Source organism: Heloderma suspectum, chromosome 1 (assembly GCF_057233095.1).
Source record: "Heloderma suspectum isolate Gila_16-S chromosome 1, 16-S_ref, whole genome shotgun sequence".
Lineage (NCBI taxonomy): Eukaryota > Metazoa > Chordata > Lepidosauria > Squamata > Helodermatidae > Heloderma > Heloderma suspectum.
Genome location: NC_139458.1, coordinates 14424954 through 14497042, shown reverse-complemented (window position 1 = coordinate 14497042; position 72089 = coordinate 14424954).

Genomic DNA, 72089 nt, shown 5'->3' with positions numbered 1-72089 from the left:
CGACTCATCAGGAAAGGGATCCTGAGGATATGGTGGATACCTGCATGAAAATGTCAACTCAGTTTGTGGGAGCTGCGAAAAGGGCAAATTCCAAGTTAGGGATCATTACAAAAGGGATCAGAACCAAAACCGCCAATCTCATAATGGCTTTATACAAATCTACAAGGTGGAGACCACACAATGTGCAGTTAGGGTCACTGCATCTCAGAAACTAGGGACGTAATCCTGTTGGGATGACTGTAAGCCACTGAACGCAAAGGCTTATGGCCATCCAAAGAAGAGCAGAAGGTAAGGCGGAGGCCCTCTTCACCCCCACACTCCTCCCGCTTGGCATTTCAGCCAGGCGGGCTTTTTCCCCAGTCCCGTCCCCTCCCTGCCCATGTGTAAATGCCCCCATTAACTTCCCTCTAACTTTTTTTTAATTGTATTTTTTATTTTATTATTTTTATTTACTCAGTGTAAAACCCGCCTATATACAAATACTCTAGGCAGTGTACAGCTTTAAAAACAATTTAACAAAAAATCCAGCAATAAAAACTACACAGCATAAAAAGGGTATATAATGGTCAACAAAGAAGAACAGAAGTTCTAAACGGGGATGGCCTGCCGAGATGATAGAGTCTTTAATTCCCTCTTAAAAGCCTTCAAACAGGACAGCCAGAGCGCTTCAACCGGCAGGTCATCCCACAACCGGTTGCGTTTGCGACCTCAGAGAGGCAGCTGGTGCAGTTTTCTCCATGCCGGATGCCAGGGGGAGGGGCAGGGAGAAACATAGGATCATAGCATAGTAGGGTTGGAAGGGGCCTACAAGGCCATCGAGTCCAACCCCCTGCTCAGTACAGGAATCCAGGTCAAAGCATCCCTGACAGATGGCTGTCCAGCCTCATCTTCAATGCCTCCAGTGTGGGAGAGCCCACCACCTCCCTAGGTCATTGGTTCCTTTGTCATATTGCTCTAACAGGCAGGACGTTTGTCCTGATGTTCAGCTGGAATGTGGCTTCCTGTCACTTGAGCCCATTATTCCATGTCCTGCACTCTGGGATGATCAAGAAGAGATCCTGGCCTTCCTCTCTGTTGCAACCTTTCAAGTACTTGAAGAGTGCTATCATATCTCCCCTCAGTCTTCTCTTCTCAAGGCTAAACATGCCCAGTTCTTTCAGTCTCTCTTCATAGGGCTTTGTTTCCAGTCCCCTGATCATCTTTGTTGCCCTCCTCTGAAGCCTCTCCAGCTTGTCTGCATCCTTCTTAAAGTGTGGTGCCCAGAACTGGAAACAGTACTCCAGATGAGGCCTAACCAGTGCTGAGTAGAGGGGAACTAGTACTTCCCAGGATTTGGAAGCTATACTTCTATTAATGCAGCCCAAAAGAGCATTTGCCTTTTTTGCAGCCACATCATATTCAGCTTGTGATTGACAACAATTCCAAGATCCTTCTCACTTGTAGTATTGTTGAGTATCCCCCATCTTGTAACTGTGCATTTGGTTTCTTTTTCCTAGGTGCAGAACTTGGCATTTATCCCTATTCAATTTCATTCTGTTGTTTTCTGCCCAGCGCTCCAGCCTATCAAGATCACTTTGAATTTTGTCTCTGTCTTCCAGGATATTAGCTGTCCCATCCGATTATGTGTCATCTGCAAATCTGATAAGCATTCCCTGCACCTCCTGATCCAAGTCATTAATAAAACTGTTGAAGAGCACTGGGCTCAGACTTCTCACTCCAAGGTTGGAGTTCTGATTCTGACCTCAGATCCAGGAATCCAAACTACCTTATGGGCCCCCAGATGCCATCTAGGGACCATAGGTTTGCTCTCTCTCTTCATATAGGTTTGCAGACTTATAGGCTAATCCTATCCATGTGTAGGGATGGACAGATTACTTACCCCATTCCGGATGGGGGTGTCCCCGGGGGGGGGAGGCAATCCATCCCTCCCCCTGGAATCCTCTTGGGCATGCTCCACTCCACGGCGAGTCCGCACAGCCGCCGGCTGGGCCCGCCCACAGCCAGACTTCCATCTGCTGCTGGGCTGCGGCTGCAAATGGCATCCAGCATAGCGGGCGCCATTTGTATCCCTGCGTTAGCCATGATAGGCTACGTATATATTTACGTAGCCTATCACGGCAAAGAGCCGGTTAACGGCCACCATATGCGTCCCTGAGTTAGCCGTGATAGGCTACGTATATATTTACATAGCCTATCACGGCAAAGAGTAGTGACACAAATGGCGTAGCGGAAGTCATTTGCGTCCCTGCTCTTTGCCATGATAGGCTACATAAATATATACGTAAGTATTTACATAGCCTAACACGGCTAATGCAGGGAGGCAAATGGCAGCCCCAGACCGGGGCAGCCATTCGCGGTCACATACCAGGGCAGCGGACAGACCAGACCAGCAGACACCAGGCCGGGAAATTTTCACAGGGTGGTGGGAGGGACTGCTCTCTTAGGGATGTACGAAAGTCACTTACCTTTTCAAAGGGGGTGATTCGCGGTGGGGGGAGGCACTCCGTCCCTCCCCCCTGAAATTCTGGCCGTGGGGGGAGGCGCTCCATCCCTCCCCCCCCGAATCCTGGCTGGCCGGGTCTGCAAATGGCGGCGGCCATAGCCGCCGCCGTTTGCATCCCTGCAGTCAGCTGTGATAGGCTATGTAAATCTTTACGTAGCCTATCATGGCTGATTTAAAAGAAAAAAAAATGCGCATACGCAAATGGTGGCGCCCATGGGCACCGCCATTTGCGTTCCTTATTTTGACACGTCTTAGTCTACGTAAACGTTTACGTAGACTAAGACGGCGAAAATAAGGGGAACGCAAATAGCGTAGCGTCTACGCTATTTGCGTTCCCCTTATTTTCGCCGTCTTAGTCTACGTAAATGTTTACGTAGACTAAGATGTGTCAAAATAAGGAACGCAAATGGTGGCACCCATGGGCACTGCCATTTGCATATGCACGTGTTTTTTTTTCTTTTAAATCAGCCGTGATAGGCTACGTAAACATTTACGTAGCCTCTCACAGTATTTTTTTTTAAATCTAGCCATGATAGGCTACGTAAATCTTTACGTAGCCTATCACGTTTTTTGGGGGGGTTGTTTTTTTTACTGGAAATGGCAGCGGCGGCAGCTGGTCGGAAGGCCAGCCGCCGGAGCCGCCGCCGCCGCCGCACCACCGCCGGAGTCGCCGCCGCCGCCAGGAAGATTCGCCCAAGGTAAGTCCCGTCCCGGGGGGGGCAGGGGGCAGACCGTAGACCGTTTCACCACTGATTTTGGGTGGTGAAAATCTCCCCGAGATTCGTGGCGAAATTCTCTGACATCCCTACTGCTCATTGGTGTCCGTGGCGGAATTCTCTAACATCCCTATCCGTGTGATGTCAGAAGTACTGTATTCAGTGGGGCTGATTCTATTCAAGGGGGCTTATTCTGGGGAAGGTGTGCATAGGATCGAAGTGCTAATCTCCGAAGATTAAGCTTGCACTGCTATACATACATACTAGGGGAGAAGATTTCACACTGACAAGAAAAAAGCAGCGTGATCTGCCAAAATCAGCAGACGAAGCTGTTCACGATGTGGAGATTAGCATTACCACCTGGAGATCAAGCCGTTGTGAGAGGCACTGGAGCAAAGGCTGGTAGTCCTACTAGGGAGTAAGACCCAGTGATGTCAGAAGATCTTACTTTTGAGTACACAATGCAAAGGATCGTGTTATTAATTTATTATTATTTTTATTTATTTGTCACATTTCTATACCACCCAGTAGCTGAAGTTCTCTGGATGGTTCACAACAATAAAATCAAGATGATGAAATACAATGTAAACAGTTTAAAATTTAAAACTCCAGTATAAAAAATTTGAAAAAGCATATAACCAAAGAGAACCTAGTAGCAGTGCAAAGAATTCCTGAAGGACTATATGAAGTATTGGACTTTTTCAGAAAGGAAGAAAGATGAGGGGAAATTCTTGGGTGATGGGGGGGGAAAGCAAACCTTATAAGGACATAAGAAGAGGCATGTTGGATCAAACCAAAGACCATCTAGTCCAGCATTCTGTTTGCACTGTGGCCAGCCAGGTACAGGACAGGAGGGGAACAGCACCCTTATATTCAAGGAGAAGGGGGCCCTGTGAACTCATAGAATAATAAAAGAATGATTGAACTGATTTCATATGCATGAATAAGCTGAATGGATGAATCTAAGAAAAATGCCTATTATTTAAGAATCCAATTGAAGAACTGTAATGAAGGCCACAGAAGATGGGGCAAGTGCCATTCAATAGTTTGTCCTCCGTCAATGTTCTCAGCGACGGCTCTGGTTTGGTGCCATATAATCTTCCTTCCTCACCAGCAAAGGACAGATAGCTGTGATTTATTTGATCAATTACTGTGCTCTTGCCATGGAGGACGACAGAGAGGCCTGTTCAGTCCGAAACACTGGCGATCACATTTCACTGGCCAAGAAAGAACTGTTCCTCCACCAATTCTGGTCCAAGACTATTGGGCGTTTTATCCATCAAGTCAAAAACCTTAGATACTATCAGGGAGGAGACGCAGAGGTGTGCCATCCATCTTCCTTGGAACATTCCAGGAAAGCATACACACAGTTTTAAAATGCCAGCCCTGACTTCCCTGCACCTGTCCTTTCTCAGTCATCTGGACAGGGGAGGTGAACAAGCAGCGACAGAAAGGAGGAGAAGGAGGAGGAGGAACAGTGTTGGGAAGCTGTACGGCAGGGGTGCAGGACCTCTGGCCCACAGGCCTAATCTGGCCTGCAGAGGCTTGCACCCCCTCTAGGGGGCCTGCCCTCTCTGCCCCACAAGCCTGGCCCTCTCCACAAGCCCCGCCCTGCTCCTACCTGGGGTTCCGGAGGATGTGTGGGGAGCAGAATCCCTGCTGTTATTAGAGATGTGTTGTTGTTGTTCAGTCGTTCAGTCGTGTCCGACTCTTCGTGATCCCTTGGACCATAGCACGCCAGGCCTTCCTGTCCTGCGCTCTCTCCTGCAGCGTGCTCAAGTTCATGTTCATTGCATCGGTGATGCTATCTAGCCATCTCATCCTCTGCCATCCCCTTCTCCTTTTGCCTTCAATCTTTCCCAGCATCAGGGTCTTTTCCAGGGAGTTTTCTCTTCGCATTAGGTGGCCAAAATATTTGAGCTTCAGCATTTTGCAGATTGTCAGGCCCCTTTCATTCCATCATCCACCCACAGACGGATGCATTTTTTTTCTGCCATGCTGAAAAATACGGAAATAATTACATAATTATTTGCATAATTTACCTCAGTGCATAACATTTAGTGTATTGTCCCCCATTCCATTCAACGTTTCCTCAGCAGAAACGTATGTATTTTTCTACAGATTTATACGGGTAAATTTCGGGAAAGTAAAAAAATCATCCGAAAGTCCACAGACTCCGCACGGCCTGTGGGGGGCACTCCGCAGTAGATTCTGCAGGTTGGATTCTTAGAAATCTGAGGTCATTTTAATCCATCTCGAATTTCTCCAGCATCCCTAGCTGTTATCTCCAATCACAGATTGGAGATAACAGCAGGGATTTCCCAGTGCTGCTGCTTCACTGCACAAAGGGCTTCCCTGACTGAGGAAGCCCATGAACAGCAAAGTTGGGGCTGAGCTGGCTGCTTTTCCATTGGAGAAGCAAAGGGGATGTGGCCAGCTTGGCTTTGCCCGCCCCACAATGCATTGTCTGTGGGCTCCCTGCAGGGCTGTGGACTCTGGCAGATGCCGACAGTGCCAGTGCCTGCCACTGGCTTTCTCTAGACAATGCCACTTCAGTAGATATTGGCCTACCGAAGCCACCCACAATAAATGTGTTAGCCTTTGAGTTGCCACAGGACTCTTCATTCGATTAGAAGCAAATTCATGGGACCATCCACAGCACAGGGCTGTCTCAGCAAGCGAGATGCCAAGGGCCAGCCTTTCTTCAAATTGAATACTTTGTCATCCAGGTTGACAGTGGCTAATGCTGCACCAAACTGCTGGTTAAGTACAATGATTGTGTTGTGTGAGGATACCTGTCCCATCGCAAATCAATTTTATTTTAGTTATTTTTTTAAAAGCCAAACTTGTAAGGTGGCTTAGTAGCTGCATCTCACATGTCCTTTCTCATTTTAACAGCAGCAGACTTGGGGAAACAATGGATTTCCTTGACGTTATTCAGAAGTGTTGCGTTTGTTTATTTTTTGTTTTCTGTAGGGATGGAGGAAGAGTCTGGTTTGGGGGTGGAGCTCGGTAAGTTCTCACCAGCTTGACCCCACGGATGCCAGCAAGTTGGCCAAGCTCATAGTTCCCTGGCTCCTCGTTTTCTCACAGGAATGCCATTTTGCACAAAAATTGTGGGTATGCTACTGACATAAATCGCAATTTGTGTAAAATGGTGGCCATGAATAGCACCATTTATGCAAATAATTTTGCATAAATGACGATATTTACGGCCGCCATTTCACACAAATCACAATTTATATCAGTAGCATACCCACAATTTTTACGCAAAATGGTGGCTTGCGGGAAGAAGAGGAGCTGCGAGTTCTTGCCAGGCACCCATGGACCGTCCAGCACCTTGCCCCACACACCAAACTGGGCCAGGTGGCTGATGGGAGTCCAGTGCGTGGTGTGCAAGGCGGGGGCGGGTGAGTTTGCCCATCACTCATTTTGTGCAGCCTGGCTTCAGAGCTGGCACACGGGTAGTTCGTTCAGGTTTGGGATGAGACTCTGCTAAATTTCTTCCAAATGCACAGCCTCCTAACTTCTCCCATGGCAGAGTTGTTTTTCCTTCTTCTTGCCAACTTGAAAAATCAGCAACACTCTTCTGTAGTCAGTTATAAGAGTGAGCCGATGAAGAAATGACATCTAGCATCCGTGTGTGTGTGTGTTGATCAAAACCAATTGAGTTTCAGTCCAGGAAGTTTTCTCCTCCTCCTCAGAACTCCATTAGCAATTTGAAATTGAACTTGTGCCAAAGGATGGATTGGGCCTTAGGGGACGGCTCTCTGAGTCTGCCAGCCTCCAGCTTATCCTCAAACTAATGGCTCGAAACTGTCAGAGGAATGTCGTTGATGGCCAAGATGAGTCTCCCTTCCTTTATCTTGGATGTCTATTAAATGACCCTGGAGTAGAGCACATCAGATGAATACCTGATTTGAGTGCTTGGTGATACTTCTTGGCCCAAACTCACCGAAAGCAACTCCCCATCGATGGTTAGTTTGGAATACGGGAGAAATCAAAACTGGCAGATTCTCCGATCCAGGCCCAGGGTGTTGAATGCTTAGCTTTTAAAAGTCTGGGTTTGGTTTTCTTAGGGCGCAATCCTATGGAAGTTTAGACACACAAACTCTGGGGCAATGCTAGGAGTTGTAGGACTTTCAACTGTCTAAGTATGCATAGGATTGTGCTTTTGATACTTTTGGATGTAACAAGTATTTGAACCCTGAAAGGCTAAATAATGTTTCAGACAAAATAAATAAATCCCTATGTATTCAACCATGTTTGTGGTGTTCAATTAGGCTTGTGACCTCTTAGCTGCAGAAAAGGGCAACTAAAATGATCAAGGGGCTGGGACATCTCCCCTACAAGGGAAGGTTACAACACCTGGGCTTATTTAGCTTGGAAAAAGGAGGGTAATAGGAGACATGATAGAGGTATACAAAATTATGCATGGTGTGGAGAATGTGGATAGAGACACATTTTCTCTCACACACACAATACTAGAACCCAGTGGGGTCATCCCATGAAGCTGATTGGTGGGAGATTCAGGACAGATAAAAGGAGGGATGAGGCTGGTGAGGATGTGTCAGGGGTGTTTCTGAGCACAGGGAGTGGGATAGCAGTTCAGATTCTGAAGGAGAACTGCCAGACATGGGGGAAGGTGTTTTCCCAGGCTAGTCCAGACATGTGGGCCAGCTTCTCAGGTTACAAACACCCAGCTAGCTGAGGATGAGGGTTCCTCTTCACACACCCCTGTCAGAGGCAGTGAACAGAAGGAGGCAAGGTTTGGGGAGTTTGATTGAATAGACGCCAGGTGCAGGCACAAAGCAAAGAGGGAGAAGGCCAGGATGGAACTTAGATGGTCTACCTGATTGGCCTTGCATGAGAAGCTGCTCTCAGAAGCCGCACGAGAGAGAGGGACCTCCCCCCCCCTTAAGTTAGGCTAGTGAGACCGCCTTCCTCTTCAAATGGCGGGCAACTCCCTTAACTTCCTATTGAATTCCCCTGAAGGCTTTCCTTTGTAGACTGAGAGTCACTGAGAATTTGCATCTGTATGACCCTGTGAAGTAATAGTTCAGAAGCTGTAGACTGAAGCCTCTCGTCTGTGTTTGTTTTTGGTGTAGAAATAAAGTGGGGGCCAAAGGAATCCTGACAAGACAAGGGAAAGGGCCTTCTCTGTGGTGGGCCCCACTCTGTGGAACTCCCTCCCTAGAGAACTCCCCCATGCCCCCTCTTTAATGAGCTTCCACCACACATTGAAAACTTGGTTGTTCAGGCAGGCATTTGGGGTGGGTTAGGGTATTTGTTGAACATGATGTTTTAATGCTTAATTTTACTGTTTTTGATAGTTGTATTGTTGTATATCGCCCAGAGTGGCTGGGTGACTGGCCAGATGGGCAACCAAGAAAATAAATAAATAAATAAATAAATTTCCCTACACAGTGCCTAGTTAAACTATGGACTTCACTACCACAGGATGTAGGGATGGCCACCAGTTTGGATGGATTTAAAAGAGGGTTAGATAAATAACTGGAGGAGAAGGCTATCAATGGCTACTGGTCCCAATGGCTATGTGCTACCTCCAGTACCAGAGGCAGTAAACTTATGTACACCAGTTCCTGGGGAACATGGGTGGGAGGGTGCTATTGAGCTCATGCCCTGCTTATGGGTTCCTGGTCAACAGCTGGTTGGCCACTGTGTGAACAGAATGCTGGACTAGATGGACCCTTGATCTGATCCAGCATGGCTCTTCTTAAGCTCCTATGTTCTTTTTTTTTCCTGACAGGCTCCTCATCTTTACAGGCAGATACAAACTGGCCCTCTCCATGCTGGGAATAGCTGTAGCTATTGGTTTTTTCCATTGTAGATGGGTGAGAATTTTGTTTTGGTGAGAATTTGCCAAAAACTGTAAATTTCTTCAAATCAAATATGGGAGGAAACAAAACAGACAGATTGGTCCATCCCTACTAAGAGCGAGTTGGAGAAGGGGAAGCAGATGTTGCCTCAGTTAATGTATCTCCCAGGATCGTTGGGGGATAAGTTGGGATAACCTGAAACAGCTGCATCATAGTAGCTTGGGACCAGCTGGCACTGATCAGAGCACCAAAACATCAGAGAGAGCCAGTGTGATGTAGTGGCTAGACTATTGGACTGGGAGTCAGGTGATCTGGATTCTAGTCCCCACTTGACTGTGGAAGCTCACTGGGTGACTTTGGGCCAGTCACAGACTCTCAGCCCAGCCTACCTCACAGGGTTGTTGTGAGGATAAACTGGAGTGGAGGAGGATTATGTATGCCACCTCGGATTCCTTAAGGAGGAAAAAAGGCAGAATATAAAAGTAATAAATAAATAAACATTGGTTAAAGGGGGGAAGGTTAGGCATCAGCGGAGGGTCCTTCCAGGCCACTGGGACACTGTCAGCTGCCTGATCATACCACATGTCGACACCAGGATTGCCCTCTCATGTAGGGATGGGCAAACATGTGATGTTCAAGATTGTCTCCAAATTCCTCCTTGAAGCTTGGTTTGCCTTGTTCATGCGACCAGAATAATAATAATAATAATAATAATAATAATAATAATAATGAAACATATGCATTTTTAAAGTCCACATTTTTCTGATTGAAAATGTGCATTTTCCCCTATAGGTTAAAACATGAAAATGTGCACTTTTGAACACAAATGCAAGTTCAGGGAATTACCAAGCTTTCCCAAGAATTGCGTTTCTGCTCGTGTTTGCATTCAGGGCTGTGAAAAGGAATGAAATTCTCACACACCCTTACCTGCATGTTGTTTCTTGGTAGCTTTGCACATTACCCATGAAGACAGCATGTCCCAAATTACTTTGAAAACAGCTTTTCATTGGGTTGGGGGGCGGGGATTGCAGAGCTATGGGTAAGGTGGGGGCTTTTTGTTACGGCTCTCGAATTCTGGACACCATCGATGCCCATGATACACATTTGCCTGGCTTAACCCAACATGGCAACACTGTGTCATTACCTTCATTCAACCAGTTTTGTCTCATTAGGGGGAAGGAGCTATTTTGTAGTTATTTTGGAAATCCTATGAATTTTTATTGCCCTGCCAAGAGACAGAGAGAGAGAGAGACAGAGAGAGACAGAGAGAGAAAGAGAGAACCAAACCCCATGGATACCTCAAGCCCAGTTGCAATTCTCCTGAAGGCATTTAAAATTAGCTTGCTGATCACAATTATCCAGCAAGCGAGAGTAAAATCAAATGAGGCATGTCAATCAGCACTTGAGAAGGCTGGAGGCTGATTGGAAAAGAATATTTAATGGTTCTTGGTGCAAAACTTGGGATGGAGCAGAAATACTCGCTCTTTGCAATGTCAGATTTAAGAAAGACAAAAGGGAGTATTTGTTCACACAACACATGATTCACTCATGGGATGCACTGCCATAAGTTCTGGTGGCTTTAAAAGGAGATCAAACAAATCCATGGCGGAAATGTTTCTCCACAGCTACCAGTGCTGGTGGCTATTTATCATCAATAGAATCAGAGGCAGCCTGGCTTTGAGAACTGGGGATGTGCACACAAGCAAAAAAGTTCGTCCAAGCCCTCCAAATCCCACCTCGAAGCTTGCTCCGTCTCGTGCCCGTATCACATTGCGATCTATGTTTTCTTTTCTCATGAAATATCATGTGAATTTCCATGTGCATTTTGCCACATGTACCCATCGATCGTGCCCATCTTTGAAATGCGCACATTCCTCTCCCATTGAATGAAGCACAACTGTGTGTCATTTTCAAAAGTATGTATCTTTTCATGCACATTTTCCATATGTATGCACGCCGCCCAACATATTGCGGAGGGAGGGGGGTCTGTGAAGCACATTGAAAGCTCAGAAATGTAAAGTCTTTGCCTGTCCTTGCGTTCGAGTCCATGTTCAGTCTGGAATGTGTGAACAGGGTAAATCCTGATTTTTATTTTTATTTTTAAATGATCTGCAAGTCATTTCTCATATATCCCTACTGAGATCCAGTTTCTAGGGAGCAACAGCAGCAGCTCTCATGTTCTGCTTTTGGGCTTCCCAGAGGCATCTGGTTGGCTGCCTAGGAAAATAAGATGTTGGACTAGATGGACGTTTGATCTAATTCAGCAGGTTTCTTCTTATGTTCTTAACATTATATAAATATGTGGCTTGAAATCCACTCTAAAGGTGCAATCCTATGCATGTTTAGACAGAAAAAAGTCCTACAACTTCCAGCATTCCCCAGCATGGCTGGCTGTCTAAACATGCATAGGATTGCCCCCTAAATGGTTTAAGGGGAAGAATGAATAGCATGTTGTAAAAATAACACTAACATTTTTTACAATATTTACAACTAGGGATGTGCAAACCCACCCCTGTCCAGGTTCTCTGGACACCTGCCCAGGCCAGCCCCTGCCCCTGCTCGCTGGTCCCTGGACTGCTGTTGAGCCCCTCCCATGCTTGGCAAGCAGCCCACACTCACCCCAGCAGCCTCATCGATCTCTGCAGTTGACATTTTTTGAAAAATAAAATTTATTTAATGTATGTGTAAAATTGTGCATTTTGTGAATGCACAAAACTGTGCATCTCTGTGAAAATGTATGTTTTCACACATGTGTGGCTATGCGCATTTGCAAAAATGTGTATTTTCGCATACGCAAATACATGCCTTTGCAAAATGCGCATTTTCACACATATGCAAATAGGCACATTTTTGCGATCATCATTTTTTTCCCCAAAAAATGTTGACCGCAGAGCTCAATGAAGCCACTGGGGTGAGTGCGAGCTGCTTGCTGAGTGTGGGCAGGTGGCGAGCAAGGGCAGGGGCTCAGTGAGTTCAGGGATGCTGGGGGTGGGGGGTTCCACCCGATTCCCAGATGGAATCGGGCACCTGAGCCATCTCTATTTACTTCATTTACAATAATGTAAAAATAACAATACCTAACACTATCTAGCAGGTGACCAAGCCAACAGCTAAGAAACTTAGCTGGAATGGTGTCCTCCCCCGTCCAGCCAAATCCTTTACTCCATGTTGAGAGAAGCTGGAACACTGTGTCTCTCTACGCATGGAGAAAGACACAATGGGTTGCAACAGGGGTGATGACATTAACAGCCATGACCACGCCCACTGACATCATCCAGCCCACAGACAGCCTGGTGTGGGACAATTCAGTCCCCCAGCTAAAAGTGGTTGGCTGTCCCAAAAAAAAAAAACTTTTAGGGGGCAATCCTGACTCCACATTCACTGAAAGCAAGAGCAATAATCTGCTCACCCCATCCCCAATTCAACACACACCCCTCTCTAATCTCAATTCCTGTGGGGAAACACTGAACACAGTACTCTTTTGGTAGGATTCTAGTAAGATTCTATGGGTGATTTGTGGAAAAAACAGATGAGCCATCCATGGGGAAAATTCCCATTAATGCAGAGTATTGTTGTTGTTGTTCAGTCGTTCAGTAGTGTCCGACTCTTTGTGACCCCATGGACCATAGCACGCCAGGCCTTCCTGTCCTGCGCTCTCTCCCGGAGCATGCACAAGTTCATATTCATTGCATCGGTGATGCTATCTAGCCATCTCATCCTCTGCCGTCCCCTTCTCCTTTTGCCTTCAGTCTTTCCCAGCATCAGGGTCTTTTCCAGAGAGTTTTCTCTTTGCATCAGGTGGCCAAAATATTTGAGCTTCAGCTTCAGTATCTGTCCTTCCAATGAGCACTCAGGGTTGATTTCCTTTAGGATTGACTGATTGGATCTCCTTGCAGTCCAGGGGACTAGTAAGACTCTTCTCCAGCACCACAGTTCGAAAGCATCGATTCTTCGGTGCTCAGCCTTCCTTATAGTCCAGCTCTCACAGCCATACATTACTACTGGGAAAACCATAGCTTTGATGATACGGACCTTTGTCGGCAAGGTGATGTCTCTGCTTCTTACTATGCTGTCTAGGTTTGCCATAGCTTTCCTCCCAAGGAGCAAGCGTCTTTTAATTTCATGGCTACAGTCACCGTCTGTGGTGATCTTGGAGCCCAAGAAAATAAAATCTGTCATTGCTTCCATTTCTTCCCCTTCTATATGCCAGGAAGTGATGGGGCCAGATGCCATGATCTTCGTTTTTTTAATGTTAAGTTTCAAACCAGCTTTTGCACTCTCCACTTTCACCCTCAACAAGAGGCTCTTTAGATCCTCTTCGCTTTCTGCCTTTAGGGTGGTATCGTCTGCATATCGGAGGTTGTTGATAATTCTCCCGGCAATCTTAATTCCAACCTGTGATTCATCCAACCTGGCATTTTTCATGATGTACTCTGCATATAAGTTAAATAAGCAGGGTGACAATATGCAGCCTTGTCGTACTCCTTTCCCAATTTTGAACCAATCGGTTGTTCCATCTCTGGTTCTTACTGTTGCTTCTTGACCCTCGTACAGGTTTCTCAGGAGACAGGTAAGGTGGTCTGGTAGTCTCATCTCTTTAAAAATTTTCCACAGTTTGTTGTGATCCACACAATCAAAGGCTTTAGCGTAGTCAATGAAGCAGAAATAGACGTTTTTCTGGAATTCTCTTGCTTTCTCCATGATCCAGCGAATGTTGGCGATTTGATCTCTAGTTCCTCTGTCTCTTCGAAACCCAGCTTGTACTTCCAGTAGTTCTCGGTTCACATACTGCTGAAGCCTAGCTTGTAGGATTTTGAGCATCACCTTGCTGGCATGTGAAATGAGCGCAATTGTCTGGTAGTTTGAACACTCTTTGGCATTGCCCTTCTTTGGAATTGGAATGTAAACTGACCTTTTCCAGTCTTGTGGCCACTGTTGAGTGTTCCAAATTTGTTGGCATATTGAATGCAGCACATTCACAGCATCATCTTTTAGAATTTTAAATAGCTCAGCTGGAAGACTGTCATCTCTGCTAGCTTTGTTGTTACTAATGCTTCCTAAGGCCCACTTGACTTCATTCTCGAGGATGTCCGGCTCAAGTTCAGTGACCGCACTATCATGGCTATCAGGGACATTCAGATCTTTCCGGTATAGTTCTTCTGTGTATTCTTGCCACCTCTTCTTAATCTCATCTGCTTCTGTTCGGTCCCTGCCTTCTTTGTCCTTTATCATGCCCATCTTTGCACAAAACATTCCCTTGAGATCTCCGATTTTCTGGAAGAGATCTCTAGTCTTTCCCATTCTGTTGTTTTCCTCGATTTCTTTGCATTGTTCATTTAAGAAGGCCTTCTTGTCTCTCCTTGCTATTCTCTGGAACTCTGCATTCAGTTGGATATATCTTCCCCTTTCTCCCTTGCTTTTCGCTTCCCTTCTTTCGTCAGCTACTTGTAACGCCTCATCAGACAGCCACTGTGCTTTCTTGCATTTCTTTTTCTTTGGGATGGATTTCGTTGCTGCCTCCTGAACAATGTTACGGACCTCCGTCCATAGTTCCTCAGGCACTCTGTCTATCAGGTCTAATCCCTGAAATCTATTCCTCACCTCCACTGTATATTCATAAGGGATATGATTGAGGTCATACCTGAATGGTTTAGTGGTTTTCCCTACGTTCTTCAATTTCAGCCGAAATTCTGCAAGAAGCAGCTCATGATCTGAGCCACAGTCAGCTCCAGGTCTTGTTTTGACTGACTGTATACAGCTTCTCCATCTTTGGCTGCAAAGGACATAATCAATCTGATTTCGATATTGACCATCTGGTGATGTCCATGTGTAGAGTCGCCTCTTGTGCTGTTGGAAAAGAGTGTTTGCTATGATCAGCGTGTTCTAATGCAGAGTATAGTAAACCCCTAAGCATACATCCTTGTTACTGGTAAAGTGATTCAGGATATGAAAACAGACAGACAGACTCAAAGAGACGGGTTTACATTATTATCAGATAATGTTATTTGGATTTTTTTTTTTATGGTTATGTATCCAGCAGGTTGCAAATGTGTAAGCAAATAAATAAAAGAATATTGTGACAATTGAAAAGTGCCTTGCAAATTAAAAATGCAGTTGGAAATACAAGAAGGAGTGATTCTTTATCCTGAGATTAAGTGGCCTCGGAGTGCAGAAGAAATCCAAATGCCTGTTTCTTCTGTATATGAACAGTCTCTGCTGTTCTGACTTTTCAGTCATAAACTATCCGGCAGAGCCAGACTTTTGCAGCACAGAAATCTTACAGAAGCGGGGTTGGCACTGCCCATTCTCATGGATCACAGAGCGGTTTCCGGATAGTGGCCATGATGAGATGCAGTCAGACATGTCATGTTAGAAATCAGCAGAAGGAACTTTCCGATGTTCCAAATCCTGAGCAGAGAGAGAGGGAGAGGGTTTCTCTCCATCTTTTATCATTCTAGAACCTGACGCCATCCAATGGAATGGATTGGTGGGAGCTTCAGCACAGAGAAGAAAGCAAATGTGATCTTGGGCTGCATTAACAGAGGCACTGGGTCCAGATCATGGGAAGTAGCAGTTTCGCTTCATTCTGCCTTCAGCAGCATTTGTAGTTAGGGATGGCCGGACGCACCTACGTCCGCTCCCTTTGGGGGGGCGATGAGCCGTCCTCGCTGCCCGCCCGCACGAGCTATGTGGTGGGAGCTGCAGGATGGCTTGGCATTCACCTGAAAGCACTGTGAGGCTGGCCGTCTCCTTAGTAAGTCGCAACTGTGCACAGAAATCACGGCTTGGGTTAAAGTTGAGTCTATGGCTGCTTTAAAGGGGCAATGACTCAAGATTACAACATAAAGGGCTCTTTATGCTGTAATGTTGAGTCATTGCCCCTTTAAGGCAGCCATAGACTCAACTTTAAATATGCAGAGGTAACCAAGCTGCAATTGTGCGCAGGGGCACAGGATGGCCCTGCAGTGCTTCCTGCCAGTCGCTGAGTGGGGAAGCAAGCCCCCTGAAGCCGGGCAATTGGGGTCCGGAAGGCCAGATGAGGGAGAGTCCATCAGACTCTACCCCCTCCTCAGACTCATGCGCCGTCCCTATTTGTGGTACTGCATTCAGCTCTGGGCACCACATTTTAAGAAGGACATGGACAAGTTGGAGCACATCCAGAGAAGAGCCACCAGGATGGTGTGGGGTCTGGAAACCAAGCCCTATGAGGAACGGTTGAAAAAGCTGAGTATGCTCAGCCTGGAGAAAAATAGATTAAGGTGAGACATGATAGCAGTCTTCAGGTATCTGAAAGGCAGGAGATGGAGCAAGCTTGATCTCTGTTGCTCCTGAGGGCAGGACTAGAACCAACAGGTTGGATCACAGGGAAGCAGACTTCAGCTTAACACGAGGAGAACTTTCCCAACTATGAGAGCTGTTCAGCAGTGGAACAGACTCTGCCTCGGGAGGTGGTGGGTTCTCCTACGTGGGAGGTACTTTAGCAGAGACTGGGTGGCCATCAGTCAGGGATGCTGTAGCTGCACCCTACAGTGCAGAGCCCGCATTGAGCAGGGGGTTGAACTAGATGATCTCCGATGTCCCTTCCAACTATATGATTCTGTGACTTCTTCATAAAGGGCATAATTGACATATGGAATTATCTGCCCCTCGATATGATGGTGGACACCAATATATACAGCTTTAACTGAGAATGTGTCAGATTCATGGAGGATTGGGACATCAATTGCTGCTACTCCAAAGAACACAAGAAGAGGCCTGCTGGATCATATCAGATCAAGGACCTAGCTAGTCCAGCATTCTCTTCCACAGGGCCAACCAGGTGCCTCTGGGAAGCCCCCAAGAGGACATGAACACAATAGGCATTGGTAGCCTTATCCACCATGAATCTGTCTAATCTCCTTTTAAAGTCATTCACATTGGTGGCCATTGCTACATCTTGTGGTCTTATAGGCCGTTTACAACCCTACTATCCTATACTACTGTTCTGTGATCTTGTGGTAGTTTAACTATCTGATGTAGGAAGAAGTCTTTCCTTTGATCTGTTCTGAATCTCCCATATATCAGCTTCATGGGATGACCCCCTTGGGTCCTGGTATTATGAGAGAGGGAGAAGAACTTCTCTCACTTTCTCCACATCATGCACAATTGTGTACACCACTGTCATGTCCCACCTTACTCACCTTGTTGCTAAGCTAAAAATCCCCCAGTGTAACCTTTCTTCATAGGGGACTTTCTGCAGCCCCTTGACTTCCTGCTTTCTCCCCTGCACATCCCATGTGCACCCCCCCAAATCTGCTCCAGAGTCTCCCCCAAATTTTCTCCAGACAGTCTTCCAGTTCTGCTGGCAGACAGACACCACTGGATACAACCCAGTGAAAACAGATCCACCAGCTTAATTGCTTCATGTCGGCTGCTCTTAAAGACTCAGGAGCAGGAGAGAAAACCATCTGGCAGCAGCTCAACCATCGGAAGCTGCCACATCCCAAGTCAGAACATTAGTCCTTCTAGCTTAGTACTGGCTACTCCAGGAGTGGGCAGATGTCAGGCTTGTGGGCCTACTTGGTATATTATTATTGGATTATTATTATTATTGTTGTTGTTGTTGTTGTTACCACTACTACTATCCTGAGACTTATCACCCAGAGCCTAGTACAAAAGACATAACAGTAGGGATGTACAATTTTTCTTAAATCTTTCCCATGTATGTTTTGCGGATTGTGAGGCATCTTTCGTTTCATTGTCCACTCATTGATGGAACTTTTTTTTAGGGAAGTACGAGAATTTCATTCCACTTGAGCAAATGTGAATTGGTATAAGTGTGCATTTGTGCTAACGCACATTAGCACAAGTGTGCATTTACGCAAATCCCCCCGCAAGTTTTAAAGAACTTTAAAGACCTTTGATGAATCCATATGACTCCAAAAAAACCAGTCTGTCTGCTGCAGCATCCACAGGTCAGAGAAATCCAACCGAAATCCAAACCCAGTGGGTTCAAATCCAATTTGAACCCACTGGGGATTTCTCCAATATCTCCACATAACACTTAGGACTAAAGAATTCTGAGCCCAGGAATTTGTTTTGAATAGAAGACCCGAACAGTCCTTCCATGCAAAAATCCATTCCTGAATAAACCCCCTGGGTTTTCCTCATTTCAGCAGTATAGTTTACGAAGGGAGAGGAGTCATTTTCTTGTTGCTGTTGTTAAACAGTTGGCAGTCAGAAACCCTTGCTGATCTTCTTGAAATCACCCAGAGAACTGCTGATCTCGACCTACATTCTGCCCACCCCTGGTCTATGCTGACAAGCAGTGGTTCTCCAGGGTTTCAGAGAGGGGGTCTATCTTTCCCCTACCTGGAGATGCTCGGAATTGGACCTGAGACCTTCTGCATGCAGTGTATAATGAAGCAACAGCCCCTTCCCAACATCCATCTTTTTGAATGTGACCAAAATGCAAAGATGGTTAAAGACACAATCAGTAAGGGAAGCAAAGAGGACATTCCAGGTTCTGCGTGGGTTTCTGCTGAGATGGGGTTACAGCTCCAAGGGTGTGGAGTGTTTCATCAAAATACCACTACTATTTTTATAACACATTTAAACTAGCAAAGTGCTGTACACTCCTGTAGTTATTTACTCTCACGCCAGCTTGCACTCTTACAAAATCTGCCACCACAAGATGCAGTGAAAAGAGAGTAGAGGTCTTTTTTAAAAGCAGTAGTGTGATTCCTGGAGGACTAGAAATACCAATGGCTACTAGCCATGATTATTTATTTATTTATTTATTTAGTGCCCTGCCTTTCTACCAAGAACATTGATTCTCTTCCAGAAACAATTAAAATTGATTAAAATTTTAATTTAAAATAATAAAACAATACATTAAAATACAATTTAAAAAAAAAACATAATTACAGTATCTACCAACCCGCCAGACCCACTTTCAGGCTAAAGGCCTTCTTAAATAAAGAAGAAGGGCAGGCTCGCATGGGAGAAGGTGGTCTTTGAGATTGCCTAGCCTCAAGCCATATAGGGCTTCCTATGTCATAACCAGCATTTTGAACTGTACTCAGAAATAGGCCAGTAGCCAGTGAAGCTGTTGTAACAGGGAAGTCGCATGCTGTCTGTAACCAGTCCTGGTCAATCATCTGGCAGTAGTATTCTGGAGCAGCTGAAGTTTCTGAAGGCAGCCCCATACAGAGCACATTACAGTAGTGCAAACAGGAAGTAGCGAAAGCATGCGTGACCATGGCCAGATCAGACGTCTCTAGGAACAGGCGCAATTGGCACACCAGCCTCGCCTGCGCAAAGGCACTCTTGGCCACCGCCGAGACCTGGGCATCCAGGTTCCGGGCCGAGTCCAACAGTGCACCCAAACTGCGAGGCTGAGTCTTCAGGGGGAGCGCAACCCCATCCAGCACAGGCTGAATCCCTATTCCCTGATCTGCCTTTCGACTGACCAAAAGCATTTCTGTCTTGTCTGAATTAAGTTTCAATTTGTTTGCCCTCATCCAGTTCATTACCAACATCAGACATAAATCTAGAACCAGAACTTGACTTTAGCTGGAAAGGAGAGACAGAGTTGGGTGTCATCAGCATACTGGTGCACCGAGCCCCAAAAGTTCTGACAATGGCAATGAATTCATTGCCCCGTTGGGTTCAACGCTCTCGCACTAAAACCTGATTATTCACACTCACCCATTTTCCCCGTTGCAGTGCTTCATCGAATGCATGAGCTCGGTTCACACTCGAGCCCTGTGCTGTTTTCCTGCGCGCGCTTGTCTGATCTCAGATGCTGAGCAGGGTTGGCCCTGGTCAGTGCTTGGATGGGCCACCGCCTGGGAATCAGGCTTCCTGCACTGAGCAGGGGGTTGTTCTATCCCTTCAAATGAGACTAAGTTTTACCCCTCCTATCCTCCGCTCCGGATGTGTTTTTTTTAATTAAGGCGTTATCCTCGAAGAATCGGAGCTTCTCCACCATGTTTTTTTTTTTCCTAATTCAGGCATGATCTTTGAAGATTCGAAGTTGTGAAGCTTCCCAACTTCAAATCTTGGAAGATCATGCCTGAATTAGAAAAAAAACATCACGGAGAAGCCCCGATCCTGCGAGGATAACGCCTTAATTTAAAAAAAAAATCTGGAGCGGGGGATAGGAGGGGGTAAAACTTAGTCTCATTTGAAGGGATAGAACAACCCCCTGTTCAGTGCAGGAAGCCTGATTCCCAGGTGGGCACCCATCCAACTACTGACCGGGGCTGACCCCACTTAGCTTCTGAGATCAGACAAGTGTGCGCACATCCAGCCCTTTGCTTGTTGCTGAAGAAATGGGGGCTGAGGAAGCTATGCTATCAGTAGCCGGAAGAAGACATGGGGCTATCAAGAGCTGTGATTGGACAGGAGGGAAATACAAACGCCACCGTATATGGACAGGCAGGGGAGAGGACTACGACTGGATATGGTAGGAAAGGCAGAAAATCAGAGCACATTAAGGGGAAATACCAGGATATTAGGGTATTGAAAGCGGGAGCACGGAAGTGGGAAATTCCGGTTCCAATTCGAGGCAGCTACTGCATAGTATGAAAGGCAGGAGGTGAAACCTCATTGGAAGTGAAAAAAGGCGGTAAGTGTAGATCCAGCCAATCTCTCCCAATGGTTTCATGTGTATTTTAAATGATGACTAAATGGAACCTCCATGTACAGTGGAAATATGCCTCTGACTGCCAGTTGCTAGGGAAAAAATAACTCTGGGCCTGCCATGTCTTTCATGGCCTGCTTGTGGGCTTCCTAAATGCACTTGACAGTCCTCTGTTGGAAACAGTATGCTGGACTAGATAGACCTCCAGCCTGATCTGGCCAGGCGATCCATGTGTTCTTTTACCCTGCAGTCACCAGTGGTGTAGTGGAGGCAGGGCTCGCGAGTGAGTGAGTGAGTGAGTGAGTGAAAAAGATTTTAACCCCCCTGCATTTCTTCTCAGAGGTCCAGTTGAAAGACCCCTGCCTTCCTCTCAGCTTCACTGTTTTTGGGTGCCAGTTGAAGGCTGTATATTGTACAAGGTTGTACAATCTTAGAAGGGGGCGTGGCTGTGAGGGGGCGTGGCTGTGACTGTCACGGAAGGGACCCGGCACTTCTGAATTTGCCACTACACTACTGGCAATCACTATTAATCCTACTGTTTTAAACATGGAGAACTTACGTAGTTGTGTTTATTTCAAGCATTTATACCCCACTCTTCAACCCTATGGGAATCCACCACAGCACCTTAGAGATCAGTACAAATAAGACAGTCCCTGCCTCAGTCTTAAAATCTCAATTGTAGATATTTTTAGATTCTAAAAAGACACAACGCAAAAGGAAAAAGGAATGGGGAGGGAAAAGGAAAAGAACAAAACCCAGGCACCAATTCTTAAGGTTGTATGGTTCTTAAAGGACAAGCTGTGAAGGAGATGGGCTGCTCAAACTCAGGCCTCTGTGGACCTCCAAGAAATAGTCTGGTGGTGCATCCATCCTCAAAATGGCTGTAAGGCAGCTGAAAGTTGTTGGTCTTACAGGGTGGGACCTCAATTTTTTAAAATCTGACAGCTTCCAGTCATTCCTGCCACTGATGGTAAGGCCCCTACCCCTCCATAGCAGACAGCCTGCCAAACAGCTGAACTCCCCTTGCACTGTTTCCCAACAGAATAGCTGGTTCTGCTGCAAGGGAACAGGGCATTCAGGGATGTCTCCCCTTGCACGCCCTTGCAGAGGAAGACTGTGATCCCTGCAGGGTTCTGGGGATCCAACGCCCTTCCCCCAAGTCTCAGACATTACCCACCCCTGGGCTAAGCACTGGGCAACTGAATGAAAAAGGGCCCAGATGTTAATGAAGCTATGGGACAGGAGCACCAAAGACAGTGGCTAAGATTTGAACTCAGGTCTTGGTTGTTGGGAGCTAACCCTTCAATGCACTTGTTCTTAACTGATCACTCCTGGCAGTACTCAGAAAGAAAAAGGCTCAGATTTCCTACTTTTCCCCTAACAATTTAAGGTGTCCTGATAGAACACATACAATATGGATGAGTTATCGATTGTTCTTTCTAGAGCTCCCTCTCTAGCATTTGTGAACATCAGCAATTAATGGCCTCCTAGCTGCAGCAGAAGCATCTATTTTCCAAAGAGATGCCGTTCTAACTGGGAGCGTATGCATCGATCCCACCCAGGCCTTCTGGCTAGGGATGGCGGAGAATTCCGCCACAGACTCCAGTGAGGCCGGATTCTTTAGAAATTCTTTCTAAAGAATCCGGCCCCCCGGAGTCCATGGCAGAATGGCCTCCCACCACCCTGCCACCCCGCAGAATCCCCCCAGGACGGACCTACCTGGTGGCGGATGTGGCAGTGGCAGCGGCAGCGGCAGCGGCAGCAGCTCCGGAGGCAGCTCCGGTGGCGAATGAAGCGGCAGCAGCAGTGGCGGCTCCGGCTGCTGCCAGGCTGCTGTGGCTGCAAATGGTGGCCATCATAGCAGCCGCCATTTGCGTCCCTATGCTAGCCCGTGATAGGCTACGTATATATTTACATAGCCTATCACAGCTAAAGCAGGGACAGAAATGGTGTAGGGGACGCCATTTGTGTCCCTGCTTTAGCCACGATAGGCTACATAAATATATATGTAGCCTATCACGGGCTAGTGTAGGGACGCAAATGGCATCCCCTACGCAGGACGCCATTTGCATTCGCAGCAGCCCGGCAGCGGGTGGAGGCCCCACTGCAGGTTGGCCTGGCCAGCGGCTCCGCGGACTGGCTGTAGAGCAGAGCCAGCTGGGCAGGATTCTGGGGGGGAGGAACGGATCGCCTCCCCCCACCTGCGGACCCCAGCAGAGCCAGGTAAGTGGGGTTTCATACACCCCTACTTCTGGCAAAAGGCCATTTGCTGTGGTGTAAGCACAAGGAATTCTTTGGAAGTACCTTCATCTGAGATGAAGGCAAGATGTTAGATGCGTGCATGGATATACTCCAAGAGTTTGGCCAAGAGCAAAAAATTCACCTCCTGTCTAGGAGATGCTCAGGCTTGAAAGCCACCATAGGCCTTTTAAACATGATTCCCCTTCAAACAAGAAGAAGAAAAGCAGACATCACATCTTGAGATACTGCATGTTTCCACTAGGGATGGGCGGAACCTGCCGTTCCGGGGGGGGGGTCCGCGGGGGGGAAGCAATCCGTTCCTCCCCCCCCCCAGAATCCTCTTCGGCCGGCTGTGCTCTGCGGCGATTCCGCAGAGCCGCCAGCCAGCTCCGAAGTGCCAGCAATACGGCCGCCATGCCATATCGCTGGCTGAAGGGGACTACTGACTGAGGACGCAAATAGCATCCGGGACGCCTTTTTTGGCCATAAAGGCCTTCATTTAAGGTAAATGCAGCCATAATGGCTGCATTTACCTTAAACTAAGGCCTTTACGGGGGCCGCGGTGGCTTAGTGGTTAAGACGCTGAACTGCAGACCGGAAGGTTGGCAGGACAGCAGTTCGAGACCCGAGTGCTGCGTGACGGAGTGAGCTCCCGTCTTCAGTCCCAGCTTCTGCCAACCTAGCAGTTCAAAAGCAAGAAATTGCAAGTAGATAAATAGGTACCACTTCAGTTCAGTGGGAAAGGTAACAGCGTTCCATGCACCCCGGTGTTCAGTCATGCCGGCCACACGACCACGGAAGCATCTTCGGACAGTGCTGGCTCTTCAGCTTAGAAATGGAGATGAGCACCACACCCTGGAGTCGGACACGACTGGTTGGGGACACCTTTGCCTTTACTTTTTAAGGCTTTTACGGCTGCAAATGGCGCCCCAGACGCCATTTGCATCATCAGTCAATCTGCCCAGCCAGCGATACGACAATGGCAGCCGTATTGCTGGCGCTCCGGAGCCAGCAGGCGGGGGGGATCCAGCTGGTGAGGATTCCTCTGGAGGTGCAGGTAGGAGATCCGATCCTCTGCGGACTTTGGGGGGCCAAATTCAATAGAATCCAGCCTCATTGGGGTCCGTGGAGGATTTCTCCAACATCCCTAATTTCCACAGCTGGAAACATGGAGAGTTTTGGTACCATACGACATTGCCTGCTAGAGCTACAGAAAGCAGAGGGTGTAGAAGTTGAGAGGTGAACATTCTTAATGTCCTATATCTGGGGTTGTGAAAGTTTGAGGCCTACAGAGGCAAAGGGAAAAAAGGTCAGGCTTAGACACCTGTTGTTGTTGTTGTTGGGAAGGGGTATTCCTGAGAGGAGTAGTTTCATTTCCCCAGTTAAATTTTAGTTTCATTTCTGCAGTGAAGTTTCATTTCTTCTGGTTTTAAACATTACTTTCAGTTTTGAGGGAGGAGGATATAAAAAGAGAGCCAGTAAGACACTGCTTCTCGGGGGAGCCTGAAATGAGTGGAAACACCCATTTCTGGAACAGGGCAGATCAGTGGAGTTTATTTAAAGGAGCTGTGCTGGTCTGTCCTGACCCAGAAACGAGTGTTTCTGCTACTTTCCGGCCTTCCTCTAAGAAGTGCTAAATCTCCATTGCATAAGTGCTGGTCCTGCTTGTGTAATGGAATTGATGGGACGCACCACTTACTGGAAGGTGTAGGGTGCAACAGAATCAGCAGGAGTATAACCTCCCCTGTCAAGGTTTCACTTATGACCTGGACCCCCTGAGAAACTCCTTAAGGATCTCTTGCTTCCTTAAGAGTCCCACCTTCCTTCTTTTAAACCAACAATTGAAGGTCTGAGGCCTACAGAGGCAAAGGGGAAAAAGTCAGGCTTGGAGGCTGGGGGGTTTTGTTGGGAGATGGTATGCCTGAGAGGAGTATTTTCATTTCCCTGGTTAAGTTTCACTTTCATTTCCCCAGTTAAGTTTCATTTCTTCTGGTTTGAAACAGTACTTTTGGTTTTGAGGGAGGAAGATATAAAAAGAAAGCAAGAGAGCCCGTAAGAGCAGAGTCAGGAGACCAGAGCCTGAAGAGGGAGCAGGAAGAAACAGTCTAGGGGAGTCTAAGTACAGCTAGGATAAAGGGACTTGCATTTTGCAACTTTTGTTTTCTTTTAAGGCCTTTTGTATCACTCAGCTCTATTATGTAAATACCTTTAGTTGTGACTGCTTGCTTTAAATTTACCAGTAAACTGTTGTGGTTAAACCCTGTGTCTGGAGTGTCAGTCACCCACATCTACAGCCTAAACCCCACATTGTGGGAAGGGGAAGTTTAAAAGGAGGAAGGCAGAACTCTTAAGAAGGAAAGAGATCCTTAAGGGGTTGCTCAGGGTATCCAGGTCATAAGGGGAACCCTGACAGGGGTGTTGAACCTTAGGCCATTGGGCCAAATCCTGCCTGTCTGTGGTCCCTGTCTGGCCCTCCAGATTTCCCCAGATGGCCATGCCCACTTCCCTTTCCCCCCAACTGCTGATTGGTTGGTGGTTTTGTGCAGACTCCCCGCCCCCCCTTCTAAGAGATTGAAATGCCTCTGCTAAGGCTGAGTGACTGGCTGGCGGTAAGAGTTTTAAGCTCAATTAGGCTGATATTTTGGCCCCTCCTATTCTGCCTTTGGCCCCACTCACCACTGGAATGCGGCCCCCAAGAGCTTCTCGGGAATTTGGCCCGTGGGCTGAAAGAAGTTCCCCATCCCTGGCTTACATTCTCTTTGGTGAAGAGAGGAACCTGGAGGTGCATTACACATGAGCAGGGCTGGTGAGAAACACTGTTCCAGTTGAAAACTCACTACCACAGGATGTAGCGATGACCGTCAACTTGAATGGCTTCAAAAGGGTATTAGGGAAATGCACGGAGGAGAAGGCAATCAAGGGCTACTAATCCATGCTACCTCCAGTCTCAGAGGCAGTGTGCCTCTGCATACCAGGAGCAAGCTGGCACACAAGCAGGGGGATGCTGTTGTGTGCATGTTCTGCTTGTGAACTCCCCCCCCCCGCTTGTGAACTCCCCCCAGGCATCTGGTGGGCCACTGTATGAACAGAATGCTGGACTAAATGGACCCTCGGCGTGATCCAGCAGGGCTTTTCACATGTTAGGTGGTGGCTGGCATTTCATCAGGAGGAGGGCTCGCTTGACCCCCTCCATGCTCACATGATGCTTACCAGATGTGTGGTGTGGAACATCCCGGGCCTTTTCTGCAGAAGTGTGCAGGGTGGTTGGTGTGTTTCAAAACACACTCACCCATGCAAAAACAACCATTTCTGTACGGATGCCAAGCCCAGTGTGACCCAGAGCGATCTGTCATGTCAGTGTCAGCCACGTCAAGCTAACGCTGCCCACGGCTTTTTGAACCTATAGCCCCTGCCGTGTTTTCAGAAAATGTCTGGAGCTGTTTGCAAACAGTGTGTGCAAAGCCCTGCCGTTTTCAGGGCTTACCCACCCAATGTAAAGATGAGCCATCTGTTCCGGTGGCTGAATCGGGGGGGGGGGGCATCTTGTGGCTTGCTGCCCAAAGTCAGGTCAGTGATATGTATCCCTTGCTGTTCTTCCAGTTTTAGAGGAGGAAGAGAGGAAGCAACCATCAAAATAAACTTGGAGCCCTCTTCTGTGTCAGCCCTATAAAAAGCATCTTCAGTCAGTTTTAGTCATCATGACCACAACCAGAATAGTTGGCTGGAATGATATCTGGGAAGTCTGTCATTTGTCAAGCACTTTGCTGTTCCTCATGTTGTAAACCAAATTTTCACTGGACTGCTTGATGGTATGAAATCCTTCCTTGACCCTTTGCAAGCCAAGTTGTTGTTGTCGTATTAAAGTGTGCATCTCTTCCACTGATGAAGATTTGTCCTTAATGATTAAACAATTAAAGCTTACATGGAACTACCATTTAAAGTGACTAAATTATGCAGCCCTAACGGCAAGCTCTTTCTACAGCTCTTATCGTTTAACTTCTGGAAGTAATAAAAGATTACTTTGTGAAATTATTCAACGCAAGCTATTTCAGGAAAAAGGGGGGGAACCCAACCCCAGGGATTGTTTTTCATTCGACGTGGGTAGAGATGGATGAATTTGTCAGTTTCACTTTCTCCCACATTCAATTCCTTATCTTCTTTATCAAGGAATATGCAAATTCTGGTAAATTCTTATCAAAATTAAACTGAAACAAAATTCTCACCCATCTGCACTGGCCCAATTCAACAGGTACAGCTATTTCCAGTGGGGAGAGGACCATATTGTACCTGCCTGCCATATAACTGTTAAAAGTAGGGATGTCAGAGAATTCCACCATGGACTGAAATGGGATCGAATTCCCTTCAGTCTGTGCCACGGAATCCTCTGTGGAACGGCACCACGAGGTCCTGCGGAGCCAGCAGTCATGCGGCGCTTTTTTTGTCATCTGCACAGAGTCACGAAATTTCCGTAAATAAAAATGCAAGGTAGTATATTTCAATAATAAATACGTACATTTAAAAAAAAAAAAAAATTGTGCTCACCGCCTTGTTTGTGGGTGTTCTTTTTCAACTGAAATCCTCCATCTCTGTTTACTTTCAGCCAAAACACTTCCTCCTCCTCAGGGCTTCCCAAAACAAGGCTGCCCTAGGTGTGCCTGAGCGATGCACTCTTTGTTGAAAGCAATGCTGTTTGAAAGAAAGAAAAAACCTTTTAAAATGACCATGCCGGTCTGGAGCCCTGCACAAGTATTATTCCCCCTGCTAGGCTTTCTATTTCCACATCCAGCCTTGTTGGTGACATTGTGAGGCTAAAATGGAGAGGAGAACCAACTCTGTGCATGTCTACTCAGAAGTAAGTCTTACTGAGTTCAATGCAGCTTACTCCTACACATGTCAGCATCCCACTTTCCTCCAGCTCAGCTTTGTATTTCCACATCCAGCTCATTAGCAAACCTGTTAGTTATCTCACTGGATGACTTTGGGCTGGACTCTAACCACTACATCATACTTCTGTTATATGAAACTCTTGAAGAAAAAGAGACAGTATAATGGAAAGTTCTTTCTGAAGCAGTCACACTTCACTTGTACAAATGCAGCATGAAGGGAAAGATCAGCAACCTTCTCTTTGTTTGAATAAAAAGCACACTCTGCACATGCTCAGGGAATGGACAAAATAAGGAATAAACACACCAGCGAATATGAAGAACTATATTCTTCTATTGTGTGTGTGTGTGTATTCTCCCTCAATCCAGCTGTTCCCTGGAAACCACCACCACCCATTCACCCAAGGGTCTTCTGAGATAACTAACAGGAGGTCTGATAATGAACTGGATGTGGAAATACAAAGCTGAGCAGAGAGGAGAACCAACTCTGTGCATGTCTACTCAGAAGTAAGTCTTACTGAGTTCAATGCAACTTACTCCTACACATGTCAGCACCCCACTTGCCCCCAGCTCACCTTGCCCCCAGATCAGCAGAAGATTTACTTCTGAGTAGACATGCATTGGTTCTCCTCTTCATTTTAGCCTCACAATGTCACCAGCAAGGCTGGATGTGGAAATAGAAAGCCTAGCAGGGGGAATAATACCTCATGCAGGGCTCCAGACCGGCATGGTCATTTTAAAGGTTTTTTCTTTCTTTCAAACAGCGTTGCTTTAAGCAAAGAGTGCATCGCTCAGGCACACCTAGGGCAGCCTTGTTTTGGGAAGCCCCGAGGAGGAGGAAGTGTTTTGGCTGAAAGTAATTACTGCACGTCTCAGGGCAGGGGGAAAAATACGTAAATATCTACGAAAAATAGCCTTTCTTATGGAGGTTATGCAGAATTACAGCTGTCGGTACGGATTTATCTTCGTTAATTCTTGGAGAGGAAAAAAAAGAGGAGAATTCCGGGGGCTTGCGAACTACGGTACGGAGCACTGGCCGCAAACTGCGGAAGTCAAGCAGTACGGAAGGTACACAATTCGTACATCCCTAGTTAAAAGTGAGGATTCTGCCAGAAAAAAGCACTAACATAGCTGAATACACAGTGGTTCAAACCCAGAGTTTTAAGAATAAAGTACTCAAAGTCCTCCCCTTTATGGATCACTGCCTTGTTGAGGCGAAGGGGCTTGCGTAACTCAGTGAAGCCATAAGCTATGCTGTGCAGGGCCACCCAAGATGGATAGGTCATGGCAGAGAGTTCTGACAAAATGTGGTCCTCTGGAGAAGGAAATGGCAACCCACTCCAGTAATCTTGCCAAGAAAACCCCATGGAACGTATCACAAGGCTAAAAGAGACGACGCCGGAAGATGAGCCCCTCAGGTCGGAAGGTGTCCAATATGCTACTGGGGAAGAGCAGAGGGTATTTCCAAGTAGCTCCAGAAAGAGTGAAGCAGCTGGGCTGGGCCAAAGCCGAAAGGACACTCAACTGTGGATGTGTCTGGTGGTGAAAAGAAAATCCGATGCTGTAAACAATATTGTTTAGGAACCTGGAATGTCAGATCAATGAATCAAGGCAAGCTGGAGGTGGTCAAACATGAGATGGCAAGATTGAACATCGACATCTTGGGAATCAGCGAACTAAAATGGACAAGCATAGGTGAATGTAATTCAGGTGACCATCAGTCATATCTACTACTGTGGGCAAGAATCCCATAGAAGAAATGGAGTAGCACTCATAGTCAACAAAAGGGTGGGAAAAGCAGTTCTGGGGTACAATCTCAAAAACGACAGAATGATCTCAGTACGACTCCAAGGCAAACCATTCAACACCACAGTAATTCAAGTCTATGCTCCAACCACTGATGCCGAAGAAGCTGAGGTTGATCGGTTCTATGAAGACCTACAACACCTTCTAGAACTAGCACCAAAAAAAGATGTCCTCTTCATCGTAGGGGATTGGAATGCTAAAGTAGGAAGTCAAGAAATCACCGGGATAACAGGCAGGCATGGCCTTGGTGTACAAAATGAAGCAGGACAAAAGCTAATAGAGTTTTGCCAAGAGAACACGCTGATCATAGCAAACACTCTTTTCCAACAGCACAAGAGGCGACTCTACACATGGACATCACCAGATGGTCAATATCGAAATCTGATTGATTATGTCCTTTGCAGCCAAAGTTAGAGAAGCTCTATACAGTAAAAACAAGACCTGGAGCTGACTGTGGCTCAGATCATGAGCTGCTTCTTGCAAAATTTCGGCTTAAATCGAAGAACGTAGGGAAAACCACTAAACCATTCAGGTATGACCTCAATCATATCCCTTATGAATATACAGTGGAGGTGAGGAATAGATTTCAGGGATTAGACCTGATAGACAGAGCGCCTGAGGAACTATGGACGGAGGTCCGTAACATTGTTCAGGAGGCAACAACTCAATCCATCCCAAAGAAAAAGAAATGCAAGAAAGCCAAGTGGCTGTCTGATGAGGCTTTACAAGTAGCTGAGGAAAGAAGGGAAGCGAAAAGCAAGGGAGAAAGGGGCAGATATATCCAACTGAATGCAGAGTTCCAAAGAATAGCAAGGAGAGACAAGAAGGCCTTCTTAAATGAACAATGCAAAGAAATTGTGGAAAACAACAGAATGGGAAAGACTAGAGATCTCTTCCAGAAAATCGGAGATGTCAAGGGAACATTTTGTGCAAAGACGGGCATGATAACGGACAAAGAAGGCAGGGACCTAACAGAAGCAGATGAGATTAAGAAGAGGTGGCAAGAATACACAGAAGAACTATACAGGAAAGATCTGAATGTCCCTGATAGCCATGATAGTGTGGTCACTGAACTTGAGCAGGACATCCTCGAGAGTGAAGTCAAGTGGGCCTTAGGAAGCATTAGTAACAACAAAGCTAGCGGAGATGACAGTATTCCAGCTGAGCTATTTAAAATCCTAAAAGATGATGCTGTTAAAGTGCTGCATTCAATATGCCAACAAATTTGGAACACTCAACAATGGCCGCAAGACTGGAAAAGGTCAGTTTACATTCCAATTCCAAAGAAGGGCAATGCCAAAGAGTGTTCAAACTACCAGACAATTGCACTCATTTCACATGCCAGCAAGGTGATGCTCAAAATCCTACAAGCTAGGCTTCAGCAGTATGCGAACTGAGAACTACCGGAAGTACAAGCTGGGTTTCGAAGAGGCAGAGGAACTAGAGATCAAATCGCCAACATTCGCTGCATCATGGAGAAAGCAAGAGAATTCCAGAAAAATGTCTATTTCTGCTTCATTGACTACGCTAAAGCCTTTGATTGTGTAGATCACAACAAACTGTGGCAAATTCTTAAAGTGATGGGAGTACCAGACCACCTTACCTGTCTCCTGAGAAACCTGTACGAGGGTCAAGAAGCAACAGTAAGAACCAGACATGGAACAACTGAGTGGTTCCAAATTGGGAAAGGAGTACGACAAGGCTGCATATTGTCGCCGTGCTTATTTAACTTATATGCGGATTACATCATGAGAAATGCCGGGTTGGATGAATTAGAGGTTGGAATTAAGATTGCTGGGAGAATTATCAACAACCTCCGATATGCAGATGATACCACCCTAATGGCAGAAAGCAAAGAGGATCTCAAGAGCCTCTTGTTGAGGGTGAAAGAGGAGAGTGCAAAAGCTGGTTTGAAACTCAACATTAAGAAAACTAAGATCATGGCATCTGGCCCTATCACTTCCTGGCATTTAGAAGGGGAAGAAATGGAAGCAGTGACAGATTTTACTTTCTTGGGCTCCAAGATCACCGCAGATGGTGGCTGTAGCCATGAAATTAAAAGACGCTTGCTCCTTGGGAGGAAAGCTATGGCAAACCTAGACAGCATAGTCAGAAGCAGAGACATCAGCTTGCCGACAAAGGTCCGTCTAATCAAAGCTGTGGTTTTCCCAGTAGTAATGTATGGCTGTGAGAGCTGGACTATAAGGAAGGCTGAGCGCCGAAGAATTGATGCTTTCGAACTGTGGTGCTGGAGAAGACTCTTACGAGTCCCCTGGACTGCAAGGAGGTCAAATCAGTCCATCCTAAAGGAAATCAACCCTGAGTGCTCACTGGAAGGACAGATCCTGAAGCTGAAGCTCCAATATTTTGGCCACCTAATGCGAAGAGAAAACTCCCTGGAAAAGACCCTGATGCTGGGAAAGACTGAAGGCAAAAGGAGAAGGGGACGGCAGAGGATGAGATGGCTGGATAGCATCACCGATGCAGTGAATATGGACTTGAGCACGCTCCGGGAGAGAGCGCAGGACAGGAAGGCCTGGCGTGCTGTGGTCCATGGGGTCACGAAGAGTCGGACACGACTGAACGACGGAACAACAACAACGACTCAAAGTCCTGGGGCAGGCTGGCTGGATCTGTCAGTTTTCAGTTTCTCCCACATTCAAACTTCTTTCACCAGAAGCTTTTGTTTTCTATCCCAAATATGAAGAAATTTGCAAATGCTGATAGATTATTTATTTTATCAAAACTGAACAGAAACAAAATTCCCATCTTACCCATGCTGACTTGTGGATGCCTCTACTTTCCCTCTAGCTGATTTTAACAATATGAACTCAAAACGTCACATTTAGACCATCAAGAAAGAGACAATTACTTGCTGTTCTAAGACAGGATTGATTTATTGCTGTCAAACAAGATTTTTTGCTGCGCTTTCTTTTAAGTGAAATCTCTGATGAATTGGACTTAAAATGTCAACCTGTGTTTCCCAAAAATGCGTAATAAAACATAGCAAAGTATGCAGAGTCTCTACATCATACTATTCAAGCCAAAGGAAATGCAGTACCAGGCCAAGATGAGGGAAAGAATGTTGCAGTCACAGAAAATTCCACAAGACATGTCCTAGATGTCTTCCCAATTAGGGGTGGTGTGGGAGCCCTATTGGGTCTGGGAGTCCATCGGAATCCCCCTCCCCACCTGTGCCCCCAAACCCGGCTCAGTGAGCTGCTGCTCCCTCCTGCCAAGCCACATGAGCAGCCGGGACTTCCTGGCCCATTCGCTCATGCCCTGCAGCTGCCCATCCTCCATGCAAGCCTCCATTTTAATGCAAGATGGGGCTCTGCCTTTTCATAGATCTAATATTGCACACAGCGGTGGCCATAGCAAGCCATTTCCCCAACATAATGTTGGGGAAATGGCCCTTTACAGCCACCATTGTGCTCAACATGAGATCTATGAAAAAGGCAGAGCCCCATCTTGCATCGATGTTGCGCACAACAGCCATAAAGGGCCGTTTCCCCAACATAATGTTGGGAAAATGGCCCTTTATGGCTGCCACGGTGTGCAACATTAGATCTACGAAAAATCAAGGCCCCATCTTGCCTTAAAATGGAGACTCACGTGGAGGACAGATGGCTGTGGGGTGCGAGCGGACTGCTTGCCATGCCCTCCAGGGGCTCGTGCTTCCTGGCTTGCTCAGGTGGGCAGCAACAGCGCCTCCTTGAACACCTCTTGAGCTTGGGCCAAGGCAAGTTCATCCATCCCTATTCCAAATAGGGTGGACACTTAAAAAAGAGGAAATGCATCACCAAGAAGGATGCCTTCTCAGCCAGCCATCGAACTGCTCACCGTAAAAGAGGACACATAGGCACACGACGTCCAAACCAGCCCATGCCTTCTGGAAAACTTTCTGCCCACGACCTTCAAGAGATGCTGGTGCTGCTGTCTTGCTTCCTGCCTTGAATCCCTGTAAGTCAGGGGTGTTGATCCCCTCCAGCTTTCTCCACCAGTCAGTGTGGGAATTCTCTACAGCTGGGTGGGTACCCTGTTTCAGCCCAGGGGCCAAATTCAACCCCGGAGAAGCTCTTGGGGGCTGCATTCCAGTGATGGGCGGAGCGAAAGGGGTAGAGTCAAGAATACCCCCAAAAAATAATAACACCAGCACATCGTAGCTTCACACTTTTACTGCCAGCATCAAAGCCTTAGGGGAGGCATTTCAACCTTCTAGAATGGGGAGGGGGGAGTCTTCACAGAAGCCAAACCACCAATGATCAGTGGTTGGAGGAAAGCAGCTGAGGCTAGGGGAATGAGGCATGGCCATTTGGGGAACCCTGGAGGGTGGGATTGGGACCCCAGTTGGGCCAGATTTGGCCCCCAGGCCTGAGGGTCTGCACCCCTGCTATAGGCTGATCCTGTTTTCCCCTTGGCTGCAAGATACCACTTGGAGCACTGCACAACAGGTGACCTTTGCCCTCTCGCTGGCCTGATCAGAAAGAGGCTGCTCTGCTGCCAACTCCGGTCCATTTTTAGTTCCCCTACAGTGAAAAACGAGGCCACTAGAAGGGTAACTCTGCTTGAAAAATTAATGGTGGGGAGCTCGGGAGTGACCCGGGATGAGAGCCAGTGTGGTGTAGTGGCAAGAGTGTTGGACTGGGAGCTGGGAGATCCAGGTTCTAGTCCCCACTTGGCCATGGAAGCTCACTGGGTGACTTTGGGCCAGTCACACACTCTCAGCCCAACCTACCTCACAGGGTTGTTGTTGTGAGGATAAAATGGAGAGGAGGAGGATAATGTAAGCTGCCTTGGGTTCCTTGCAAGAGGAATAAAGGCGGGATATAAAAGCAATAATAAATAAATAAATAAATATTATTTCTGTAATGTGCAGACAGTTCCTGCACTTCACATTCGATTTAACCACTCCACAACAAACTTGGTGGGAAACTAACTGGAACTTTAAAGTGGATGACTATGACTGGCAACAACTATGGGACAAGCCTCCGTATACATCAATACCAGCCTGAACAAAGGGGATGTCACTGAAGATGGTTCATGGGTGGTATCTGACTCCAAGGCATCACTCACTTGTGACACGCTCCGTTTCCCCTCAGTGTTGGAGGGGGTACCAGGAGTCAGGAACGTGCCGGCAGATGTGGTGGGATTGTGCAGAAGACTGACCATTCTGGCTGGCAGTGGCAGCAGAGACTGGCCATATCACAAACCCAAATGGCCCACATAGGCCAAGTCCAGGAGCATTAAACTTGTTTATGGGGGCGGCCAGTGATTTAAACAGTAAGGAGCTGATTACTCATTTACTTACAGCTGCCAGATCCACGATAGCTAGGTTTGGGGAGGGATTCACCTTCCAGGGATTAGATTACTGGTATGCCATGGTCTGGCCAACTGCCGTAATAGGAAAAATATCATACATGTTGAAGGTGTTGGTGTTGTTGTTCAGTCGTTAAGTCGTGCCTGACTCTTCGTGACCCCATGGACCATAGCACACCAGGCCTTCCTGTCCTGCGCTCTCTCCTGGAGCATGCTCAAGTTCATATTCATTGCATCGGTGATGCTATCTAGCCATCTCATCCTCTGCCGTCCCCTTCTCCTTTTGCCTTCAATCTTTCCCAGCATCAGGGTCTTTTCCAGTGAAGTAAACACGATTCATTTTATGCAATATGGTTTGACTTCATTGCATATACCAACAGAATAGAACATCAATATTTGATTCCCTCATACTATAAAACCCTCTGGCTCCTATAAAGAAGAAAAGGGATGAGGAATAACCCTGAGTCCCTCTGATAAAATATCTAGTAGCACCGACAAGAATTACCTGTGACCTCTGTACACCCATTAAGATATGGTAAGAAGTTGTAATCCTGATGGAATTGGTTTTATTTTAGTTTCGATTTTGGTATGGCTTTGTCTTATTTTGCTTTGTTAATATTACTGAAATTCAATTTTAAAAATTGTAAAAAGAAAAGAAAGAAAGAAAGAAAGAAAGAAAGAAAGAAAGAAAGAAAGAAAGGCTGCTTTGGTGGCGATGGGCCTTGGTTTGCAGGGCTAGGACAAAATCATACGATATTGGTCAAGGCCTGGCTCAACTCAGCATGGGATAAGTAGCCACATGTAGCCAAACTTTGTCTCTTTCTAAAATCTCCCCCAGAGGCAGGCAGAAAAAAATGGAGGTGATCAGAGGCAAACATGACCGGAAGCAGGAACTCTTGGCTGCTTTCCCTCCTCCATTATTTCTCTCTGCAGGTCACAGTGCTGAACAGCTGCTTCTCCCCTTCCTGACCTCTAGGGAAAATGGATGGCTAAGCAGAGAAATAAGCAGGGAGAAAGGATGGAAAGGATAAGGTGCTCCTGTTTCCCCGACTATTTGTCGATGATCCCTCCAGCTTTCTCAACCAGCCAATGGGGGAATGTTTTCTCTATCAGGCTGGGCAACCTCTTTCAGCCCAAGAGCCAAATTCAATCTTGGAGAAACTCTCAGGGACCATATTCCAGTGGTGGGTGGGGCTCAAGGCCAAGGAGCAGAGCCACAGGCAAAAGGGGCAGAAAAATGCAAAACAATATTACCAACATACTGTAGCTTACAGTTTTTAATGCCAGTAAGTAAGCCTTAGAAGAAGCATTTCAACCTTTTAGAATGGGGAAAAAACTGTGCAAAAGCCAGTTCGACAAAGATGATCAGGGGACTGGAAACAAAGCCCTATGAAGAGAGACTGAAAGAACTGGGCATGTTTAGCCTTGAGAAGAGAAGACTGAGGGGATATGATAGCACTCTTCAAGTACTTGAAAGGTTGTCACAGAGAAGAAGGCCAGGATCTCTTCTTGATCATCCCAGAGTTCAGGACATGGAATAATGGGCTCAAGTGACAGGAAGCCAGATTCTGGCTGAACATCAGGAAAAACTTCCTGACTGTAAGAGCAATACGACAATGGAACCAATTACCTGGGGAGGTGGTGGGCTCTCCCACACTGGAGGCCTTCAAGATGAGGCTGGACAGCCATTTGTCAGGGATGCTCTGACTTGGATTCCTGCACTGAGCAGGGGGTTGGACTCGATGGCCTTGTAGGCCCCTTCCAACCCTACTATTCTATGATTCTATGATTCTACTCTGCAGGCAGAGCTAGGTTACTTTTTAGGTGCTGAGTGTAATACATAGCCAAGCTCTCAATCTCTGACAGTCCTGAATTGCCTACCTGTAAAAATGGAAACCTACATTTAAGGGGGAATCGAATGATCTTTGAATTTATCTGCCATTGTTCCCCCTCATTTCTAGGCAACCCATGATAGGGGGACCTGCCTTCCAGTCTATGCAGTCAGCAGTTCCCAGTGGGAGCAATCATGCCCATCAACTGACAGGAGCATCCGCCCGCTAGGATGCTGTGATGACACGCCAGGAGAAGGCATCTTGTCTCTGGATTAGCTGGTGTCCTGACCCAGACACTGGACCTCTTAGATAGGAACCTTGAGCTGGAAGGAATTCACCCGCATCACCCAAACCCACCTGGGACCATCTGAGAAGAACCACTTCGCTAAAAAACTCTGGCAAACCCACTGTCGCAAGAGCGGACTTCCACTCACGCAACAGGACTGTCCCCTCTTCTCCTCCCTGATGCAGTCCCTCGTGCCTCCAGTCTGCCCTGAACTGTCTGCCAAATCTTCAGAGCAGATTGTGCATGTGTGTGTGTGGGTAGGAGTCTTCAGCAGGAGGAGGAATCGCTCCCTTTCCTGTTCCACTGATGGTCATTGATAGCCATATTCCCCATGAATTTGTCTAATCCCCTTTTAAAGCCATCAATGTTGGTGGCCATCACTATATTTTGTGATGGTGAATTCCACGATTTAACCATGCACTGTTTGAAGAAGCCCTATGAGGAGAGACTGAAAGAACTGGGCATGTTTAGCCTTGAGAAGAGAAGACTGAGGGGAGATATGATGGCACTCTTCAAGTACTTGAAAGGTTGCCACAGAGAGGAAGGCCAGAATCTCTTCTCGATCGTCCCAGAGTGCAGGACATGGAAGAAAGGGGTCAAGTGACAGGAAAGCCAGATTCCAGCTGAACATCCAGAAAAACTTCTTGACTGTCAGAGCAATACAACAATGGAACCAATGACATAAGGAGGTGGTGGGCTCTCCCACACTGGAGGCATTCAAGACAAGGCTGGACAGCCACCTGTCAGGGATGCTCTGACTTGGATTCCTGCAGGGGGTTGGACTTGATGGTCCTATAGGCCCCTTCCAACCCTACTGTTCTATGATTCTATGATCCTACGAGACTGAAAGAACTGGGCATGCTTAGCCTTGAGAAGAGAAGACTGAGGGGAGATAAAATAGTGCTTGATTCTATGAAGCGTTGACAAGAACATAAGATGGGCTGTGCTGCATCAGAGTAAAGGCCCATCTAGTCCAGCATTCTGTTCCCACGGTGGTCAACCAAGATGCCTGTGGGAAGCGCACAAGCAGGACACGAGTGAAACAGCACCCTTCAGCCCATGTTCCCCAGCAACTGGTATTGAAAGCCATAGTGCCACCAATACTGGAGGTAATATATAGCCATCATGTCTAGAAGCCATTGGTTTGATTTATTTATTTCTACATTCATATCCCATCTTTTTTCCTCTTGCAAGGAACGTGAGGTGGCCCACATGATCCTCCTCCTCTCTGTTTTATCTTCACAACAACCCTGTGAGGTGGGTTAGGCTGAGAGTCAGTATCAGTGACTAGGGATGTCAGAGAAATCCACAAGTGAACAAAATGAGTTCAGATTTTCATAAATCCAACCCGCAGATTCCACAGCTGACCGGCTTCTCCCCTGTTGGGCAGATTCCACCAACTTGTGGACCGATTTTCTAAGTTTCTTGAATTTTGTGCCCATAATGTCATAGAAAAATGCACAAAAATTAAAAACCTGGCCAAAAAAGGGGAATTTCCCCCATAAGCTAAAGTGTGAAAATGCGGATGAAGGAACAAAAGGTGCCGGACAATCCACGAAACACAAACAGAATGGATTTCACATGGTCCATACATCCCTACCAGTGACTGGCCTAAAGTTGCCCAGTGAGCTTCATGGCTGAGTGGGGACTAGACCCAGATCTCCTGAGTCCCCATCCAGCACTCAAACCATTACATCACCCAGGAGGATAAGTCCTATCCTCCATTTGCTCAGAAATGGCAGTCAACTTAAGGAGCGATGCATGGCTAGTATATGAAGGAATAATGTAACCCTCAAGGGGGTCACCTTTTAACACTGAAAGCCAAATGGCTGGGCAACCAATTATTAGCTCATAAAATAACCCACAATAAGACCATTATACCACATATTGCTTCACAGCTCTTCAGTTCTCCAAGCTGGAGGGCGTTTCCAGCAGCAGTTGCTGTGAGGTCAGTTTCCTTGCAAAGACGCTTTTGGTCTGTTTGTGAAATATTTGTTTGCAAATATACAAACTGAGCATGGGGTGGGGGCAGTGGAGGGTGGTGACTCCGATGTCAGTGGAGCAGTGAATCCACTCCGGGTTTCTGTCAGAACTCTAATGGAGCTATCCAAGGTCCTTGGCTGGGATGCACTGCCCCACTGACATTGGAGCCACCAGCCTCTACTGCTTCGCACCTTGGATAGCTCCTTTAGAGTTCTGACTGGTTCTGACTGAAACCCAGAATGGAATTTGCCTCCCCACTGACATCGGAGGCACCAGCCTCCACTGAGTGGGGGTGGGGGAAGCAGTGGCAGGCACCCAGACAGTATTAATTTGTAAAGCATCATTTTCCCCAGTGAAACCGGCATGCATGAATAGCCCTGCCACAGCTGTGGCATGTCAACCAGTCGCAAATAGGGATGGACAAGCCCACCTCTGTCTGGTATCAGTGGGCGCCCGCTGAAGCACTACCCCCATTTGAGCCCCCCCCCCCCGGACCCGCGCACAAGCCTCCATGAGTTCGCCGAGCCACCCGCACCCACCCTGGATCCCATCCACGAGCTCCCGCCATTTTGCTGAGCTTATTTTTATGGGGGAAAAGGAGGGCATCAAACACGTGCATATTTAAATATGCACAAATTTGGGCCGGGAAAGCTTGATATGTGCAATATTAGAAGCGTAAATGGGCCATTTATGCCTCTAATATTGCATAGGTTATCCTTTCCCAGCCCAAATTTGTGCATATTTAAATATACGCATTTTTAATGACCTCAATTTTTCCTTAAAAATAAGCTCGGCAAAATGGCAAGCCCTCGTGGACGGGTCCAGGGGAGTGTGGGGAACGTCCAGGAGGGCACGAGCAGGGGCGAGCAAGGCCAGAGGCTCAGCCGGCATGGTCCAGGGGCACAGGTGGGGGGGAGCCTGACGGAAACCCAGACCCAGTCAGGCGTCCGCACCATCCCTAGTCACAAAACTCAAACACTCTCCTCCTTCACCAGCTACATTCACAACTGGCCAAACTGTTCCTCTCCAGCCCCCACATGAAGCAGAGAGGCTGTTAAGCATCTAGAAGCCACTAGCCAGTAAAAGCGATCGATGTTCATTTTAAGCAAGTATCTCCCATCAATATGCACCGAGGCAGCATTCTCAGCTGGGATATCTCTGCAGGGGATCCTGATCAATTGCCAGCGGAACCACCCAATAGGGCTGTATGTGAATTTCATTTCACTTTGCAAATCACTGAAAAACTTCCCATTCTCAACCACAAATGGGAATGGGAGCATATGTTCTCCCAAAATGTTCACAGATTCCTGAACTAGCATTCACGTTCACTAGATGTGCAGTTTAAAAATGTGCACTTAAAACTTGGAAAATGCACAACTTTCTCAAAATGCACAACATTTCCCATTGAATGAACAACAACAACAACAAAAACAGGTTGCAAATGAGAATGGGAATGAGCCGAACTGAACTTTGAAGTAAAATTCTGAGCATTTCAGTGACCTTGAGGGTTCCTGTTTCTCCCATCCCTACTGCCCAACATGAGGAGTAAATAGTAGGGTTTTTTCTGGTTGAACTGTCTCCCAAAGTACAGCCTATCACTTTTTTCCCAATAAGAATGAATAGCAACTGCTTGCTCATGTGGGAGAGGATAAGTATGTGATGTTTGGGACACCTGTGCTCTTACTGACCCCAGGTAATGAAAATCAAAATTGGGCCTATGCCCAGAGCTGCTTTGGAGCATTTCCTACCTCTCCCCACCCAAGGGCTTTTCTTTCTAAAGAGCCTTTATTTTCTGTTGTTTCTGCAAAGCTTGTGGTTCCCCTAATACTACTGATAACTCTCTCCTGTGCATGGATGGTACACTGTTGACTACATAAGGACTAGCACTCAGAGAACTGAGATTGCTGTGAGTATATAACCTCAACCTCTCTTGGCGATTTCAAGACTGGATTATTGTATTGCGCTGTATGTGCGGCTAGCTACCCTTGAGCTTGGTCCAGAAGTTGCAGCTGGTACAGAACTTAGCGGCAAGACTGTTTGCTGGGGCCTTTTTCTAGTGATGTACGAAACACTTACCTGGTTTCCTCCAGGGACATCCGCGGTGGGGAGAGGCGCTCAGTCCCTCCCCCTGAAATCCTCAAGGGGGGGGGAGGCGATCTGTTCCTCCCCCTGGAATCTTGCCCGACCGGCTCCGTGGAGCCGCCGGCCAGGGCCGTCCACCGCCGGAGTTCCGGCGGCAGACAGGCTGCTGCGGTTGCAAATGGCGGCCTCTGTACCAGCCGCCATTTGCGTCCAGCGAACCTGCCGTGATAGGCTACGTAAGTATTTACATAGCCTATCACAGCAAGCCAAAAAAAACAAAAACAAAAAAACAAAATGGCATACGCAAATGGCGGCAGCTACGGCGGCCGCCATTTACGTTCCCTATTTTTAGCCGTTTTAGCCTACATAAATATTTACGTAGGCTATTATGGCGAAAAAAAGGGGAACGCAAATAGCGCAGTGGGCGCCATTTGCGTTCCTTTTTTCCCCGCCGTTTTAGCCTATGTAAATATTTACTTAAGCTATTATGGCGGGGAAAAAGGAACGCCAATAGCGCCCACTACACTATTTGCGTTCCCCCTTTTTTTCACAATAATAGCTTACGTAAATATTTATGTAGGCTAAAGCAGCGAAAAAAAGGGAACGCAAATGGTGGCTGCCATAGCCATCGCCATTTGCGTACGCTGTTGTTGTTGTTTTAGCTTGCCATGATAGGCTATGTAACTATTTACGTAGCCTATCACGGCAAAGAGCAGGATGCAAATGGCAGCCACGGCAGCTGGTCGAAAGACCAGCCGCCGGAGCCAGAGCCGCAGCCTCCGCCTCCAGAGCCCCAGGTAAGTTTCGTTCCAGGGTTATTCTGCGAGGTGGCGGGGGGTGGGAGGCCATTCCGCCACAGGTTTCGGGGGCCGAATGCCAGTGCATTTGGCCTCACTGAAATCCGTGGCGGAATTCTCCGCCATCCCTACCTTTTTCCCACAGCAAGTTACACTGTTGTAAAATAACTGCTCTGGCTACCAATCAGTAGGGATGGACAAACTGGTCAGTTTCACTTTCTCCCACTTTTGAAAAGTTAAAATCTCACATTCTTTCTCGCCTGAATATGAAGCTGGGGGTGTACGAACCCCACCTACCTTGCTCCGCTGGGAGTCCGCGGGGGGGAGGCAATCTGGTCCTGCCCCCCGGAATCCTCCCTGGCCAGCTCTGCTCCACGACGAGTTCGCGGAGCTGCCAGCTGGGGCCAGCCACTGCCGGACCTCCAGCTGGGGCCGGTCTTCAGACGCAAATGGCGTCCAGCGTAGCGGATGCCATTTGCGTCCCTTCGCCTTTCACGGTAAGGGGAAGGGACGCAAATGGCGTCCGCGGATGGACGCAGCCGGACCCGGCGGTGCCAGGTAGGATCTGGCCAGGTCGGACTTCACGGGGTGGCGGGGTGGGGTGGGGTGGGGTGGTCCATTCCACCACGGACTCTGGGGGGGGGCAGATTCTAAGAATCTGGCTTCCCCAGTCCGTGGCAGAATTCTCCGCCATCCCTATATGAAGGACTATGTGAATTTTGGTCAATTCCTATCAAAAATGAACTGAAATGAAATTCACACCGGTAAAATACAGTAGGTCGAGCATGTTGTAGTTGCCTGTCATATGTAAAAGATGAAGAGCCTGTTAGAATGAAGAGGTGGCTGCCCTAACTAAGCACTAAAATGTTTGAATACTTCAGGATTCAAACCCAGACTTTTAAGATCAAAGCGCTCAAATCCCTCTGCTTGGAAGGGCAAATCTGTCCATTTCAATTTCAGTTTCTCCCACATCTGAATTTTTAAATTTTGAGTTCTTTTTGTCCCAAATATGGAAAACTTTGCAAATTTTGATAAATTCTTATCAAAACTGAACTGAAATGAAATTCTTATGCTCCCCTACCAATCAGCTACCAGGACAAGTTTAAGGTGCAGTTGTTAGGATCTAAAGCCCTAAGCAACTTGGGACCAGGTTATCTTTGGGATCTTCTCACCCCTTGTGTCCTTGCTCAATCTTTGCAATCATCAGAGGGAGCGGTTCTGAAACTGTTGCATGCTGCTGAGGTGAACCTTGGGAGCACTTGCAGTTGGGATGGGTGAACCCCCCAACATCTGGTCCGGAGAGGGGCGTCTGCCATGGGGAAATCTGGGCTGCTTGGAGCCCCATGGATTTCTCCAGAGTCCTGGTGCATCTGCCAGAGTTCACGAGGCAGCTCTCCAGCCTTCTAAAAGCCACAATAGGCTAATAGCAGCCGCCATTAGCCTATCATGGGAAAATTACGGCCGTAATTGTCATATTTACTCCATTAGCAGCTGTAAAGCACTTACTTCTACCTAAATTGTGGCTGTTTATGCCACAATTTAGGTAGAAGTAAGTGTTTTATGATTGCAAATGGCATAAAATATGCCAATTACAACTGCAATTTTGCTGGGATCAGCTAATGGTAGCCACCATTCACCTATCGCACCCTTTAGAAAGACGGAGAGGTGCCCCATGCTAAATCCGAGGATGTGCTGGTAAGGGGCAGACTCCAGAGGTCTGATTGCTGGGAATTTGGCCTAATTTGGGTCCATGGTGGATTTCTCCAGCATCCCTATTGGCAGTAGGGCATTTAGCGTCATAGCACGCACCCTCTAGAACACATAACCAACTGTTCTGACAGGTTGATATCTCCTCAAGACTAGGGATGGGCAGATTCCCTACCTGTCGTTCAGCAGGGGAATCCACCCATGGGGGGGGAATCCATCCCTCCCCCCCAGAATCCGTCCAGGCTGGCTCCGCTCCGTGTCAATCCTGCAGAGCCGACCGCCAGCTCTGCATCGCTGGTGAATGTTGACACAGCCGGCAGCCATTGCCGTGCCATATCGCTGTGCTAAGGAAGTCTCTGGATGCAAATGGCATAGTGGGCTCCATTTGCAGCCATAAAGCTGGTTGTTGTTGTTGTTCAGTCGTTCAGTCGTGTCCGACTCTTCGTGACCCCATGGACCATAGCACGCCACGCCTTCCTCTCCTGCGCTCTCTCCCGGAGCATGCTCAAGTTCATATTCATTGCATCGGTGATGCTATCTAGCCATCTCATCCTCTGTCGTCCCCTTAACCTTTTGCCTTCAGTCTTTCCCAGCATCAGGGTCTTTTCCAAAGAGTTTTCTCTTCGCATTAGGTGGCCAAAATATTTGAGCTTCAGCTTCAGGATCTGTCCTTCCAATGAGCACTCAGGGTTGATTTCCTTTAGGATGGACTGATTTGACCTCCTTGCAGTCCAGGGGACTCGTAAGAGTCTTCTCCAGCACCACAGCTCGAAAGCATCAATTCTTCGGCGCTCAGCCTTCCTTATAGTCCAGCTCTCACAGCCATACATTACTACTGGGAAAACCATAGCTTTGATTAGACGGACCTTTGTCGGCAAGGTGATGTCTCTGCTTCTTACTATGCTGTCTAGGTTGGCCATAGCTTTCCTCCCAAGGAGCAAGCGTCTTTTAATTTCATGGCTACAGTCACCATCTGCGGTGATCTTGGAGCCCAAGAAAGTAAAATCTGTCACTGCTTCCATTTCTTCGCCTTCTATATGCCAGGAAGTGATGGGGCCAGATGCCATGATCTTAGTTTTTTTAATGTTGAGTTTCAAACCAGCTTTTGCACTCTCCTCTTTCACCCTCAACAAGAGGCTCTTGAGATCCTCTTTGCTTTCTGCCATTAGGGTGGTATCGTCTGCATATCGGAGGTTGTTGATAATTCTCCCAGCAATCTTAATTCCGACCTGTGATTCATCCAACCCGACATTTCTCATGATGTACTCTGCATATAAGTTAAATAAGCAGGGTGACAATATGCAGCCTTGTCGTACACCTTTCCCAATTTGGAACCACTTGGTTGTTCCATGTCTGGTTCTTACTGTTGCTTCTTGACCCTCGTACAGGTTTCTCAGGAGACAGGTAAGGTGGTCTGGTACTCCCATGTCTTTAAGAATTTGCCACAGTTTGTTGTGATCCACACAATCAAAGGCTTTAGCATAGTCAATGAAGCAGAAATAGATGTTTTTCTGGAATTCTCTTGCTTTCTCCATGATGCAGCGAACATTGGCGATTTGATCTCTAGATCCTCTGCCTCTTCGAAACCCAGCTTGTACTTCCGGTAGTTCTCAGTTCGCATGCTGCTGAAGCCTAGCTTGTAGGATTTTGAGCATCACCTTGCTGGCATGTGAAATGAGCGCAATTGTCCGGTAGTTTGAACACTCTTTGGCATTGCCCTTCTTTGGAATTGGAATGTAAACTGACCTTTTCCAGTCTTGCGGCCACTGTTGAGTGTTCCAAATTTGTTGACATATTGAATGCAGCACTTTAACAGCATCATCTTTTAGGATTTTAAATAGCTCAGCTGGAAGACTGTCATCTCCACTAGCTTTGTTGTTAGTCATGCTTCCTAAGGCCCACTTGACTTCACTCTCGAGGATGTCTGGCTCCAGTTCAGTGACCGCACTATCATGGCTATCAGGGACATTCAGATTTTTCCTGTATAGTTCTTCTGTGTATTCTTGCCACCTCTTCTTAATCTCATCTGCTTCTGTTAGGTCCCTGCCTTCTTTGTCCTTTATCATGCCCGTCTTTGCACAAAATGTTCCCTTGAGATGTCCAATTTTCTTGAAGAGATCTCTAGTCTTTCCCATTCTGTTGTTTTCCTCGATTTCTTTGCATTGTTCATTTAAGAAGGCCTTCTTGTCTCTCCTTGCTATTCTCTGGAACTCTGCATTCAGTTGGATATATCTTCCCCTTTCTCCCTTGCTTTTTGCTTCCCTTCTTTCCACAGCTACTTGTAAAGCCTCATCAGACAGCCACTGTGCTTTCTTGCATTTCTTTGTCTTTGGGATGGATTTCGTTGCTGCCTCCTGAACAATGTTACGGACCTCCGTCCATAGTTCCTCAGGCGCTCTGTCTATCAGGTCTAATCCCTGAAATCTATTCCTCACCTCCACTGTATATTCATCAGGGATATGATTGAGGTCATACCTGAATGGTTTAGTGGTTTTCCCTACGTTCTTCAATTTCAGCTGAAATTTTGCAAGAAGCAGCTCATGATCTGAGCCACAGTCAGCTCCAAGTCTTGTTTTTACTGACTGTATAGAGCTTCTCCATCTTTGACTGCAAAGGATATAATCAATCTGATTTCGATATTGACCATCTGGTGATGTCCATGTGTAGAATTGCCTCTTGTGCTGTTGGAAAAGAGTGTTTGCTATGATCAGCATGTTCTCTTGGCAAAACTCTATTAGCTTTTGTCCTGCTTCATTTTGTACACCAAGGCCATGCCTGCCTGTTATCCCGGTGATTTCTTGACTTCCTACTTTAGCATTCCAATCCCCTATGATGAAGAGGACATCTGTTTTTGGTGTTAGTTCTAGAAGGGGTTGTAGGTCTTCATAGAACCGATCAACCTCAGCTTCTTCGGCCTCAGTGGTTGGGGCATAGACCTGAATTACTGTGATGTTGAATGGTTTGCCTTGGATTCGTACTGAGATCATTCTATCGTTTTTAAGATTGTACCCCAGTACTGCTTTTCCCACCCTTTTGTTGACTATGAGTGCTACTCCATTTCTTCTAAGGGATTCTTGCCCACAATAGTAGATATGATGGTCACCTGAATTAAATTCGCCCATGCCTGTCCATTTTAGTTCGCTGATTCCCAAGATGTCGATGTTCAATCTTGCCACCTCATGTTTGACCACCTCCAGCTTACCTTGATTCATTGATCTGACATTCCAGGTTCCTAAACAATATTGTTCTTTACAGCATCGGATTTTCTTCTCACCACCAGACACATCCACAGCTGAGTGTCCTTTCGGCTTTGGCCCAGCCGCTTCACTCTTTCTGGCGCTACTTGGAAATACCCTCTGCTCTTCCCCAGTAGTATATTGGACACCTTCTGACCTGAGGGGCTCATCTTCCGGCGTCATCTCTTTTAGCCTTGTGATACGTTCCATGGGGTTTTCTTGGCAAGAATACTGGAGTGGGTTGCCATTTCCTTCTCCAGTGGACCACATTTTGTCAGAACTCTCTGCCATGACCTGTCCATCTTGGGTGGCCCTGCACGGCATAGCTTATGGCTTCATTAAGTTACGCAAGCCCCTTCGCCACAACAAGGCAGTGATCCATGAAGGGGATAAAGCTGGTAGATTAGCCTAAAAGCAGCCATAAATGGCTGCATTTAGACTAATCTACCAGCTTTATGGCTGCAAATGGCGCCCACTATGCCATTTGCGTCGCTGTTTTGTTGCCGTTAGGCTACAGCGATACGGCACGGCAATGGCTGCCAGCCATATCGACATTCGCCAGTGATGCGGAGCAGGCGGCCGGCTCCGAAGGATTGATGCCGAGACAGATCTGACCCGGACTGATTCTGGGGGGAGGCAGAGGTGAGCGCTCCATTGCGCCATGGGCCCCAATGGGGCCGGATTCTTGGAATCCAGCCTCATTAGGGTCTGTGGTGGAATTTTCCCCCTTCCCTACTCAAGACCCATCTCTTCACACAGGCTTTCCCTGAAGTGGGACCCCTCCAGCCATGATCTATAGCACACAATTTAATTGGCAATTTGTTGTTTTTTTAATTGTGCAGTTTATCGTCAGATGTTATGGTTGCTTTGATGATATGATATTGTATAATCTCCACTTTGAAACTTCATGGAAAGTGATTTATAAATCTGATGAATGAATAAATAAAAGAAATTATAGATTAGAGAGATGATGATGATCGTGAAGGAGAAGATAGATAGATAGATAGATAGATAGATAGATAGATAGATAGATAGACAGACAGACAGACAGACAGACAGACAGACAGACAGACTGCTGAACAAAGGGATTTACCAAAGTGGTGTACAATACAAAAACATCAATGATATGAGGAGGTGATGTGCTAGGATAGGTATATGAGTACAGTCCAAGATGCACAAAATGTGCTTATGCTCTGTACTTGGATAAGCCGTAGAAATGTGGCAGAAGAAATGAAGAGACTATTTCCAGACCAAAGGAGGGGGGTGGGAACATGAGGGGATTTTTGTAAGGCACTGGGAAAACAAGAGTTTACAATTCCAAGTTTAAAAATGAACAAGAAAGTCTTAAATGGTCTCCCTTGCTAACACCACAAAAAGACATAAATATGTCAAAGTAATTCCACAGCTGCTGGCCAAAGCTTTCCCCTAAAGGAGGTGAAGGAGCTTTGCACAACCCAATACAATAAAGCAAAGTCAGCCAGACATGTTATAACAGAAGAATGTGGCACAGAAATGAATGGAGACAGAAGAATGAAACCGAGAAACCTGTCTCCGTTCCCAGAAGGTATGATAAACAGGCAGCATTTTATTTTCATTTATCTGTTTTTAAAAAGAGAGGTGCCAGGGCTCTTAAACCCCACCTGAACAAATATATATTTTGTCTAACCTAGAAGCCTCAGCCCCTAACCCAGAATGATTCCCCCAGCCTCCTCCCCCCATCCAATGGAACTGTGCACTTTCAAATGCACGTGGACTAGAATCTTTCTTTAACTCAACTGTATGATTTGGGGATATCTACATCCGTTTTCATACTATTTATCTATCTATCTATCTATCTATCTATTTATTTATTTATTATTGCATTTATATCCCGCCTTTTTTCCTCTTGCAAGGAACCCAAGGCAGCTTACATTATCCTCCTCCTCTCCATTTTATCCTCACAACAACAACCCTGTGAGGTAGGTTGGGCTGAGAGTGTGTGACTGGCCCAAAGTTACCCAGTGAGCTTCCATGGCCGAGTGGGGACTAGAACCCGGATTTCCCAGCTCCCAGTCCAACACTCTTGCCACTACACCACACTACCCATCCACTCTGGAATCCTCATGTGTTGCAAAGGATTCTGGGGAATTTCTAGGGCAAATACTCATTGGAAGAACATAGGAAGCTGCCTTAGACTGAGCCACACCAGTGGTCTGTCTACCATGGCTGGGAGCAGCTCTCCAGACCACTTACCCATTGCTGAGAAAAGAAGAAATGCATCACCAAAAATGAGGGCACAGGTTTGCATTCCATTTCCATATGTGAATTTATATGCATGGATTAGGGATGGATGGACGCCCCAGATTTTGGGCCCTCCGGGCACCTGCTGAGCCACTGACGCAGCTCGTGTGCCCCTGGACCTGCACTCAAACTCCCCACACACACACTTGCCGAGCCACCTGCATTCACCTGGGACCCGTCTACGAGCATCATTTTGCAAAAGAAATGGCAATTGCAAATATGCACACATCTAGTCTTATGCAAAATGGTGCCATGAATGGCCAATGTATGCAAATGGGTCATTTATGCCTGTAGTCTTGCATATATCAGCCATTCATGGCACCATGCATCCTTACTATGGATGCACATTTAGAAATACTTACCCTAATTGACATAGAAATATAGTACATCTCCCCAGAGTGGGAAAGAGTGTGACCAGGTCCCCTGTGTGCCTCCTCATTCCATTGTCCTGGTGCTCACTGTGGATGGGCATCTTCATGGCCCTCCCCACTGCTCTTCCATCTTAAGGTTCTCTATCTTTAAGCCAGACTTGGACTGATCAGCCCTTCCAATAAAGGAGTGCCCTCTGTAAAGTAGGACACCCTATCTCCAGGGTTTCAGACAAAGATCTTTTCCAGCCCTACCTGGAGATGCTGGAGACTGAACCTGGGACCTTCTGCAAGCGACACATTTGCTCCATCACTGAGCTATGGCCCTTCTTCAAGGAGGAGCATCAGGGAGGCTCTGTAGCTCAATGACAGAGCACCTGCTTTGCATGCAGACGGTCCCAAGTTCAATCCCCAGCATCTCTAGGTATGGCTAGGAAGGAATCCTGCCTGAAACCCTGGAGAGCCACTGCCAATCCATTCTGTCTGTGTTTCGTGGATTGTCGGGTGCCTTTCATTCCATCTTCCACCCATCAATGAAATTAGTGGGTTTTTTTCTTTCCGAATTTGCACAAATTCCCCCTTGCAAAAATGCACAAATTCCCCCCAAATGTGCATCTTCATGCTTTAGCCTATGGGGGAAATTCACATTTTTGGCTGGGGGTTTTTTTTATTTTGCATATTTTTCTATCATGAAATTTGTGCAAAATTTTGGAAAGTTAGAAAGACGGTCTGCCAGTCTGTGAAATCTGCCTGACAGAGGAAAAGTTGGTCCGCTGCGGAATCTGTGGGTCCAATTCATGAAAATCCAAACTTATCTAGTTCCATTGCAGATTTCTCTGGCATCCCTAGAGTAGATTGACCCACAGTCTGACTCAGTAGAAGGCAGCTTCCTATGTTCTAAACTGCCTTATACTTGGTTAGAATATTTGTTCATCCAGCTGAGTATTCTCTATTCTACCTGGCAGCTATGCTCTGGGGTCTTAGGCTGAGAGTTCTTCTTTCACATCATCTACCAGTTCTTTCACATCACCTACAAGTAAGAATTTCTGCATGCAAAGCATGTAGCTGTAATCTCATCCCCTAACGCCCTCTCATGCAGGGTACTGACAAGGCCTATTGGGCCTCTTGGTTCAAGAGTAGGAAATTAGGTAGGTTCACATTAAAATGTGAACCAAGAGAATTTCTCACCCATCCATATTTTCAGCTCATGTGGGGCAGCCCCTGTGAACTGAGGATATGGATGGAGGAGAAATATGTTTGGATCGCATTTTAATTTGAACTTACCTAATTTCACACTTTTGAACCAATACAAGTACTGAAACTCAGTTATTCTTTGAAATTCACACTCCTCTGAATATGACAATTGAGTTTTCCAATCAAAAAATGCACACCAAAAAATGATGTCTGTTAGGAAAGCATGCACACAAAAATGCATACGTTCGCGAAACTAATGTTCTAAAATGCATTGTATTAGGAACTGTGCATGCAAAAGCTATGTATATTCAGAAAAACACATTCAAAAATGCATGTATTAGGAGAAATATGTCCACAAATGTCTATTAATTTTCATGTGAACTTAAAAAAATATACAAATTTCAAAGTTTGGGATGAACTGAATTTGAGATTGTTTCCAATCTTAAAAATTTGGAATGAACCAAATTTAAGGCTGGAAAAATTAGAAAATGAGAAACATCGAAATGCGTGGATCTGTCTATCCCTAGCTGAATCGACCATGAGGCTAACATAACATTCCCTTGCAGCTGCACATCACAAAGAAAGTGTGCTACTACCTGGATGAATGGGATGTCTACCAGTAAAGTGTCTCAGCCAGTATTGATCTCCTCAACGAAATGCCCCATGAGTTTCAGAGGAACCCCAGAGTTCCTTCACTACCACAGGATGTAGTGATGACCACCAATTTCTGTGGCTTTAAAAGGGGGTTGGACAAATTCCTGGAGGAAAAGGCTATCAATGGCCACTAGTCCTGATGGCTATGTGCTACCACCAGTTCCAGAGGTAGTGGGCCTATGTGCACCAGTTGCTGGGGAACATGGGCAGGAGGGTGCTATTGCACACATGCCCTGCTTGTGGGTTCCCAGTCAACAGCTGGTTGGCCACTGTGAACAGAATGCTGGACTAGATGGACCCTTGGTCTGATCCAGCAGGGCTCTTCTTATGTTCTCTTGGAGACAGTATGAGAACCACAGATCTAGCAGCGGAGGCTGATGGCTCCAATGTCAGTGGAGCAGTGAATCCACCCCAGGGTTCAGTGAGAACCAGTCAGAACTCTAAAGGAGCTATCCAAGGTGTGAGGAGAGATGAGGCTTTTTGTGGAGCACCTTGGATGGCTCCTTTAGAGTTCTGACTCAAACGTGAACTGGATTCACTGCTCCCCTGACACTGGAGCCCCAAGCCTCCACTGATACCTAGGGATCGGTGTCTCTTGCCAACAGTGGCAATGCAGAGAGAGAGAAAATGCTGGGGATTGCAGAAAGGACCAAGTGCATTTTTGGCAGTGGGTGAACATTTCAGCTGAATGCTTCTGCCCCAGACCTATTTTCTCTGTAGTAAGTCTAATTGATGCTGATCATGGGGTCAATGTTCAAGTAGGCATGCCTTGGTCTGAAGACTCATTTTAAATTCCAGTTCGTGATTCAGTTATATGATGCGTATGTGAAATAGACATCTGGATCAAGTAATCCCTTTTGGAACTGAGCTCCAAAGCACAGAACACCCATGTCCACCCAGATAAAGAAGGTGCTGGAGGGCAGACCTTCCCTCTACAGTATGCTAGCCTCCCAGTTAATGGTTTTCATTAAAAAAATCTTAAGAAATAAAATAACAATCAGGAGGGGAAGTGAGCCAGGAGAGTGCCAACAGAGGTGTTCACAGGCACACCGTTGCCCATGGACATCCCACTGCAAACCTCCTTATATACCGACCCTTCCCAAGCTGGTGCCCTCCAGATGTGTTGCTGGCTGGGGGAGGATTCTGGGAGTTGTAGTCCAACACATCTTGGGCACCAGGTTGGGGAAGTCTGTTGTGTACCACTGATGGCACCCAATCAGCTGTTCCGACTCTGTGAACAGTGCATTTTATTGTGACAATGCAGCTTCAGCCAAAGAAAAGCTTCAGGTTTTCTTTGTTTGGAAATGCTGATGCTAAATTTGCATGTCATTAAAATGACCTCATGGAGCCAAAGCTCTCTCACCATTGCTGATGTAGACAGTGACTGTCCTAAAGGAGACTGGAGGAGAAATATTGATTTTGCTTTTATGGGCTTCTTCCCCCCCCCCCTTTTTTTTTTTTCTTAACTTCAAACCATTGTGCCAGGTTCAGGCTTACGGAGAGAGGATCAGAAAGAGATGGACCCTACTGATGTAATGTGACATATTTATCTTGGCAGTTTTTCCAGCGCTTGCATTTGGAATTTGTATTAAGGGGCTGGGTTTGTTTGTTCCTGTCGTGATCACTGGGAACAAATCTATGCCCAAAAGGAACACTGTCAGACTATTAAAACTCAAGACGTTGGCTCACTTTTGTTCCATAGCTTCATCAAAGCTAATTAAGCCATGTTCTTTTGACGTCCTCCCCTTCTTGACTCCACCAACCTGTAACCAAAGGTTGCAGCTTTTCTGTGTCGAAAGAATCATGAATGTGGAAGGAAACCCCCAAAGTACAGTCCCTTCTTTCCTTGCAACGGGGGAAGATATTTGTTCAGTTCGCATTTTAATGCAAACATACCTAATCTTGAACCACTATGTGAACTGAAACTCAGTTATCCTTTGAAGTTCACACTTCTCTGAATTTTGCAATGGAGTCCTCCAATCAAAAAATGTGTCCAAAACCTCATATATTATGGAAAGTAACAATTTAAAATGCAATAAATTAGGAAAATTCCTTGCAAAAAAAGTGGCATATTAGGCAAAAATATGCATGTATTAGGAAAAATGTGCACAAAAATGCTTATGAATTTTCATGCAAACTAAAAAAAAAAAACCTCAAAGTTTGGAATGATCCAGACTTAAAACTGGAGAAGTTCTCAAAACTACAAGATGAACTGAAGTTAAGATTGGAAAAATGAGAAAATGAGAGAAACTGAAATTGACAGATACATCCATTCCTATTCCTGCGGTCCAATAAATCAGAATATGCAAATGTTGTGCAAATTGGTGTTTTCTTTCGTCCTCTTTTCTGGCAATGTGTTTCTTCTTTTTTCAGTGACATGCAAGTGGTCACCCTTCCAGGAGTCCAAATCCTCAGTGCTTCCCAAAGTTAGAAACCAGACAGGAATTGGTGTTTGGGTATCGTAGGGTGTTGAAGCTTCACCAACTGCCAGAGAATCCAGACTTCTGACACCAGTCCTCATTCAGCAACAACTCTAAAGCATTTAATTGGAGAGAGTGAGAAGCCCAAAGATTCCACAGTGACAGGAAAGCTGGATATGAGATGCTGTGGGTTTATTTAATTGATGGAAGGGTGCCCCCTTAAAATTCAGATTCTACATTCTTTATCTCTGTGATCTCTTGGGAGCAATGTATGAAGGTCATTATGTGCAAACCAGCTTCAATAATGAGCAGCAAAACAGCCTCTTTCATAATCCACCACAAAAGCCCAACACATACGTGATTAGAAGTGTTCTGCCACAGAGGAAAAGAATGTGAAGGTACTCAAGGTAGCCAGACTTGACCTAGACATGTGGTGAATGGAGAAACCTTTATATGCACACTGTTGCAGTATAACTGAGAGGGTTGCTGACATTTTAGTGCAATGATAGAAACGTAGCTATGATGCTCATTAACAAGCTACATACATTTAAAACCTTGAACAGCTCATGACCTAGATATTTGAAGGACTGTCTTCTCCCATATGGACCTGCTTGGTCTAAAAGAGTGACAACAGAAGCCTTCCTTCAGGTGCCCTCCGCTTCAAAAGTGAGGTGGGTAACAACTGGGCACAGGGCCTTCTTAGTGGTGCCCCATTTGTAGAATGTTAGAGGCATATTGTGGGAGGCATTGCATCATCAGGATCCAAAGTCCTCCTGCCCCCCCAACACACACACACACATGCACCAAAGCAGCCCAAAACTATGCCAGTCCTGGAGCAGATTTAGTTAGCTCACCTCCTGCTTAGTGTCCACAAGGAGGAAGTTTTGTTTATGAAAGGCTTGCGGCAGTGAAAAGGTCAAAAAGAAACAGGCCACCCCTGCCTCTTGCCCTGGCCGCAATGAGCTACCAAGCGGTGGAAGCTAAGCTGTGGATTCTATCTTCCTGACCTTTGAAGGACAGGGCACTTGGAGAATTGCCACTGATGGTGATCTCAATGACCTGATAGTTTTGTATGACAGCAGGTGATCCTTGGATAGGAGTGCGCCTGAGGAGTAATCTACAGGAGGAACACACAGAAGCATGGTTGCTTTCCACCATAATCCAAATGTTGTGCCATGCTATATTGTATCCTGCCAAAGCAATCCTCAAAACCATACATGCATGCCCATGCGCAGGCATGCGTACACATGCCCCACTCTTTCCCATTTTCTTTCTTCCCCCTTCCTACACACACCAAATTATACTCTTCTAAATCCTGGATTTATTCATCTGAAAGCATCACTTCCCCAACACCACCACTTCCTCCTGCATGTTAGCCTAACTTTTTAAAAACGAATGAACAGAAAACACCAAGCATTCATTTTAAAATATGCCATTTATAAAGGGAGCGGAGGAAGCAGAGAGATGGATTCATTGGCTAACAAATGCATTGTGCCACAAGATTTTGGGGGCAAGAATCCATTTTGTCAGATGCATGCATCTGCATGGCACATTATTTATCCCTATTAATTCTTAAGGGGCTACCCGACTCTTTGTTTCTTTTGCTGCAACAGATTAACATGGCTGGCCCTTTGGATACAGATACAACAGTGACACCACTATCCATTTTTATAGCACATCATAAAAGGCCTTGGACTTCTCACAGTGGAGTACCAAAGCACAGCATGGCATGGCGGGGTCTGCCAACAACTAGGAATGAGGCCAAGGAAGGCGGAACATTACCCAAGGGCTGTGCATCTGGGCTGTTCTGCTGCCAAGCTAACAACAGAAACAAAGTTCCCACTTTAGAAGCTGAGAATACAGAAAGGGCAGGAATCTAGGGGTGTTCCAGACCTCTGTAAATGTGGTTCATGACATCAGTGGGGCTCATAAGGAAGGTGTCTTATACTGAGTCAGGCCCTGGGTCCACCTAGCCCAGTATTGTCCACACTGACTGGCAGCAGCAACTCTCCAGGCTTTCAGGCAGGAGTTTTTCCAGCTCTACCTGGGGATAGGGATGTCAGAGAAATCCACAAAGGAATCAAATGATTTGATTTCTATGAACCTGACCTGTGGATTCTGCAGATGACCAGCTTTTCCTGAGTCACACAGATTCCATGGACTTGTGGACCAGCATTTTTTTAGTTTCTGGAATTTTACACACAGTTAGTCATAGAAAAATGCATTAAAAAAAAACCCAAACACTGGCCAAAAATGTGCATTTCCGCCATAGGCTAGAGCATGAAAATGCACGGGGGAGGGGGGTTACATATTTTTGCAAGAGCAAATTTGTGCAAATTTGGAAACAAACGAATCCAATTCCGTCGGTGGATGGAAGATGGAGCAAAAGGCACCTGACAGCCCATAAAACACAGACAGAATGGATTTTACACTATCCATACCTCCCTAATGCATGCAATTGCACATTTGTGCACACGCGGATTTGCACAAATTCAGGAAATTGGGGGGGGGGGAAACTGATTTTGCCAGTGAATGGACAAGAGAATAAAAGGCCCCTGACAATCACTGAAATGCAGACAGACAAGATGATCCATACATCCTTATCTGGAGATGCCAGGGCTTGAACCTGGGGACTTTCCGTATGCAAAGTCGATGCCTTGCCACTGAGCTGTGGCCCCTCGCATCGAGCTGTGGGCCTCATTCTGCCTCCATGACTCATGCTGCTCCTAGTTCACACTCCAAACAGAGGAAGGGACATGATAAATGTAATGCAGTCATGGAGACAATTACAGAATAGGAGATAATGGGCTGGATCCAGATTTAGTCATACTTGGAGTAGATCCATTGAAATCAGTGGGACCTAAGTGAGTCATGACTAAATTAAGCCTCATTGAATTTAATTGATCTGCTCAAAGCTTGCCTAAGTCTGGACCCAACCCCATGTGTGCATCCCTGTGTCATACACCTTTGGCATGTTCAACTACCTGGGAGGTGCGGGAATATGGATGAGAAATAGTAAAATACAGAGGTGCCAGCAAATTCTGGTTAAACCAAATATTGAGAATCCAGACACTATGGGCTGGGTGAGGGGCTGAAATGCACCTCTACAAGGTCAGTTCTGGATCCACATGCTTGGACCTGTTACTCTTGGATTGATGCCAGTAAATTCCTTGTCATTTTGCAGAGACTCTGCTGTGATGCTGAACAGGACTGGATCTGCTCGGTTTCTCAGTGTGGGACTCTAGACTCTGGCAAACCCCTTCATGCTGCGTGGAGTTCCATGAGGAAAGAGAGGTGGGATATTCTCTTGTGCCTGGGTGGTGCCATTGCAGCTACGTAAGGATTGGCATGCAGAGAAGGAGTTCACTATGAAGAAACGTATAACTAAATACTTTTGGTCAGTTTTATTTAACATTGGCTTGAAGGCCAAACTGCACACTATGCTCAGCCACCTATAGTTTTCTCACCAACTTTTCTTTTGTTTACAAGATGCAGCCATGAAGGCTAGATAGAGCAGGCCCCACAGCCCCCATTGCATCCTGCAACACCCCCCAAAATTGTAAAAAAATATATAAACAAAATGGCATCCAGAGTAGTCATTTTAAATTCTTTTTTACCCATTTGGTGCTCCATACCAAGGGTCAGAATTAGCTTGAAAACAAGCTAATTTTTACCCTTTTGGCACACCATACCTGTTCCTGATACTATCTCTATCTCTATCTATCTATCTATCTATCTATACATACACACACACACACACACACACACACGTGTGTGTGTGTGTGTGTGTGTGTGTGTGTATGTATATATATAATTTTTTCAGTATTGTAAGGGAGAGGTGCAACCCATCAGGGGGTCTGGGGAGGGTAAAAAGATCACCCAGCCTATAAGTGGAGAGCCGTGGTGGAGCGGGCTTTCTCCTCTGGCTTTTTTTCCACTGAACATCTCCCCAAAACTGATTCCCCCTCCCCATGGGAAAATGATATGGGGTGTGTGTTTTCTGCCCTGCCACACAGTAGAAAACAGAGGGGTGGAGGATTTATATTGAGAAATTGGCTGCATTGGCTTTTATGGCTGCATTTTGAGGAGAAGAAGAAGAAGAAGGGGGAGGGGGAGGGGGAGGGGAGGGGGAGAATGATGGGGGAGGAGAATGATGGGGGAGGAACTACACATGATTTAGCAGCATGTATAATCCCCCGCCCCCGAGTTGTCTGAGAAGGAGGTAATTATCACACTTAAAAGTATACTAAGCACTGAACTATAAAATAAGGGATCCATTGCACACTGGAATTGACCCATCATGGCTCTCTCACTAATGTGGAAGAAGAATTAAATTCCTGCAATAAATTATTCCTAATGATCTATTCAACCAGCTCTAATTGCCATTAAGAAATTCGATAACTAAATGATCCAGTTTCCTAACCACGGGCCCTGAAAGAAGCCCTGCAGTCCTCAAAGAAAAATTGAATTGCTCTTAATTTTGTCACAGGAGGCAGGCAGGCTGATCATTTTCTCTGCAAGGAGGAGGGTTGCCCAGATTTTCCTGTATAATTTGACATGGATGCGTTGGCTTTAGCACGTGGAGAGGTCCTGGTGAAATTACAAGAGCTTCCTGGGAAATTGGTGTTGCACTAATGCGAGATGGAAAAGGAAGGAAAATGCCAGCATCAACTTGAAAATAGAAGGTGGCACTTTCCCATACTAACATGTGTGCATGTGTGCAAACATCGCGCATGTGTGTGTGTTTAAAACAAAGAAACAGAAATGCGAACTAATGCATAAATTGGATGGACTTATGATGGAATACATGCAAAACTGACATGGACTGGACTCATTTATCTATTCCTAGTCCTCTGCCTTCAAGAACGCTCCGACTTCTGTCAAAGATATAGGAGCAGGGCCAGTAAAGAGGGAGGGAGAGAGAATGGCAACCCTAGCTATATATTGTAATGGGCTTGATACAGGATTTTATTTTTTTTTAAGTGGAGGTTATTCACATAGGGATGGGCAAATCTGCCAAACTTGATTTTGCTCAGGTTCTCATTTTTTCCACTGCTATGTTTGTTCACCCTGTTTCTGCATTGGGTTGCAATTTTTTTTTAATCTGCATGAAAATGTGTATGTATTTTCTTTTTTTCTTTTTTTTAATCCATTTTTATTTTATTTTTATAAATGAAATAAACACTACCAACAATATAATCAGAATCTTCAGTTTCCAACATTACAGTATTCTAAGAAAAAGAAAAAAGGGAGGATAGCAAAAGAAGGAAAAGAAAAAAAAGAAAAAAAAGAATTATATTAAACTTCAATAAAAACAAACCAAATATCCAAAAAGTCTTATAGCACAGGAATAGAAGCAAACAGTCCATTTCCATTGGCCATAAATTTGCCATTCAGTTAACGCATATTAATAAACATTAAAGATTTAGCCAACAAGGAATAGTATTAATAATAATCACATAATGATATTAATAATAATAATATTAATAAAAAGGGGAGAGGAAAAAAAGTTTAAGAAAAGTATAAAAACAGGAACAAATCATTTGTATATTTTAAGTAATATCATATCTAAAATATATTTATATGTGTACGCACACATACATACATAAATATGCATTTCATTACAATATAACATTAAAAAAGGAGAAAGAATAAAAATATGCAAACATTTATTCTGGCATATTTCATATTGCATATTGCATCTTAGCTGATAAGATGTCTAGGCAATATGCCAGAAAATGTGTATGTATTTTCATGCACCATACATATATATGTGTGTGTGTGTGTGTGTGTGTGCGCGTGTGTGTGTGTGTGTGTGCGCACAAAATGCATTTGAAAAAAATGCTTATAAAAATCATATATATATATATATATATATATGATTTTTGTACGCATTTTTTTAAAATGCATTTTGTGCACACTTTTTCAAAGATGTGCATTTTTGCAAGTGATGTTTCCATTGAATAAAACATTTTTGTGAGGGTTTTCCCAAATATACAATTTTTTTGTATGCAAAATTTTCATACATCCCGACACAGGTAAACTATTCGAAAGAAGGAAAGGGGAGGAGGGTATTGTAGCCAGAGATGAGGAGAGGACTGATGCTGGCCCTGTGCTTTTGACCATCACCTCATCTGCAGCTGGAGAAATTTAGAAAGTGATGCATTTCCATGGAGGTAAAGTGATGTGGAAAACTTCACCCGCTTATGCCATGCATGCAGAAGGCTGATCAAGACAAGGAGCAATACTATCTATCTATCTATCTATCTATCTATCATCTATCTATCTACGATGTTAAACCTCTTTGAGTCTGAGGGCCAAATGCCATTTGGGAGAAGCTCTCAGGGGCCACGTTGTAGTGGGGGGCTAAGCCAAAGGCAAAAAAATACCAACCTAGTTAGCTGAAAGTTGGTCCTGCCAGAAACTAAGCCTTGAGAGAGACATTCCCTAAGCCATAAGAGACGCATTCTCTAAGTCTTAAGAGAGGCATTCCATCGTTTTAGAATGAGGGAAAAACTGGCAAGTCAGGGAAACACTGAATGATCAGTGGGCAAGATAAAGGGGGTCGGATGAGGGGAAGGTGGCATGGCCATCTGGGGAACCTCAGAGGGCCTTACTGAGACTCTAGGTGCACCGGCTGTGGCCCCCATGCCTGAGGTTCTCTTTTCAAGGCTTGCGATGCTGCTAGCCAAAATTCCTGGCTAGCCATGTGGACACGTCAAGAAGTTCTAAACACAGGGACTGAGAGGTGTAGCCCAAATCATGGATCTCTGGAACCTCTGCAGTTCAGGCAGAAATGAAGCCGGGCCACAAGCAATGGGTGTAGCCCTTGCTGGTGTCCCCATGCAGGCCACAGATGTCCTTAAATACATCTGCCCCAGAGGAGAGGGAAAGAGCAAGGTCCATCAGCCCAAGGCAAGAGTGAGGCAAGGATATGTGGGGTAGGAGAAGCCCCTTCTGGAGGCTACACCCATTTGGGAAGGAGCCCAGCATGGACAGCCCTGAGGAAAATGCGGGCACACGTCCTGAGCAGGGATGCATGAGAAATTAATTTCAGATTGTTTTTGATCTGGATTTACCCAGTCTACACCTTCTGGATCACAAACGGACCTGGACACAATCTGTGGTCAAAGTCTGTACCTTTCCAAGCTCACAAAGTGATTCAAGGACCCAAAGACCTGCATTCGACAGCACGCGTACATTTGAAAAATGCGCATGAAGAAATGCATATTTTTGAATAGGGATGGGCGGATTCCCTACCTGCCAGTCCATGCAGAATCCACCCTTTGGGGGGAGGCAATCTGTTCCTCCCCCTGGAATCCTTTTTGGCTGGCTCTGTTCCACAGTGATTTCGCGGAGCCGCCAGCCAGCTCCGAAGCGCCAGCGATACCGTATCGCTGGCTGAGGGGTATTGGCTGCAGATGCAAATGGCGTCCAGGACACCATTTGCGGCCATAAAGGTCTTAGTTTAAGGTAAATGCAGCCATAAATGGCTGCATTTAGCTTAAACTAAGACCTTTACGGCCACAAATGGCATCCTGGATGCCATTTGCGTCCCTGCTTTTTTTTCACACGATAGGCTACGCAAATATTTGTGTAGCCTATCACGTGAATGAAAAGCAGGAACGCAAATGGCTTCCAGGATGCCATTTGCAGCCATAAAGGTCTTAGTTTAAGGTAAATGCAGCCATTTGTGTCTGCAGTCAATCCCCTTCAGCCAGCAATAAGGCATGACAGCCGAATCGCTGGCAATCTGGAGCTGGTGGATCCGGCCGAAGAGGATTCTGCAGGGAGGCGGAGGTAAGTGTTCCATTCCGCCATAGACTCTGAGGGGCCAGATTCTTTAGAATCCAGCCTCACTGGAGCCCATGGCGGAATTCTCCGCCATCCCTACTTTTGAAACATGCACAAACCCACTTTAATCAATGGGAGAAGATTGCATACTTTTCAAAGATGTGCACAATTGCTGCGTACAATTGGGGAAATGCCCATGAAAATACGCATAGATTTTTATGCGAAAAGAAAAGAAAAACCAAAGCAAACTGATATGGACACGAGTTGGAACAAGCTTCAAGATGGAATTCGGAGAACTTCGGTGAGCTCAAGTTTTGCTGATTCAGACATCCTGAGAGGTGCTGAGGATGTAATGCAGCCTTCCCCAATCTGGCGCCTTCCAGATGCTTTGGACTTCAGGTCCCATCATCCCCAGTTGGAGCAGCCCCTGCCCATTCTGCCTGGAGGTGATGGGAGCTGTAGTCCCCAACATCTGGAGGGCATCAGATTGGGGAAGGCTGAAGCAATTAGTCCCCACCATGCCACTCTGTGTCAGGGTACCTGGGTCCTGCTGTCATACTAAGGGCTATGGCTGTGGGCTAGCCGGTGGCCATGCATGTATATGAACGAGCCCTAGTGCATACCCTGCCTTTTCCAGCTTTTTAATTCGAAATTCCAAATGCTTGGCTCAAACACTAATTTTGCTGGCCTGTAAGGTTTCCAGCCCCAGCAACGACTCTGCCACCCCTGAGGCAGGATGGCACACATGCCGCCCTCTTCGGGGGTTCACCCTGCCTCATGGGAGGGCCAGTGCTGTTCCAAATATGCACAAGTCAAGTGTTGCAGATAGGGATGTTGTGGATTCCCAACTAGGTCTGGGAGTTCATCGGGCTCCCCCCCAAATCCTCAGACTGCACCCACTGGGAGCCTGGCCTTGCTTGCCCCTGCTTGCCCCCTCCCGGACACTTCCTGCACTGCCTGGACTCATCAGGCAAGTGCCCACTATTTTGCTGACTTGGTTTTTTTTACGAAAAAAGGGAGCTAAAAAAACTGTGCATATTTAAATATAGGCACATTCAGGCCAGAAAAGCTCCATCTATGCAATATTAGAGACATAACGCCTCTAATATTGTGTAGATGAAGCTTTCCTGGACCGAATGTGCACATATTTAAATAAGCACAGTTTTTTTAGCTCCCTTTTTTCGTAAAAAATACCAAGTCAGCAAAATGGCGGGTGCTCACCAGACGGTGACTGCAGGTGGCTCACTGAGCTTGTGGGGACTCAAAAACAGGTCCGGGGGGGGCTCGAGAGGGGGTGGTGCTTCACGGGCGCCCGCTGGTCCTGGACGGGGCTGGGTTCACACATCCTTAGTTGCAGAGGCTGGCAGCTTTTCACTCCTAGCAAGCAACAAATCCACCACCCTGCATCAGATCATCTGTAAGGCGGACTGCACTCCGGGATGCCTTTTGGCTTCTGGAGCTCAAAGTGAGCCCTCCCCAATCAGTCTACAAGGAGAAAAAGCAGTGGAGAAGAGGCTGCTTTAATGAGAAAAACAGCCACCAGAAAAGAATGAGAACAAGTCCACCCCACCACGGAAAAGTCTGTTACAACTTACAGATTCCTGCAGCAGCTTTGGGTGAAAAAAAGAACAAAACACCATGGGGAAACATTCATGTGACAGACCATCATGTGTAGTTTGGCCTAGAGCCTCTCTCTCACTTAAGTGATGGCTTCCTGCATGCAGGAAGCTTATTTTACATGGGGTAGCATTCCAAAAATGAGCCCTTTCCACCTGCTCTCTGAAGTGGTACGGTCCAAACTTCCCCAACCTCCATGTACCACCTCGTTATGCATAATGTGTAGATCGGCACTTAGAGTTAGCCCCGCTGGGATCATTATTGCTGTATCTGCAGCGCTTCTGCAACTGAGACAAAGCTTCTCCTTTCCAACCTCGAGCCTGGTTGCCTAGCAATAGGAGAATCCAGCGAAACCCAAATGTATGAAAATATGATTCATTTTTGCAAAAGAATAAAACCCATTCCCATTTCAAAGGACGCTGTTGCAATAATACATAACTTCACAGAGGAGAAGGTCTCCCTCGGAAAATCATTCAGAAGTTTGCTTGTTTTCTCTTAGAGGAGCGCTGCAAGATTGATGGAAGGTATGCTGGTGCAAAATTGAGTTAGTGGTATCCGTGATATCAATCATTTCCCTCCCCACTTCAGAACACACAATATCCCTAATGAGAGCCAAATTATGGGGAAGATATTCTCTCCCCCCTTCTCCTTCCCCTTCTTGGTAATGATTTGTTTTACAGGGGCAAACATTATGAAATCAAAACTAGGATTAAAGTTTTACAGCTTGCGATGGAGAAAGCTGTTTCTCTCTTGCAGTGCACGCAGAAGATGCAATATTAAAACAAGAGTCGTGGCTGATTTTCCTCCCACAAAGTGATCCAGCTGTCATTCTGCCTTCACAACAGAAATGTCAAATATAAGCTGTAATCAGACATTATTACTCTTGCAGGAGCGGGGACCTGTCAGCTTACCTTGCTCCTGAGGTTGCATGGGCTACTCTCAGCTAGGGATGCTGGAGGAACTCAAAAGGGACTAAAATGAGCTCGGATTTCTAAGAATCTGACCTGCGGAATCTGCTACAGAGTGAACCCCTTGGGCCGCGCAGAGTCCATGGACTTCCGGGTGGTTTTTTTTACTTTCCCGAAATGTACACATATTTATTAGTAGGAAAATATGCAAGTTTCAGCGGAGGAAAAGTGGAATGGAACGGGGGACAATGCACTAAATGTTATGTACTAAGGTAAATTCTGTAAGTTGTTACAAAAGCTCTTACGTAATTATTGGAGTATTTTTCCTCCTGATGAAAAAATATTCGCATCCGCCTGTGAGTGGATGATAGAACAAAAGGCACCTGACAATCCATGAAACACAGAAGGAGTGGATTTACACAGTCCCTACACCCCTAATCTCAGCCCCACTCCTGTTATCTCATATACAGCACAAATGCCAACAACAGGGATTGGAAACCTCAGGGCAAAGGGCCAAACCCAGACCAGCTGAGGTCCTCCTCCTTCCCCTGGCCCTGCCCGCTCTCCCCCAACCACCAGTCATTCAGTGGTTTCTCCACTTTGGTGAAGTTTCCCCGCTCCCATTCTAAAAGGTTGAAATGCCCCTCCTAAAATAGGCATGCATTTTTTGTTTTTTGGGCCCTGCCCCTTTTCCTTCAGCCCCACCCAGCACTGGAAGCTTTCCTTCAGCCCCAAGAGCTTCTCCAAAATGCAATTTGGCCTTCAGGCTGAAAGAGGTTCTGCATAGGAATGTACGAAAGTTCCGCCACGGATCTCGGGGAGGCCGAATGCCAGCACATTCAGCCCCCTGAAATCGGTGGCGGAACGGCCCGCCACCCCCCACCACTCCCCGGGACGGGACTTACCTTGGGCGGATCTTCCTGGTGGCAGCAGCGGCTCCGGTGGTGGCGGCGGTGGCGGTGCGGCGGCAGCAGCTGCAGCGGCCAGTCTTCCAACCGGCTGCCGCCGCTGCCATTTCCAGGTTAAAAAAAAACAAAGAACAAAAAAACGTGATAGGCTACGTAAAGATTTACATAGCCTATCACAGCTAGATTTTAAAAAAAACACCATGATAGGCTACGTAAATGTTTACGTAGCCTATCACGGCTGACTTTAAAAAAACAACAACAACACGTGTACGCAAATGGCGGCGGCCATGGGCACCGCCATTTGCGTTCTTTATTTTGGCACATCTTAATCTACGTAAACATTTACGTAGACGCTACGCTATTTGCGTTCCCCTTATTTTCGCCGTCTTAGTCTACATAAATGTTTACGTAGACTGAGACGTGCCAAAATAAAGAACGCAGATGGCGGCGGCCATGGCCGCTGCCATTTGCGTACGCGTGTTGTTGTTGTTTTAAATCAGCCATGATAGGCTACGTAAACATTTACGTAGCCTATCACGGCTGACTGCAGGGACGCAAATGGCAGAGGCTGGCCAGCGGCCGGATATCCGGCTGCTGGTGGAGCCGGCTGGCAGCTCCGCAGAATCGCTGCGGAGCACAGCCGGCCAGCCAGGATTCTGGGGGGGGGGGGAGGAACAGAGCGCCTCCCTCCCCGGTGACGATTCTGGGGGGAGGGATGGAACGCCTCCCCCCCACCATCAGCATAATCCCTGAAAGGTAAGTTATTTTCGTACATCCCTAGTTCTGCACCCCCCATGTAAGACAGCAGTGTAAAATCCATTCCATCTGTCTTCTGCAGATTGTCAGGCACCTTTCATTCCACCGTCCACTGGTCAACGGAACTGGATTCTTCTTGTTTCCAAATGTGTGCAAATGCAAATGTACAAATGCAAAAATGCACACATGTGAAAATGCCCAAATTCCCACAAAATGCGCATTTTCATGCTTCAGCCTATGGGAAAAATGCACCATTTGGGCCAGGTTTTTTTAAAAAATTATTTTGTGTACTTTTCTACGATGAAATTTGCACAAAATTCAGGAAAGTGAGGAAAATGCTCTTCAGGTCTGCGGAATGGGGAAAAGCTGGTTCACTGAGGAATCCACAGTTTGGATTCATGAGAATCCAAGCTTATTTGGTTCTATTGCAGATTTCTCTGACATCCCTATGCACGGTTAATTCACTGTGCCAGAGTACAACCTACCCTAGTGACTGTTTACACACATTACAATGATTCTTATTCTGCTCGCTGGAGTGTTTGGTTGTTGGGATTATTCTGTTTATTTGTTGGCTGGGCATAAATGCCCTAAACTTGACACAGCTGCTGGTCTACAGCTCATTGCTTGGTTGATTACACTTGCATGAACTGAGGCAGCCATCAGAGAACTATTAGATAATGTCAACAACACAGGACCTGTTTTGTCTTTCAAAGGTTTGGGAGTCTCAACTTGTCTTGAGTCTTCTTTCGATACCTTTAGCTGCCAAGAAATGCTGTCTTTAGACCAAAAGGGGAGCAGGGGAGAATTCATCATTGGATTATTATATTGGAGAGAGTCTATGTGGCTGATCTCTAAATTTATCACTCCTCCGAAACAGGGAAGCAAAAAGGTACATCATTTATTAAATACACCAAAGAGCTGTTTGATCTGTTATTCAGTCAATGCTCTGTTCAACCAGATGGTCATTTTAAATATCAAAACCTTACACATACAAACCCCCCAAAAAACAGAGCAAAGGAAAGGAAGTAAACTTCTGTCGGGGAAGCAGGGGAGATCTGAATGTCGCGAAGATTCATTTGTTCATTTAGAAAAAGGGAGCCAGTTGAGGAAATGAACACCAACAGCAACCATGTTAAGCATTTGCCTGTTGTTAAAACAGCTTCACCAGAATTATCACTTGCAACAAGCGGGGAACATCAGGTCTGGCCCTTCTGGGGTCCAATCCAGACCTCTGGGGTTACCCACCCCCTTTCCAAGAGTACCAATCATTTGGTGGTTTCCTAGCTTACGTGTCATTTTTCTCCATCCTAAAAGGTGGAAATGCTGTGCTGAAGGCTTAGTTAATGGCACTAAGGGCTTTAAGCTAAAATAGGCTGGTATTTTTAGGGCACAATCCTATGCATGTTTAGACAGAGAAAAGGCCTACAGCATAGCTGGCCGGGGAATGCTGGGAGCTGTAGGCCTTTTCTCTGTCTAAACATGCATAGGATTGCGCCCTTAGTGTTTTAACCACGCCCCCTTTGCCTTTGGCCTTGATCCATTTTGACTTCAGCCCCACCCACCCCAGGAATGCAGCCCCTGACAGCTGCTCCAGAATCAATTTTGGCTCTCAGCCTGAAAGAGGTTCCCCACTTCTGGGTTACAACAATCCCGCAAGTTCATTCAGCATTATTACCCCCATAACACAGTTGATGAGACTGAGGCTAAAAGAGACAGGCTTGGCTACCACAACCTCTTCTGTTTATTACTAAGATGAGATTTGAAGCAGTCTTCCCTGATTGTAGTTCATACTCCTAGGGCCAAACAACAGTAACTTGTCTAGGGATGTATGAGACATCAGTTTCAGTTCAGTTTTGATCAGGATTTACTGCGTTTGCACCTTCTGGATCAAACATGGACTTGGACATAGGGATGTACGAATTGTGCTCAAACCGTTCCGTTTGACTTCCGCAGTTTGCGTCCTCTGTCCTGTTCTGCTGGCTGCAAGTCCCCGAAATCCTCTGGGGTTTTTTCCGCCTCGGAAGTTACGTAAATAAATCCACACCATCCGTTGAAAAATCCTCTGCGCCCAACACCCGCCTGTCCCATTCCGCCATCCCCCCAAAACACTATTCTTTGTAAATATTTACATAGTTTCCGTTGGCGGGAATTGACCCTATGTAACTTCCGCCACACTCGCCATTGTTTGTTGTGATTGCTTACGTATTTTCTCCCTAGGGGGGAATCTCCCCGTAACTTCTGCTGCACTCACCATTGTTTGTTGTGATTGCTTACATATTTTCTCCCTTGGGGGGAATCCCCCTGTAACTTCTGCTGTACTTGCCATTGTTGTGATTGCCTTGGCTGGAACTTTCCTGGTATTTTCGTAATTGTTTACGTTTTTTTTTTATTGCCGCCTGGAATTTTTCCTGCCCTCTGTGCACTCCCCCATGGTCTTGTTTTCTCGGACAGGGACAGGGACTGTGATTTTATTAATGTATTTGTATTTGTGCTTGATGTTCCTCGCGTTTACTGGTCTTATTAACCTCAGAAAACCATCTCCCAAATAAAAAAAAATGGGGCTGCAGCTCCACTTCTGCAAAATCTGTCGTCAACTTCCTGCTAACTTCCTGAATGTCATCTGCATTTGCGTCTGCATGGTGATTTGTGGGTGGAGTTCTGTTGTGTGGTGGTGGTTGTGTTGTTAGTGGTGGTGCTTATTGGATTTGCTTGTGTCAGTATTGTTTGTGCATTGTGGTGGTTTTGTCTGGTCTGTGTGTGTGTGTGTGTGTGTGTAGTTAGGTGGTGGTTGTGCATGGCTGTCTGGTGTGTGTGTGTGTGTGTTTGTGTGTAGTAGTGTGGGTGCACTAAAATGGCTGAACCAGTGCTTGGCAGGAGGTGGGACCATGAGGAGACCAAGGCCCTCCTCATTAACATTAGGAGCAGTGAGGCGGTGGCAGTGCTGTTTGGCAGCTGCTCCTGCCGCAATGAAGTTTATTGGGGGCAGATAAAGAGGAGGATGGAGCGAGTGGGCCACCATCAGACGACAGGACAATTCCGGTCCAAATGGAAGGCGTTGAAGGAGTTCTTCATCAGGGAGGTGATAGCTGCTGCTGAGAGGAGGGCACCGCTGTTGAATCCCCCTGCCTACTACTGGCACATCCATAGAGTGTGGGTCAAGGCAGGCCAGCCCCCATTTTCGCAGAGGCATATGCCTGGTAAGTTATATTTATCCCATCCCATCATCAAGCTTAACTAAATATGAAAACAATGATGTGTACCAAAAATGAAGCTATCTCTTTGTGGTCTCATGTAGGGATGTATGAAAGTTCCGCCATGGATCTCAGGGAGGCCGAATGCCAGTGCATTCGGCCCCCCGAAATCGGTGGCGGAATGGCCCCCCGCACCCCCCCGGGACGGGACTTACCTTAGGCGGATCTTCCTGGCGGCGGCAGCAGCTCCGGCGGCGGCTCCGGCGGCGGTGCGGCAGCGGTGGCTGCGGCGGCCGGTCTTCCAACCGGGTGCTGCCGCCGCCATTTCCAGGTAAAAAAAACAAACAAACAAAAAAACGTGATAGGCTACATAAAGATTTACGTAGCCTATCATGGCTAGATTTTAAAAAAACAAACGCGCGTACGCAAATGGCGGCACCCATGGGCACTGCCATTTGCGTTCCTTATTTTGGCACGTCTTAGTCTACGTAAACATTTACATAGACTAAGATGGCAAAAATAAGGGGAACGCAAATAGCATAGCATTTGCGTACATGTGTTTTTGTTTTTTTGGTTTTTAATCAGCCATGATAGGCTACGTAAACATTTACGTAGCCTATCACGGCTGACTGCAGGGATGCAAATGGCGGCGGCTATGGCTGCCGCCATTTGCGTCCCTGCTAGCCAGCGGCCAGATGTCCGGCTGCTGGCGGAGCCGGCCAGCGGCTCCGCAGAATCCCTGCGGAGCGGAGCCGGCTGGCCAGGATTCCGGGGGGGAGGAACGGAACGCCTCCCCCCCAGCATCAGCATAATCTGCGGAAAGGTAAGTACCTTTCGTACATCCCTAGTCTCATGTGGAAACAAACAAATCCTGACATTTATCCTGCAATCCTATGCTTGTTGAACTTGGACAGAAAAAGGTCCCATCATCTTCCGGCCACTTTGGCTGGTTGAAGAAGGGATGCTGGGAACTGCATTGCTTTTTCCTGTACAACCACATGCATAGGATTATGTGGGCCTGGCTACAACTCATATTACACACTGACACGCTGTCCATTTCCAGGGAAATGCTGCTGCCAGTCTCTGCACAGTGCACAGAGGGGGACTGGCACCAGCCCAGCAGCAACAGGACCAGCCTCTCAGTGTGTGCACATCATCCTTCTTCATGTAGTGATTGCTGAATTTTTGCACCCCACCCATCCCACCTTTCTACCAAGACTTTGGCACTCAAGTCAACTCATGAGCAAGTGTTGATCTGAGAGCTTGGAGATCTGGGTATAGTCCACTCAGCCATGGAAGCTCGCTGGGTGACTTTGGCCCAGTCAGAAAGCCCCAGCCTACCTCAGTGTTGTTGTTGTGAGTGTTACATGGAGAGGAAGAGGATAATGTGAGCCGCCTTGGTTTCCTTGCGCTAGGAAAAAAGGTGGCATTTGTGCAATGCATCAATAGAATAAATAAATACCATGGCATTGCAAATGTAGAAATGGGGTGACTAGAAGTGCAATCCTGTGCATATTTACAGAAGTCCAACAGTCCCCATCATGCCAAAACTGTCAGTACTGTATAATCTGCCTCCCTAATTATCACCTCATCATTAGACCTTGTGGTAGGAGGACAGAATCAGTGGTTCTTATGGTAGTAGGGATGGTGATAGACAGATCAATGAATGACTGTGGTTTTGTTCACTCACCGCATATATAAATGCATTCATTCTGTTACTGTGACATCCCACAGCTGCGCATCATGCCTTGCTGGCGGAGGAGGCTCTGAGGGCCACAGAGAGGGAGAGGAGAGAGGAGGAGGAGGAAGAGGAAGAAGAAGAGGAGGAGGAGGAAGAGGAGGAGGAGGATACCCAGGAAGAGATCCAAGAGCCCCAACTGCAGCCAGAGCCAGCTGCAAGAGGAGCAGCTTCTGTGGAGGAAGGCCACCCTTCTTCCACAGATGAAGCCCCTCCTCTTGTGCTCCTGAGGCGTCTCTTGACAGATGTCCAGAGGCTCAGCAGGACCTGTAAGGAGTACTACAGAATGGCACCTGAGCTAACAACTCTGCCTGCAAGATGCATATTACCATTGTGCTTTATTCTTCTTTCTACACACAGGTGATGACCTTCAAAGAAGGGTGGAGGCCATAGAGCGGGAACTGCATCCTCCTCCAAACTGAGGCCTGCAGTCAGCCAGTGCCCAGCCCAATGTTACAATTGTTTCTGTGTTTTGTTTTGATCTGTTCTGTTTGTATATAAAGTTCTTTCTAAAAAAAAGTTAACAATTCCTTGGTTCAAGTCCACAGATACAATTTTTTAAATCTAGATCATTTTACACAATTATCTCTGTGTTTGCCTACTGTTAACCACAACAAGAATGCTTTCCAAGCCAAACAAGCCCAGCTGCTGTAAGCTTCCCTCATAGGGAGATGGTCAGTCAGCATCCCTGATGTTATGAGGTATGCTTTATTTTACGTGGAGGTGCATATCACATACATGTAAACTAAACACATATCAGAGGGATCTTTTCACATAGAACTCTCGGTGCTTAGGAAAACCCAAAAGCTGAGGGAGTCAAGAGAGAGACCACAACAAGGTCTTTGAAAGCAATTCCTTGATTTATGAAAGAAGAATTTAAAATGAATTAAAAGCACACATCAAGAGAATTAGAACTATACATACATTTGGGGAATCAGAATCATACTAACATTCAGAGGGGTAAAGATACACATATACAGTCAATAGCGAAGTACACTGGGATGCATAGAAAATTGTGCATGTGTGTAGTAGGGATGTATGCTGTTGCATGGTCTGCCACACACAGTCAGGCAGCGCAACTGGACTCTGCATGTGAGTTATTATAAAGCTCCACCACATATCGCCAGTGCTTTGGGCTCTGCCCAGACCAGACAGGGACTGCTTGTTTGGACAAAGTTCTGAGGGACACCTCAGTGTGACCACACTCACAATTTCATGATTTTGCCTCATTGTCCCTCAGAACTTTGGCTCACATTAGCAGCAGTATCATCATCCAAGGGGTCCTCCTCCTCATCACTTGACGACTGCTCTACTCTGCTGACAGCTGGTGGTGGTGGAGGGAGGTGCTGCTCAGGAATCCATTGCCTGTTGGAGTGTATGAAGGCAAGGGTGGAGACATGTTCT